Here is a 72,089-nt window from a genome sequence, read left to right as displayed (position 1 = left end):
TAGTGCTAATTTGAGTTGATCTTTTGGTTTGGCTTTGATCTATACTTTGCTGGCTTTACTTCTATATTGGGTTATTCCTTACTGCCAATTGAACTTGTTCCTCTTCGCCTTGCTGGTTACTTTTCCATTGGCTCCATTTATGCAGTGCTGGCTCTCTTCTACTGTTTCTTTGATCAACTTAATCTGTTGGGGTTTGACTAATGTTTCCAAACTCCTAAGTGCTAGCTTCTACAACAAAGGCATTTCCGTAAGGGGAATGCTACATTTTAACCTTAATCAAGTTTTTCCTATTTGTTGTTTGTTGTTTCTTGTTAACTAATTCATGCCACCAAATGGTAGAGATAGAGACCAAGTCTCTTCTAGTTTCCCACGAATTAACAGCTTGATTGCTACTGTTTTAAATAGTTAGTCAAATGAATTGCTTGCTTACTACTATTTTTATTCAAAAATTATTGGAGTTTATATCATATATGTTTGCAGGTTTAAGTGAAAAAAGAGGAAGAAAGGAGAATTAGGGTAGGGTTTCATGGCTAGAAGTATATTGCTGGGTTTTGTCTCCGACCATCGTGTCGTGATGATATTGTGGGGTGTTGCGGGGTTGCAGCGGGGCAGGGGTGGGATAACGATTTTGCAGGTACCCCGAGAGGCCCTTGAGTTTGCCAGAATATCGATTAACTTCCGTTCTGGCAAATTCGGGTACTCCATATCTCCTATTTTCAGCAAAGGTCATGCTGAAATTTTCCGTGAATTCTAGCATGACTTTGCTAAAAATAGGACATATGGGGTACTTGCGACTAATGCATGGGCCGGGGTATCTTAGTACTTAATTAAGTAGGATCAACTGTTTTTTTGTCCATCACTCGATAAACTACATGTATGTGTATTTAGCATGACTTTTTTAGGCAACACAGTGGGTGATGTAGGACAGATGTAGTTGATTTGCTGTTCTTATGAAATAAATAATAGATGTTTAACTGAAACCATTTACTGTAGGACTTGCAAGCAGCCGTGCTTGCAAGCAGTGGCCCTTCTCTCTTCTTCTCATTTCTCTCATCTCAAGCAATTAAAAACTTTATTTAATTAAAACTACTCCACACAAAATTAAATGAAACTTTTCAAACAAAAATGATCATATATATATGGAGTAAAGTTTCAGTATAGTTCCAAGCACAGTAAAGTTTCAGTAATGTTATGGAGTATTGAATTTTGCAATTTTGGTTCTCTATAATTTTGCAATATTGCTTGCAGTCCGTATTGCTTTAATCTGTGAAAATTTGAGTAGCATTATTGCTTGCTCTATAGTGCATTTTTGCTAGGGACCTGATACTCCATAGTGGTGCATTTTTACTGCAACCCAAACTGGAGTAAACTAGAGTAGGACCTGATACATTTAAGCCATTTGCTAGCACTTCTTGACTAAGACAATTCCTAACATGCCGGTGTACAAAAGTAGGGGCTATCCTTTTGACCCCTTTACTTGTGCACAGGAAGTCAGAGCCACGCGCCACGGCCACGCATATCAGGGCAAAGGAGGGAAGCCGGAGAGAGCCGAAGGCACGAGACAAACAAAGCAACGTCAAGGACCAAGGCCACAGAGATCGGATGGACGAAGCAAGTTTCCCCAGCAAGGACCCTTGCCGGGGCAGCTTGCCCACAATAGCGGAGCGAGCCACCCTCGAGCCCACGGTCTCCAATGCCAACAACCACGTTGGGCCAGGGCTTAGGAGGCACCTCCATGGTGGCATGTAGATCTTTGTGAAGACAAAGAATGCTCAAGATCGAATAAGGATTGGAGGGCAACAATCCTCGTCAAGATTCTTACCAAGGAAAAGCCACAAGACCCCCGGCAGGATCCTTGGAGGGGGCGACAGCGCGCCACGACAAGACCCTTGCCGGGCCACCCGGCAAGACCCTTGCCGAAGGCGACAGCGGGGCCACTACCAGGCCCTCACCAACCGAGTCCCCACCGCCGTTCACATGCAGCTGCCAGCCTAACCAGCTAGGCAGGCACCAGCATGGCAACATGCGGCTTCCAGGCCAACTCAGCACACACCTGCGTGGCGGCATGCAGATCTTTGTGGAGGCTCCGCCATCGTGCCACCTCAGCTGCTTGCCTGCCTACATGGCACCGCATGCATCGCTGGCCAGGGCGCGTGTCAAAGCGAAGAGGAGCGGCGACGGACGGGACGGGCCTCGCTCCCGTCCCCGATAAAGTGAAGGGACACCTAAGCCGCGCATTAAATGTGTCTTGTCCTATAATACGAGCGATAAGCTCGCAACACTGTAGGCCTTTCCTCCTCCTGTGTGCCACTGTGGCAGCCCCTTTTGCCTATAAAAGGAGGCCCATGGCGCACTGGAAAAGGATTCGGCTCTTTGGGACCACACAGCACCCATAGCTAGTTCGAGAGCTCAAGAACACTCAATACATCCACCAAGCAGGACTAAGGTTTTACGCATCCTCGCGGCCCAAACCTGGGTAAACGATCTTTGTGCTGATTACTAATCCTGCTCTTCTCACAACCCCGCGCCCCGCAACCGTAGTAGGGATTCTTGTGATCCCATAGGTGTCGTTTCCCACCGACATAAGAATTTCTGTAGATTTCCAAAATTCAGTTTTGTACCGCACACCGAAGCCCCAAGAAAGAAAACTGCAATCTGAAACAGATGATCAATTTTCAGCCCTTGGATTAGTTTAGTATTTTTTCACACACTCAGACACCCTTGCTTGCCATGTGTGTGAGAGAGATAGTGAGAGGAGACAAGAAGAAGGGGGTTAGGAAGGGACTTGGACCTTAGCAACAACACACTAACAGGTTCCATCCCAAAACACCTAGGCAATATCACAAACATCTCTCAATTGTTCCTTGAAAATAACCAACTTTTTGGCGACATTCCTTGAGAATTAGGTTATTTGGTCAACTTAGAGATTTTGTTCCTTGACAATACCAACTTTTTTGACCAAACATTTTTCCTATTTAGAGCGAACATGGCCCACAACGATGAGGCCGGCGGTTCGAGCAAGCAATTCTGGGAGCTGTCCCGGGAGATGGAGAAAGAACCTCACCACCATGAGGACGCCGCGGAAGACACCAATCCCGACTACACAACCCCTAGTGGCGTCGGGGATGACACCACTGATGGTGCCGTCAAGGATTCCACCACTGATGATGGCAGCACACACACAGATGGCAGCCAACCGAGGAGGCAATGGAAGGATCGGCGCCCGAACATGCTCGGCACCTGAAGCAAGAATTTACCGAAGTGTCCTCCAGTGGGCGTCCAACGGCGCCCAAAGAATTAGTCAGTGGGTACTCGGGATAACTCGGGTGCATTCTCCGGAGCACCGTCTCGATCAACACTAAGAACCTAAGGCATCGTGACCGAGGAAATTTGCGCAACCTCCTCTTCACGAAGCTGCACGAATGATACAAGTTCTCCGGTGACGTCGCAAACACACGCCTCTCAGGGAATAAAGTGAACAGTGCCGCCCTCACGAAGATGAGCACGGCCCTGGCTACTTGGAGAGCCGCGATGAGGAGAAGGATTCTAAGAGGTGATAGTTATGAGAAGATCAAGGAGACAAATCCTTCGATCAGCGAAGCTGACTACCAGGAGTTCAAGATCAAGTGCGAGAGCAACGCAACCGCGGAATCAAGTCAGTGGGGGAAAGAGATGCGGGACTTGAACTTAGGGGTCCACAAACTCGGTCCCGGCGGTTACAGAGTGGCAGAACCTATATGGGACAAGGAGAATGCGGAGCGTGCCGAGCAAGGCCTACCGCCCCTCTTCGATAAATACCATAACAAGCAGACCAGGAACTATGTCAGGGCCCGGTACAAGGTGGACCCGGTAACAAAGGAGCTTACCATGGATCCGAAGACCAAGGCGCTTGAGCTTGTTCTGGTAAGGAATACACCCCCGCGTAATTAGCTCCATATGGTTGCATTCTAATTAATGAAGCCAAATTTCTAAATGGTTCATGTTCCTTCCGCGGGACACTGAAAGCAGTAGCGCGGGGTCGTCTCGGAGCTCCCCTTGGGACAACACTTTAAATAAGGCGTTGAACATAATGAAAAACAAGGATAAGTTCAGTAAGCCGTCGTCAACTGGTCGTCTGGCCAGCAAAGGCTTGTCCACGAAATGGTCGGAATACTATAACGCTGGGCGAAAGGAGAGAAAGACCAGCTAGGAAAGCCAAGAGCGTGAGGTTCAAGAACTCAAGGCACAAGTGGTGCGGATTCCGGAGATGGTCCAAGAGCAAGTCCGAGACCAACTGGGAGCGATGATCATCGCCATTGTGCCTACCTTGATTGAGGGGCTGCAGGCGTGGATTGCGGGCGGCCAACAGGGGCCACCCCTGATTCCCAGCTTCATGGCCAGCAACTCGCACAACGCGCTGGTGGCGCCATTGGTTTCTACGGCGGAGGCGATATTGGTGTCTCCGGCGCCGGCGCGGGTATTGGAGCTTAATGCACCCGGTTGTGGGAAGAATACGCCGGCTGGCACTTCGGCAGCAAGCGGCCCCTCCGTCACTTGCATGCCCGCCGTTGGCGGTGCCTCAACATTAGCCGAGCTCGACGCCATCACGGTAACCAAGCCTCTCGATCGATGACTTCATCTCCTTGCCTTTGACTGGGCATCCCTGACGCCCTACATGTTTCCTCAGGGTGCCGCCGACATTCCATGCACTCTCCTGCACTTCGTGGGCGGCGAGTTGATCGATGTCGCCAAGGGCAGCATCGTTCAACCGGGCAACCCCGTGTTCCACGATAATCTGATGCCACCCACCGTGTATAGGGTTCAACTGGTTCGGGTGCTGCCGGGCTGCGACGACTTGTTACCTCCGTTTTGACCCGCTGGGGCCGACGAAGATGATGTCATGACCCTTAGCGCCTGCTTAAGCTGGCCCTTGCTTTGGCCGAAGAGCCAGATTCTTTTGGGGGCGGGGGACACCACCCCAGTACCCCACAGATAACACCGCCAGTTGTGCCGGCGCCAAGCCATGGCAAGACCGCTGCAACGCTACTGGACATGCCGGACATGCATATGGCACAGGATCCAGACATGCATATGGCACAGGATCCGAACGACGACGACGACGATGGTACTTTTACCAACGTCGATAAGTACTTCAACGAACATGGGTACGGTGACGAATTCTTGGGGCCTCCTTCTCAAGAACCCAACCCTGCAAAAGACGACAGCGATCTAGCTGGTACCGCGGAGAAACCCAATTGCTATAGGCATCATCTGGCGTTCAGTTCTCAGGAGACGCCTCCAGCTGCCGCCTTCAGTGAGCCTCAGATAGCCGAGGTGCAAAATATTATCAGCCCCAACACACTCAAGAAGGTGGTCTCTGAGCAGAACTCGATCCCATTACAGCAGGAGAAGAAGAAGAAGGGAAGGAAAAGAAAGAATAACAAGGGTGCAAGCCAGCCGGCACCGAGTACGATCCGTGCTCAGGACGGGCCACCTTCACCTAAGGATATCTCGAGGAGGGTGCATGTGGCGGGTAGGCCGATGCTACCGACTAATCTTCTCAATGCTGCAACCGGTGCTATGCGGAGTCTGCATGATAGTGTTCTTTCTTTGGAGAAGCAGCATCTCTCCGAGAATGATGTGGCATACCCGGTTTTCGTGGCCAAGGTGCTAGAGGGCAAGGGCTTTGTCGATAGCACCATCGGGGGTATGATCGTCCTGCGGTTTGATGACATCTTCGCTATGTTTAACCTTCATCCACTGCACTACACCTTCATTCATCTATTTTCGCTAAGTTTGCGGATCATTAGAGATAAGTCCCTAGACATCGTGATAGTCGACCCCTTCTGCATGCATGCCAAGATCTTGGGCAGCGCTGGGGACCGGCAAGTCGCGAGTTCATACCTCGAAGGCGTCATTCTGGCAAACCCAGATAAGGATAACTTCCTCGTGCCTTACTAACTTCCTCGTGCCTTACTTTTCCGAGTAAGTCATCCCTTAACCACCCCGTAACATATGATTTCTTAGATTTCGATCGTTCTTTTTTTCTAACAATCCGTGTTTTGTGCAGTGACACACTTTGCACACTCATCCTCTTAAGCCCGAAATATTCCATGGCCACATATTTCGATTTGGACCGTCAATCGAGGAAAGACTACACAAATATCAAGAAAGTTCTTGATGAAGCTCTCCCCGGCTACGCCAGATCTGGAGGCACCTTCAGCAGGCCAATTCGTAGGTACGGCAATCACGTGTTCACCCACAATACGACGTTCCCCTGCGTCAAGCAGCCACCTGGCGGTCAGAAGGATGCCTACTATGCCCTCCATCACATGCGGGCGATCGTACGGGACCATAATCACCTTCTGCTACCAAATAATCTCAAAGATTGGGACGCATGCTTGTCGGCAATCCAGGACGTGGACATCAGACAAGAATTCTTTCGCATCCAGTCAGAGTTTGCGGAAATCATCCATCAAGATGTCCTTCGTACCTCGGGGCAGTTCTACCTCAGATATCAACCGTCCAACAGTGAGATAGAAACAACGCTACAAATGCAGGCTGACAATGACCGTGATTTCATGACCATCACGATAGACGGCGGCTTCATCCACGCTCCAGTCCCTGAGTCGAGTCGAAAGTAGTGATGCTATGTAGTTCTGAAATATCGATTAGCTCATATTGTAATTAAACTTTAATGAACTTGTATATCTCTTTAGTTTGGACAATCGTTCAACTTATATGTAATCGATGCTATTTATTAGTAGGACCACGAATCGTGCTATTAACGTGTTGCTTTTCTCTTCTGATCCTTTTGTTGCATACTTATATATTGCTTATGTATTGTTTGTGAATTGCTACTAACGTTTTGTTTGTCTAGTGCATAGAGATGTCGTCGTATGTCGTGTACAAAGGTAAGGTTCCCGGAGTCTACGACGACTGGGAGGAGTGTTGGAGACAGGTTCACTGTTTCAGCGGTAACAGTTACAAAGGGTAGACCACTAGGGCGGAGGCGGAAGCTAGATACGCGCGCTATCTAGCGGGGGAGAGGAGGGAGCGTTGGAGGAACCGGATGAAGACCAGTTTCATCGCGATGATGCTCATCGTGATGACCGCAGCTCTCTTCTATGTGATGGTAGTTTAGATGATCGATATCGACTTGTAATGTGAAGACAAACTCGCTACTCGCGGTCTCGAGACTTGTAATGTTCTAACTTTGTTTGGTATTTTGAATTCGGAGACTAATATGATGAATTGTATTCAGAGACTAATCTTCTATTGTATTCGATAAATCTGTTGTTTATATGTTGTGATGTCTATATTCTATGTAGTAATGTATTTTGTAACCTGTGCAAATATCAGAAAAGAAAAAAAAAACAATTCCAAATATTCATAGTAGTGGCTCACCGTATTGCACTTTAGTGGCGTACTGGAATAAACACACCAGTGGTGCATTATATGAAAGTGCGCTATTAGTAACCCAGAGCACAAGGTAAATATGGCCCCCTGGGAGGCATATTAATGGCGCACTTGTGGACATAGTAATGGCGCACTGTGTGGTGCGCCACTATTATCTGAGATACTAGTGGCAAACCAGAGGTGCACCATTGCTATTTGTTAGTAGTGGCGTGTTAATAGTGGCGCACCTGTAATGCGTCATTAATAGCAAAAACAGGTGCGCCACTAACAACCTTTTTTCTAGTAGTGAAGGAAGTGCCTCCTTATTACGCGCAAAATAATTGTTCCTCCACCTGACAGCGGGGACCCACCGGACGGGCCACCGTATTTCGCGAAAAAAACATTTCCCCCTAACTGCTGGGACCCACCAGCTACATCTTCGCACGCAAGGAAGTGCGTCCGAAAGAAAACAATTCGCCCCCTGACTGCTGGGACCCACCAGCTACATCTTCGCACGCAAGGAAGTGCCTGACAGTTGGGACCCACCTGGTCGAAGCGTACGTAGCGTTGTCATTCTGGTAGCAAACGTGTACATACATACTAGTGGATGTAGAGGCGCGCACGTAGCATGTACACATACGTACAACAGCCAGTGTGCAAGAACGAAAATACGGCCACGTATGTGTACATACGGGCGGGGTCTCGAACGCCTACTCGCGCATACGTACGGCCAGAGCTCATGTACATGGCTGGGTCGGAACAGAGAAACAGCGTCGTCATCATGTTCATGGGGAGCCAACCGGTTGGGTCGGAACGGAATGCGTCGTCGTGTTCATTGTGAGGGCGTGGACGGAACAGGCGATGGTAACGAGGCCTGGCGTACCGCAGAACAGAGGAAATGGCTTTGTGTTCGACCTACCACGTTCAAAACGGGATCCTGTTCATTGGGAGGGGTCTGGCGTACCGCAAAACGGAGGAAACAGACCTCCTACGGTCGAAACGGGGGTCCTGTTGATCGGGAGGGGTGTGGCGTACCGCAACATGGACGAAACGGACTTGTGTTGGAGCGCTACGGTTGAAACCGGGGTCCTGTTCATTAGGAGGGGTGTGGCGTACCACAAAACGGGACTCCACGAGATACTGTTCATCTCCACCGTCAACCTCCTCTAGCCTCCATGGGCTACTGTTCATCCACTATCGACCTCATCTTGCCTCCACTGGCTCCTGTTCATCCAGCCTCCACCGCACGCTACTCCACCGGCTACTGTTCAACCACCCCTCCACGGGCTCCTGTTTAATCACCCCTCCACGGGCTACTGTTCATCCATCCCTCCACCGTCTACTGTTCATCTAGCCCTCCATGGGGTCATCTTGTTCATCCAGCCCTCCATGGGGTCCTATTCATCCATCCCCAACCGGCTCGATCGATCGGGGTCCTGTTCATCCAGAGGCAACGCCATGGGGTCCTGTTTATCCACCCCCACCGCTCACTGTTCATCCAACCCCCCCTCCCCCCGCAACACTCACTGTTCATCCAGAGGCAGCATCGATCGCCTTCAGTTAGCAGCAACAAAGGAATCGCTCAATCGGGTTCAGTTAACAGCCATCGACCGATCGCTCGGGTTCAGTAATGTGTAGCCTGCAGTGCAATCGCTCGGGTTCAGTGAGAGCCCAACGCCTCACTCGGGTTCAGTTAGAGCCAACGCCTCGCACACACGTGCGTACATGTACGAGAGAAACATGCATCGCTCGATCCCCGACCTCCCATCGTAACCGGGAACTCGCCAAAATTTTCCTCGCCCTCACTTCTACCACGGTTTTTTCCGTCATGGACAGCCCAAAGAATGTCATGCAGCTGCGTCTCTGGCCCGCCCAGGACGAAAAGCCTATTTTCTGTCATGATTTTTTGTCGTAGAAGTAGGAGCCCACCACATCTATGATGATACCGGGTTTTGTCACAATTATCGTCATAGAAGTGTCATAAGTATGACCGAAAAAAAATTCATTCGGCCCAAAATGTCACGGATGTGTCTTTTTTTGTAGTGTATGTAGTTCTAGATGATATCGATGACGATCATCATATGTAGTTCTAGATGATATAGCCACACACACATATGTAGTTCTAGATGATATCGAAGACGATCATCATCCTCAAGCCTGGGCGGTTGGTGTTTCTGATAGTAATTAGGTTGGCCTATCCAACACGAAGATTCTTGCCATCGAGGAATCTCTTCCACCCAACTGAGTTTAAGTGTGTGCGAACGTCCGTGTCCACGCGGTAAGTACAGGTTGTGACGGAGCCCCTTGCGGTAAGGCATAGTGCAGCTGAGCCTTCTTCATTAGGCTCGATACCATAACTCACAGATAGGCTCTTTGCCAGTTTTTGAATAAGAAAAATATATCAATTAATAAATAGCCTCGCACATACTCTTGCAAATAAGTATATATGGATCATCTACACTATTAATAGTTCCTTAGATTCTACACTAATAAGCATGTGATCAAACTCTACACTAAAGCATATCATCGACTAGATTCCACACAACATATCATTGGACTCTACACTAAGCATATCATCGGATAATTTGCATTTGTAAGTATAACATACCATATCATGTCGATCAACCATGGTACTTGTCAGGCGGGTCACGAATGGCACCCCGACAAAGTCAGCATGTGGCGGAATTATGTCCCATAGGTTGCACACCTCCTCCTCACTCAACCTCATTCTTTGAGCTACGATGGCTTCATGAAGTGGGTCCTCATCATCTTCATCGACTGGGTCCTCATTATCTTCATCATCTTTGTCATCTTCATCATCTTCCACTAGGTTGATATAAATGACAGCCAGCTTGGGTCTTTCTGCTCTGAAGGAGAAGCTGATCAACTCACCACCAGTAAGACGCATGCACGTGAGGAAACAGGCCCATCCATCACCTCCAATCTGCAAAATATTGCGTCCTTTCTCAACCTCCATAGTGTACGCCCCCCCCAGGAGCCTCAAATGTCACAGTGTCTCCTGTCAGCTTGTTGAATTTCAACCTCACATTGCATGGGACGATTTGTGTAAAAAAGCAAAATGACTCAATGCAGTAATGCGAACACTAAAAATAAAAAAGTTGTTACATTTCATATAATTTCTTACCGCCGCATGACAAAAACTCGGGTGGAAGTAGATGTCGAACAGCTTGCCAGTTGCAAGGCTGCTGGCGCACCTTGACTTGCACAATCGACATGGTGGTGGTGGTGGCGCCATTTTCCTAAAGCAATGTGAGCAAAGGATTAACGATCCACTTCACATGAAAGAAAAACAGTAGCATGTGATTTTTTTTGGTTCTTCTTCAGTTATATTTTCATAGCTTACTAACACCTTCTAGAATAGAACCAACAGCCAAATGCCAAATCTTCCGTGAGAAGCAATTTGATTCTTCTTCTGTGAGAAGCAATTTGATGGACAATTATAATCCTAAGATCTAGCTAGGTGGTGCCAAATCTTCAGAGCTATCAACTAGCATACTAAATCAACTAAATCAAAATGTTCTATAAATCAACTAAATCAAAATGTTCTATAAATCAACTAGATCAACTTGCCTACTAAATCAACAAAATCAAAATGTTCTAAATCAACTAAATCATATGAACTAAATCAAAATGTTGCATATAAACTAGCCTACTAAATCAAAATGTAGTAGGGAGGATGGGTTGTAGATGGAGGAGGGAGGAGGGAGAAGGAGGGGCGACTGGAGGAGGGAGGAGAGAGTAGGACGGAGGAGGAAGGGAGGAGCGAGGAGGGGCCGGCCGGCGGCGAGTCGAGGGAGGACGGAGGAGGAGGGCGGTACCAAGTCCAGCAAGGAGTAGGAGGTGACGATGATGCAGCGGGAGGAGGGTTAGGCGACGGAGGCCGGCGGTGGTGGACCGGCGCGGGGGGGGGGGGGGGGTTGAGTGGGAGATCGAGTGAGTGTGGACTGGATAGAGGAGAGCGTGGGTGGTGGAAGATAGCTAGTTTTAGCAGTAGCGCGGTGTAGGTAAAGGCGCTACTGCTAAACTACCTAGCAGTAGAGCCCTTCTAGTTAACGCGCTGCTGCTATAACTAGCTTTGTGGCGGGGTCATGGGAATTATAGCAGTAGTGTGGCTTAGTGGAGGCGCGCTACTGCTACTTTTATTTCAGCAGCGAGTTCTGGTGGAGCGCGCTACTGATAAATTGCAGCAGCGCCTTATTATAAAACTCGCTGCTGGTAAGATCTTGTGTATAGGCTTTTCCCTAGTAGTCTTGGTTTCCTAGGTCCTACTTCACGGGATCTCCGATCACATAGGTTGGGTTACCACCATGGCAACTCACATGGGTCTCATACCCATCTCTCTCCATGCATTATCTATCACAACACGTGATATCCCTTACATAAAGGGATCTGCCAGGTTCTTGGACGTTTGGACATAGTCCAACACTATCACTCTAGAGTTTCTTAATTTTCTGACAGCTTTTAATCTCATTCTTATGTGTTTATTAGACATCATGTTATCCTTCACTTTGGTGGTAATAGTATGATTGTCACAGTTCATAAGGATAGCCGGAACCGGCTTCTCAACCAATGGCAAGTCCATCAAAAGATCTCAAATCCATCCTGCTTCGACACCAGACGTGTCTAACGCTGTTAATTCTGCTTCCATTCTCGATCTCATTAAGATCGTTTGCTTGCAAGACTTCCAGGAAATAGCACCACCTCCAAGAGTAAACATATACCCAGTCATGGCCTTCATCTCATCAGCATCACAGATCCAATTCGCATCACTATACCCTTCAAGTACCGACGGGTGTTCGGTGTAGTGAAGTCCATAGTTCATAGGACCTTTCAGATAACACAGAAATCTTTCAATAGCATGCCAATGTACATCACCTGGTTTGGAAGCAAACCGGCTTAGTTTGCTCACCGCAACCATAATGTTAGGCCGCGTTGCGCTCTCTAGGTATATAAGTGAACCAATAATTCGAGAGTATCTCAATAGATCATTAGTTGCGCGTTCGAACTTCCGAATCAACACACTAGGATCATATGGTTTTTGAGATGGTTTCTAGTTAGAATATCCAAAATGACTCAACACCTTCTCAACATAATGGGATTGTAGAAGTGTAATCCCACCCTCATTATCTCTCAGTAGCTTGATGTTCAAGATAACATCAGCCACACCAAGGTCCTTCATCTCAAAGTTTTGAGATAAAAATGACTTACCTCCTCAATCACTTTGAGGTTAGTTCCAAATAGCAGTATGTCATCAACATACAAGCACAGTATAACTCCTTCGTCCCCACCATGGCGATAGTATACACATTTCTCAGCTTCATTAACAACGAGGGCCAAAAGATGCCAGAGCTGTATTAAACTTTTCATGCCATTGCTTAGAGCATCTCCAGCCGTTCGCCCCCCCAGGGCGTAGAAAAACCGCGGCCTGCAGGCGAGTCGGCGCTAGTTCGGCCCCTGGGGCCGGCCTAGCTCCCAGTCACGCCCCCAGCCGCCCCCCAGCCACGGCAAAATTCAAACATAGTCGTTCCCGCATCCAAAATAGACGCCACAATCTGGCGATCAAGCGGCCTAGATCGGAGGCTAGATTAAATGTTTGGCGTACAAAAAATTAGGAAAGGACGGAAGCTCGCATCAGGCGGCGAGGTCGGCCTCCAACGTCGCCGGAGTCGGCGTGCGCGGGCTTGACGAGGCCTCTGTGCTTGGCGGCGTGGCTTCTGTGCTGCGGGCAGTCTCGGCGGCATCAGCGGTCGGGCATGGAGGTGGCGGCGGCATGGGCGTGGGCGTTGTGGGCGTGGGCGGCGTCGCTGAGGGAAGCTGGTCCAGTATGAGGCCAACATGCGCCCTATACCACGCCTTGACCGCCTCGTCGGTGCTCTAGAGCATGTCCGCCCCGCCCAGCAGGAAAACCAGGTCGGTGTTCCTCTTCTTCACGGCGACGTTGGTCCGGAGTAGGTCGAGCTTGACGACGTTGGTCGACATCAAGGCCGACCAGCGCGCCTCGGTCTTCTCTTCACGAAGGGCGGCCCGGACCTGTGCGTCAGCGAGGCACTGCTGGATGGACTCCTGCACGTGAAGCTGTGGCCGCGTCGGTGTGTTTCCCCTTCTTGGCACCTTGGCGGGAGACCGGCGTGGCATACCTGATCCTCAATGCTGGCGCCGCTCTCCGGGCGACCGACGACCTCCTCGACGATCCCATGTCATTTGTTGCACGCCCCCTGGATGCGCCCCCAATGGTTCGCCTTCGCCTTCGCCCCGCGCTGCATGTATACGCCATTGAAGTAGGGGTCGACGAGCTTGCGCTCGTCGAACTCGGCCTTGATGCGCGCCCAGTACGTCTCGATGCTTTGGTTCACACCGGTGGTCGGGTCGAGGCAGACAACTTTCCACGCTTCAGTGAGGCATTCCTCCTCTTTGGACGCCCACTTGATGCGCGGCTCTGGCCTGGCCGGTGCCTTCTTCTTCTTGCGCCCCCTCGCCGGCTCCTCCTCCTCCTCCTCGTCCTCCTCGTCCTGCTCCTCATGCTCCTCGTCGCCATAGACGTAGCCGAGCTCGCCGTCCATGCCGCCGCTGAGATCCACTGTCTCGTCCGCGGTGAACCCGGGAGACGCGACAGCCGCGGCTAAACCTTCCGCGATGATGTCATCCATGTCGGCGTCGGTCTCGTCGGCGCGGCCTAGATGAGAGAAGGGCAGCATGCAACGGCGGAGAGGGGGCATCGGGGAGGACGCGTACGCGGGCGGCGAGTAGTTGTATGGATGGTACTGCACGCCGGTGAAGGCGGGCGAGGGCGTGCGCTGGGCCGGGTGGCCATGGGGGAAAGCGACATTGGGGTTTAACCCACCGTGTGCGTCCCCATCGGCATAGCCCGGCGACCCCCAGGGCGCGTACTGCGCGTGGTTGCTGGGGGATTCATCATCCCTATGTGAGCTGCCTCGGCCTCGGCCTGGTCAACGGTGCCCGCAGCCGCGCACGCCGCGTTGTCACGGGCCTTCTTGGCGAGGGCACTGTTCCGCCGGTCGGTGGAGATGGCCTCCCGTTGCTGTACTTCCACCCTCCAATCGGCGTTTGCATGCCCGGCGGCTTGGACGGCGGTGCCCTCGGCTTCCTCTTCTTCGGTTGGGCGATGGAGGCAGTCGCGGTTGCCCCGGCATGTGGGACGGCGTACTTCTTCGGCGGCATGGGGCCGGCTGGGAGGCGAGCGGGAGGGAGAATGGCGGGAGGAAAGGGGCAAATGGGAGGGAAGTGGGGGAAAAGCGGGAAGAGGCGCACGACTCGCCGACAAGGCGGACCCACACACCCCTCTTCGCTTGTGTCGGCGCCCCAGGCGCCCCCCAGGGCGCCGGGTTCTACCTAGGTCCGTTGGCACCAATTTCGGCCCGAGGCGGCGAAAAACGGGCTTCTGGGGGGCGACTGGGCTGTTTTTTCGGCGCCGGCGCGGAAAAAACGCCTGGGGAGGGCCTGTTGGGGGCGCGGCTGGAGTTGCTCTTAGGTGCTTGTTTCAGGCCATATAAAGATTTCAGCAACGTACACACCTTTCCTTCCTCACCATCTATCACAAAGCCATCTGGCTGTATGTAGATTTCCTCGTCTAACTCTCCGTTCAGGACAGCCGTCTTAACATCCATCTGGTGGATGAGAAGACCATGCGAGGTCACCAATGAGAGTAATACTCGAATGGTGGTCAGTTTGGCCACAGGTGAATAAGTATCGAAGAAATCTTCCTCTTCTTTCTATTCATAGCTCTTGGCCACAAGCCTAGCCTTGTACTTTTCGATCGTACCATCGGGCCTAAGCTTCTTTTTGAAGACCCACTTACATCCTAATGGTTTTGCAACCATAGGGACGTTCAGTGATATCCCATGTCCCATTAGCCACGATGGAATCCATCTCGCTATGGACCACATCCTTATAGTAGTCAGCTTCTGGAGAGGCATACACTTCTGAAATAGAAGTGGGAGTATCACCCACGAGGTACACGAAGAAATCATCACTAAAGGTCTTTGCAGTCCTTTAGCTCTTACTCCTACCAAGGGTTTCCTCGTCATCCTCCTCATGATTTTCATCATGTGTTTATTGATAATATTCCATGGGAATGGGAGGCTCAGGAGTCTCCTCAGATTTCCGTCTAGAAGTGCTCTGTATATCTCTCATGGGGAAAATATTCTCGAAGAATGTAGCATCCTTAGACTCCATAATTGTACCAACCTTCTGGTCAGGTACCTCAGATTTCACTACTATAAATCTATAGCTAACACTATTCTTAGTGTAGACCAAATTAATGCAGTCCACGATCTTTGGTCTAAGCTTACTCTTTTTGGGGATCGGCACATTGACTTTCGTCAAATAGTCCCAAGTACGCAGGTATGAGAATGTTGTCCTTCTCTTTGCCCATTTCTCATAGGGATTGATCTCATTATCATTTGTTGGAACTTTATCCAGGACATGGCATGATGTCAATATAGCCTCCCCCACCATGCCTTGGATAAACCCAATGTATCTAACATGGTGTTAAGCAAATCAGTTAGAGTACGGTTTTTCCGCTCGGCAACCCCGTTTGACTGGGGTGAATAGGGAGGCATCCTCTCATGAGTTATAATGTGTTCCGCACAAAAAGAATCAAACTCAATCGTGAAGTACTCTCCACCATGATCTGACCAGATTCGTTTAGTTTTCTTTTCAAGTTGATTCTCACCTTTTGCCTTATAGATTTTAAAGTAGTTTAGAGCCTCATCTTTAGTATTTAACATATACACATAGCAATAGCTCGTGGAATCATTTGTCGATGTCATGAAGTATTTCTTTCCACCTTTAGTCAACACACCATTCATCTCACAAACATCAGAATGTATGAGTTCTAATGGTGCCAAGTGTCTCTCCTCCGCAGCCTTGTGAGGCTTGCGAGGTTGCTTAGCTTGCACACATGAAAGGCACTTAGAACCTTTGGCTAAAGTGAAACTCGGGATTAAATTCAACTTAGCTAGCTGCGTCATAACACCAAAACTAATGTGACAAATACGCGAATGCCAAACTTCAGATTCATTAACACTCGAATGAATATGGGTAATGACGTTATTACAAAAATCTGCATGGGAAAGGCGGAACATCCCTTCGCCCTCATAACCTTTTCCAGCAACAAGTCCATATTTCGTAACAACTAATTTATTAGACTCAAAGACCAACTTAAACCCTTCTCTACATAGAAGGAAACCACTAACGAGGTTCTTCTTGATGGCGGGTACATGCTGCATAATATTCAACCACACGTTCTTCAGCTGCACGATCCTTCCTGAAGTATACTTCATATCGACCATGCCAACACCATGAATAGAAGCACTCACGTCATTCCCCATCAATACGGACCCGCGGCCTATAACCTGGTAAGAGGAAAACAATGAAATGTCAGCACAGACATGAACATCTGCACCTGTGTCCACCCACCAATCGGTGGACTGAAACACTAAAAATACAGTAAATAAATTATTGTACCCAGTTGCACAATTCTCATTGTTGCCCACAATCATGTTGACAGACTTGGAGTCCTGCCTTGGCTTCTTGTACTTGTTTGGGCACTTGCTGGCCCAATGTTCCTTTAAAACACAAGTGAAGAAGCCATCTCCCTTCTTGTTTTTCTTGAAGGTCTTCTTACCCTTCTTTTTAAAGTTGGTATTCTGTTGGACACCGTTCTTTCCCTTGGGCTTGTGGGAGTTGAAGTTCCTCTGGTGCACCATATTGGCGACAGAAGTTCCTTCGACCCCTTTTTATGCAAATCCTTTGCCCTCGAGTTCTTTTCAACACTCAGATGCCGATGACATCCTCTACTGAGAATTCACGCCTTTGATGTTTCAGAGTGGTAGCAAAGTTTCTCCACCAATTAAGGAGCTTAGCGATTATACATCCCGCGACAAACTTGCCTGGTAAATCGCATATAAGAAGCTCAAGCTCCTTAACGATGCATATTACCTCATGAGCCTGCCCCAATACAGGATGGTTCCTGACCATCTTCTAATCATGGAACTACTCTATAATATACATCTCGCATCCAGCATCGGTAGCCCCGGATTTGGATTCGAACGACTCCCACAAGTCCTTGGCAACATGCACATATAAATATGCGTCGACCAACTTATCTCCGATCACGCTAAGAACTGCTCCTAGAAATACGACGGTGGCTTCCTTGAACACCTCCCCTCTTCAGGAGCTATCGTTCCCGGGACACCGGCGACCCAGTACACGTTCATAGCCATGAGCCAGAAGGTGGTTTTGATCTGCCAACGCTTAAATGTAATGGTGAACTTATCTGTTTAAGTGATGTAGCAAAACCACTATCCGAAAAATGCCTACACAAATTAGGTTTTTGGATTGATGAGTAAGTAGGAAATTTTTTGATTAATTTAATCCAGGAAACAATCATGAACATGGCATTGATAGAATTAACGATATACTGATTACGACCTAAACAAGCACGTACTACGCAAACAGTATTTACATCTACACATAATGCTGGTACTGCTAACACAAAAGTAAACATGAGCGGGGTAAACGAGTTATACCCTCCGATCGGTCAGGCAGAGGCCGCGGCGGCGGTGGTGGCAGGGGCGCCTCGGTGGCTTCTTGTCGGCCTCGAGCTTCTCGGCGGCGAAACGGACGGCATCGGTTGGATGAGACATGGTGATGACAAAGTCATAAGGGAAGCATTGATAGACTTAATGGCATACTGATTACGATCTAAACAAGCACATACTAAGCAAACAATAGATACATCTACACATAATGCTAGTATTGCTAACACGGAAATAAACAGGAGCGAGATAAACGAGTTATACCCTCCAATCGGCCAGGCAGAGGCCGAGGCCTCGGCGGTGGCAGCAGCGGCGTCCTCGAAGGCCTTCTGGTCGGCCTCGAGCTTCTCGGCGGCGAGACGGTCGGCGTCGGTTGGCTGAGACATGGTGACGACAAAGACGTAGGGGAAGTAGTGGATCAGTGGCGAGCAGTCGCGTAGTCCCTTCCCAAAAACCTAATCGCCCCTCTCTTGTACATGATCCGGAGAGGCTGGGTTTCGGAGACCTGCTCTCCCGTCAACCATGTACGCAGTGAACAGGATGGAGTCGCTGGGGCAGCAGCAACAATGGAATGGCATGGGTGTGGAGGGATATGTGATCTGATTCGCGTGCCGGCTAGGGTTGGGAGGCGCTTAGACGTGGGCTCGACCCACGTCCGGCCGAGCTATCAAAAACTCTCGGTTCCTGGCCGGCAAAAATAAGCATGATGACTAGGGTTGGGAGGCGCCTGTTGCAGCCGCGTGGAGAGACGTGGGCTCAACCCACTTCTGACCCAGTTGTAAAAAATTCTTCGTTCTGACCGGCAAAAATAAGCGTGACGACTAGGGTTGGGAGGCGCCTGGCGTAGCCGTGTGGAGAGACGTGGTCTCGACCCACTTCCGGCTCAGCTGTCAGAAACTCTCCGTTTCTGACCGGCAAAAATAAGCGCATAGATGTGAGCTCGGCTCGGCTTATTCCGGCAACACGCGGCGCGGCGCGAGGGCCCGTTCTATTCTCAAGCTACAGTAGCATGCAGAAGAGAATTCCTTATAAGGAGGTACAACTCCTCTCCAACTAGTAAGGTGAGACTAAACTTCTCAACACCCTTAGTGCCATATAACCCACATGAACCCTTAGAGATGTTCAGAAATTGTTAGACGGGTCCTAGGCCCAACCTAAAATTTCAACATTATTTTGAGTCAATAAAATCTATCGAAAAACTAACCAAAAACCCATCATAACATTCCCTAATTCCACTAGATAAAGTAAAATTGACACAAAAACAAATCAATATGAGTCTATACGCTAATCCGATGCATCCATTATGTTTCAGTTCCATTCCGGTAAATCAACAGAATGCTAAAATCTAGGGGAAAGTCAGGGGCTAACGATTTTGGAAAAATATGTATCCATCTTGGGCGCAACCGCGTAGAAGAGAGGCAGCAGCAGCTAGCAGGATGAGTCCAAAAGCGGCAGGAGACAGGAAACAGGAGACGGCAGCAACACTAGAGCTCCAGGGCTCTGCCGTGCTGGTCTGCAGCAACACTAGAGCTGTGCGGCATGGCTAGTTGGCCGCTGTCCGGGACGGAGCCTGGAACGGCAACTCGGCTGGACAGCACGGGGTGGGCAGAGCAGCCAGTCAACACGCGTAGGAGGCCGGGAGGATAGGAGGCGGCGATAGAGACGACGCAAGAAGGCGAGAAGCAGAGTCCGCGCGAGCGTGCCCTCTGGATAGAGCGTGTTGTGTTGTGTGTTTTTTTAGACAATTCACAAAGCTTTATTTCGTTGTCACCAGTTGAACCGGCACGAAAGAGAGGTTTCCGGGGTGACCTAACCACACACGCGGCCAACCCCAACTTTCAAAGCATGCTTTGCTAAATTGTGAGCCTCCACATTGGAGCTCCTAAATTTATGAACGAAATTACAAGAATTAAAACTGCTAGAGTGGACTATGATTTCATGCACGATCGCTTCATATTCCACTCTGTTAGTACGAACCCCCAAGAACGCTCCAGACTTATCTCTTGCTATTGCTGCAATGGTTCCCACGCCATGCCTTTCTGCAACTGCTGCATCCACATTAATCTTTGACATATTGCGTGCCGGCTTAAGCCATTGCTTCGGCCTCTGATTCACCTGGCCGGACGTTCTCACCGTAGGAGCCCTTGTCTGGGTCTAAAACTCTGAAATATATCGTTGGATGAATAGATGCGTAGGCATAGGAGATTGGTGGATATCCTCATAGACCGCTTTCCTTTTCGCACTCCAAATAGTCCATAGTGTAACTGCCAACAACATGAATTGTTGCGCATTTATTGCATCATTCAGGGCAAACAGCCACTGCCTAGGGTCATCATTGCTGTATTGGCTCAACTTGTCAATTAAGTCCTCATTAGAAAGAGCCCAGATACAGCATGCGTTAGTGCAGTCCAACATCGTATGCCGCCAAGAGTCCCGGGCGCCACACAGCTTGCATGCTTCAGAGACACACATATTTCTGTGTACAAGAACATCTGCGGTCAGGATCGAACTTCTTGCTAGTCTCCACATAAACTGTTTAATCTTTGGAGGTAGATTAACTACCCATAGCAATGACCACGAACTGCTGTCACCCCCAGTAGCCGAGGTTCCCTCCTCCTCGTCTATCCAAGATTCCCTATCGATCTTTGTATGTATAATCAACCTATACGCCGATCGAACTGAAAAGCCACCCTTCTTCTCCCACTCCATGCCCAGAAGTCAGAAATGTTTCTTGTGCAAAGTGGTATGCTCAATATTGCCTCATCATCGATTGGCAAAAATACCGAAGGGACTAGTGCTTCATTCCAAGTGGCAGTTGCAACTGTAATCAGTTCCGAGACCATAGTCGGTGGCGATGGGACCCTTGATGTGATCGGCCTCATCATGCCATGTCTTGGAAGCCAGTTGTGACTCCAAATACGCGTGGTTTGCCCATTCCCAATGCGACGTATGATCCCAAGCTTAAGCATGTCCCGTCCATACAAAACCGCCCTCCAAATCTGAGATGGCCTCCCGCCAAGTTGAGCTTCGAGCAATGTGGTCTCCGGAAAGTATGCTGCCTTTAATATTCCGGCGCTTAGGGAGTCAGTTCTGTAAGTACTCTCCAGGCTTGCCTAGCAAGCAACGCAAGATTGAAAATTTCCATATCACGAAAACCCAGACCGCCCAGGTGTTTTGGCCTTGTCATGACATCCCACGACACCCAGCTAGGTTTTCTCCTGCCTGCTTTACTACCCCACCAAAATTGACGTATAATAGTTGTGATGTTGTCACACAGGCCACGAGGAAGTCTAAAGCAGGCCATAGAGTAAACCGGCAGAGCTTGGGCCACAGCCTTTATAAGTACCTCCTTGTCTGTTGTCGATAGGAGTTTCTCCATCCAGCCTTTCACCTTCTCCCAAACCCTGTCTCGGAGATATCTGAAAGTTCCCATCTTTGACTGCCCCACATCAGTTGGCATACCTAAATATCAATCACTCAGAGATTCATTCTGGACATTGAGCGTGTTTTTGATGTTATCCCTCACAAGTTGCGGGGTCCCCTTACTGAAGAATATAGATGACTTGTTGTGGTTTACCCTTTGTCCGGAAGCATTACAGTATATATCCAACAGGTTTGACACCTCTGTCGCCCCCTGAACACTTGACTTGAATAGCAACAGGCTATCATCGGCGAAGAGAAGGTGGTTGACAGCCGGAGCTGTGGGTGCCACCTTTATCCCACTGAGTGCTGATGATCGAGAACTGGTTTTTAAAAGGCACGAAAGGCCCTCTGTTGCAATCAAAAAGAGGTAGGGGGAGATTGGGTCTCCCTGACGGATGCCACGTGAAGGCAAAAAACTCACAAGTCTTTCTCCATTAAACTAAACTGAGAACGATACCGAACTGATCATCCCCATTACTATGTCCACCCACTGTTGGTTGAAACCCGGCTTGATCATGATTGCTTGGAGATAAGACCACTCCAGCCTGTCATATGCTTTCATCATATCCAGCTTTAAAGCGCAATAGTTGTTAGACTTCGCCTTGCTGCGTTTCATAAAGTGTAAACACTCATATGCACATATGATGTTGTCAGTTATCAGTCTACCTGGAACGAAGGCTGACTGCTCTTCGAAAATGATGTCTGGTAGCACCAATTTCAGCCTGTTTGCAACGACCTTTGACGCTATTTTGTAGATGACATTACATAAGCTTATAGGGCGAAATTGAGTTAGCAGGGTTGGATTTATCACATTGGGAATAAGCACCAAGACCGTGACATTCACACATTCAGCGCTCTCCTCCCCTCGATCGATTCTCAACACCGCCTTTGTGACCTCCTCCGCGTGTTGTGTTGTGTGTGTTCGAGCCAGTAAGTAATGGACTAGGTCGGGCTGTGCTTGAGGCCTTCTTTTGTCTAGGTTGTGCTGGGCTCAATTCTGAACGCCCTAGCCAGGCAGGAAATAATAGAGGCTGAAAACAAACCGACGCTTGGTGCCCGGGGCCCAGCTCTGCCCCGCCGGTGGATTGGATTGATTGGAGTTAATGTGAGTGGATGAATACCCCTCATAGTTTAGTTAGATATGTTCTCAATTTAGCCCCTGACGTCACGTGTGGTTTGGCCAACCACATGACGTAAACATTATCCCACTCTCTGTGGACTTCGATTAATAAAGAATTGACCTTACCCCTCAAAAAGAAAAAAAAAAGAAAAAGAGCGAATGAATACCCCTCAATTTCCTTTTTGCGGAACCCCTCAATTGCCTAAAAAAGAAGAAGAGACTGGATACCCCTAAAAAAGTGAGGGAATGAATGAAAGCAAGAAATGGTTAATTCCGCAGGGTGGTCGGTCCCGTTTGCCGTGCGACGCCTGGAATAGAAGTATATATGAATGCGTGCGACGTCACAACCACCACCACCGATCGCTGTCACCAACGAACAAACGAAACCCAAAATGTACCGATACGTGTTGTCCTCTTGTCCTTATTTTTTCCTTTTCTTTTTTGCAGCATGCATGCTAGGTTAATTAACACGTGTGGTACCCTACAAAAAGTTAACACGTGTGGTACGTTTGGTGCCACCTTTTACTCTTCCAACAACCCAACACACTTCAATTTGAGACGAAGTACCTCAGGGTCACTAATCTGCTTTTTTACTCTTAAAGTATATTTATGGTATTCTTTCCTAACAAAAATAAAATAAAAATAGCTACGGCATTCTCAGTTCAACTTACTATTCAACAAATAAATGGAAGTTCTGTCTATCAATATCGATGGTCTTGGGACCGTCAATAGTGATTTTTTTCTTTAGAATTTGGATACTTGATTGACCCACTTACTTCTAATATGTTAATACTAATTCTACTGTAAAAATCTTGGTTTTCATTTATAGTATTGGTTATTTGTTGCCATCTTCTTGTGCCAAGGGACAAATTTCCATGACTTCCTAGCAAGTCAAATTTGTCCATGGAGCCCCCGCAAAATATATTTATTGTCAATGGAGTTTTTTAGCGTAATTAATTCACAGAGTACTCCCTCTCTCTCAGTTTACAGGGCGTGCGAGTACCCCTAGGTCGTCAATTTGGCCAAGCTAATACAAGTCATATATTACAAAAAATATACCAATATAAACTGCATATTTCTATTTTTAAAAGGTATAATTTTTGTGTTATATAGTTTATATTAGGGTGATAAAATTGGCAACCTATGTATAGACGTAGGACTTGTAAACTGAAACGTATGGAGTAGGTTCAATGAGGGAATATCTTGGGGCACAGTAGAATCGCTGGAAAGAAATTAAAAAAATGCATAATCCATTGGCAAATTTCCGTGCTTCACAGGTTTAGAAGCAAGCAAATTATTTAGTGGAACATTATGCCTTTGGCGCAATAAGAGCATCTCTAGCAGACCCCGTATAATGCCGACCCGCATAATGCGTTTACGGTTCGAGGAAGAACTGATTTGCGGGGCGAAACCGTGCGCTGCAGAATAGACCCCGTATATGAAACTGCATAATTTGAAAAAGACTTCCGTTTGCAAGCACACTAATCATTCATAGTTCATCACACTACAAGATCATACATACATTCTACTGCTGCTGCTACTACTACTACTAGATGGGCATGAGGGATCTGCGAGCTCGAGGTGGCCACCAAAATGGACGAGCTCGCGGCGGCGAGGACGACGCGGTGGAGGAGCTCAGTCCTCCTTGTTGGAGATGACAAGGTCGACATACTTCTCCCTCTCCTCCTCGCGGATGCGCCGCCACTCGTCATCCTTGTCCTTCGCGGCGAGGTTGGCCGCGACCACCTGATAAAAAAGGAGGTCTTCGAGCTCCTCGTCGTGGAGGCGGCGCTCCACCTCCTCTCGTAAGCTCTGTTTGGCAATGGCGGCTGCGACCACATCGACATCGTCGTCGACGAAATCTTTGGGCCCGGCGATGCCTCGGTGCGCGATCTCCTCGGCTCCTGCTTGACGGCGACGAGCTCCGCCCACTCCTTCTTCACGGGGAGAAGCGCTATGCCGAAAGAGGAAGAGCCCGCGGTGGAGGTGAGCCACGCGGCAGAGGAAGAGTCCGCGACCGAGGAAGAGCCCGTGGCCGAGGAGGGCGTTCGCCCGTGCCGGCGGTCATACTCGTCCGTCTCGCGACGGAGGAGCCTTGCCGGCGGCTCGAGGCCTTGGTTGGTCCACTTCCTAGCCGCGCGCTTCCTCGCGCCGTCCGCGCGGACACACCGCTTGCGCTCGGGGTCACCGCCCCCGTCGGAGTTGTGGTCGGAGCTGCATATACGGCCCACATGACGGCTGGATGCGGAAGTGGGCTCACCGGCGGCTTGAAATGCGAGAGAGGGAGCGGGGAATTGCGGCGAAACACGGTGGCAGGGGGATAGAGTTTCGACCCGTATCTGCCCCGCAAATCCGTAGTTATACGGCTTCGTGGGTAAGGTTTACAGGCCGCGGTAAAAAAAATTACGGACCGGGCGAGTATACGGGCTCCGTTCTGGCCAGAAAATTGGGCCGAACCCGTATACTCGTCAGAATTATGCGGGTTCACACGTTATACAGGGTCTTCTAGAAATGCTCTAATTAGGGCTGCCTAAATGAAAATACTCTCTCTTTAGACTAATATAAGACTTTTTAGATCTACAGCAGTAGTGATCTAAAAAGTCTTAGTATCAGTTCACAGATGAAGTACATAAAAATAAGAAACTGTCTAGCGCCACCAGTAGAAGTCCAGAATGGCTAGGTAATCACTCATTGACTCATGTGCACGTGCTACAGAAACGAAGCATAATTATCACAGTAACACTCAGCCTGCTTGCGTGCATACTTACCTTGTCACCCTCGATTAATCTTCGCTGAAGTATGTATGGACGTGCCGCCGCTGGTCCGTCTCGTCTTCGGTGGCCTTAAGGCCACGACGACGCGGTGGATCTCGGTCCATGCCGCCGGGAGGGCTCCGTCTTTAAGTGTTCATTCGAGTTTTGTTAGGGTCTATGTTTTGCTTAGGATGCATGACGGTGCCTTCCTGAAGATAGAATAAGATTCTCTTCGCCTAGCCCTAGTCGCAATGGTGTGTCTAGCATTGTCGATGAACGTGTGGTGCTGTGTCTCCGGCGGACCTGTCCTTGGTGGATTTGCTTAGATCTGGTCGTAGTTTGTCGTGTGTATTTAGTTTGGATCCTTTCAATCTACGCTACTCTTCAACGACGGCGGTTGATGTTCTACTGTGCTGATCCTATGAGTCCTTAGCACGACGACTTTCTGATTGTCTACTAAAACAAGTTTTGTCCCGCTCCAATGAGGAAGGGATGATGATGGTGACGCGCCTTCGGCTCGCTGTAGTACTTGTAGTCGTCGCTAGATTGTCTACGAATCTGGATGTAATTTATTTTTAGTGTTCGTTGTACTGTCATGATTAAAAATAAATAGATCAAAAGTATTTTTTGGAAAAAAAAGTACATAAGAACTTTGCACCATCGTGGACATGAAAAGGCATTACACCGGATTAATTAACGTCAATACAGTATAACACCACCGCTATAGTACGAGCAGCATCACAATATGTTTAGCGTAAACTCGGCTCGACAGATCTAGAAAAGTACGAGCATTCGGCCATGGCAACAAGTTCGTTCGAGATCAAAATTCAGAGACAGAAAATCACCGTCAACAAGGAGGGATTCACTCTCGCTTGCACCCCAAAATATTATGGAATTTTCATGGGGAAATCGAGTATTCAAATACACGCCGCTCCAAAAAAGTGGCATACCAAGAATGAACAACCCCGGATTCCAGCTCAAGGGAACAAGGGGAGTGAGTAAATTCAACTGCGAGGAAGGCAGGGGCGGAGGGAGTAACATGGAGCTTTTCCACTGTGGGGCGGTGGGGTTAGTTGTGGCAGTGGAGGAAAAATTGATCCTGAGGGGAGAGGAAAGCGAGAGGTTGAATGCACTTACATGAAGAACCCAAATAAATCCATTACCCTGCAGCATGCGTGGACATAGTTTCTTTTATTTCTTAGTTTTATTTTAATTACACACATTGGCGGTATTGTAACCACAAAATCAAAAAAGGCAGCAACACTCCAAAGAACTTCCGCAAGACTGCAGACGGTTTCTAGTTCACGGAATCCATACTGCACGTGATACATGCCTTTACTGGGAATATGGCGTATAAGCTCGTGCTTTTCTATTTTTGTTCTTTGTTTCTGACCGGAGCATGGTCCGAAATGTCGTTCAAGGGCGACATCCGTAGATCCCGGTGCCTCCTATGCCCTCATCTATCAGATTCATATTCCTAGGTGTGCAGAGACACATGAAGCAATACGTAAAATTGCACTAAAGAACTCCAACATGGAAAATAAGCTATTCACCGTTTGCTTGGGGAAACCTCGCTGCTTATAAAAAGCCTTGGATGATAGGCTTTTACATGGAGCCATATCTCCTCTGGTAGGTAAATAGTTAAAAATATATCCTTTATGTGGCTGGTCCTTTGCTATTATAGGTCGGAGGCTATGCAAACTTTGGCAATCATTAAAAAAAATGCTGGATTTCTTTAGCCCAGCTCTAGCGTCAGACCCATACGAAGCAAAATGATGGGTACAAATTAAATGCTAAATACACTCCGGTATGATTGAGTGGAGCCCAATTTACAACAATAAAAAGAGTTACTGACGGTAGAGGATTTATAGCACATTTTCAGACACCGGACTGTATTTAGCATTTAATTTGTTGGAGTCCAAAGATTGGAGTAAAGAACTTCAACAAAAAGTTAGACTAAAGCTTGTATTTAACATTTTATGTCGCAGTTATTAAATAAAGAACTATCCGGGTTCGTATTTCCTCGTGCGGCTCCACACTCCTATGTGAACATTAAATTCAAAAATTACCGGGAAATTTTGAAGAGAATTTGTGATTTTGGGATATGAAACCTGGGAACCTAATCTACTTTTGTGTGAAATTTCATACATGAATACCAGGAAACGTATGCATGGCAAAAAAAGACAAAAAAGTTCTATGTATAGAAAAAAACTATTTTGATGGATTTTAGTTCGAACTGTATTTTCATCGCTACAGATACATTTGTTGGTATTTTCCTATGGAACTTCATATGGGAGTAGACTGGGCATCCAAGTTTCATATTCCAAGATTTCGGATTTTTTTTAATCTTCATGGTATTTTTTGAATTTTATTCTCGTTAGGGGGGTGCACCACCCATGTGCTCTTGTGTATTTCCCGTTATTGACTACCTAGTATATCCTTGATGAACCTTGGGAGTTGAAATTCCTCAGTTCCATCATTTCTTTTCATGTTCTATTAGTTTGGAGCCAAATAAAAAACTTGGATTTTATTGTTGCTAAGGATTTCGATCTTAATTTTGATGTTTCAATGTTTAGAGCCGGTTCAAACATTGCTTTGGACCAATTTCAACCACAAAGTGGATAATCTTAAGTTTTATTCCATGATTTATAAATTCCGCCAATGAGCTATCTCTCTCTCTCTCTCTCTCTCTCTCTCTGTGTGTGTGTGTGTGTGTCTCTTTGTGTGTGTGTGTGTGTGTGTGTGTGTGTGTGTGTGTGTGTCAGAGTTCCGGGTGAAGACCCTTGCCCGGTGTGGCTAGGTAGCGACGACGCTTTGTGTCGTTCCCCCTCTTGAGGGTGCTAGCGAGGAGCTTAGGTGCCCTAAGGTGTTGTGTAGGGTTATTCTTCATTTCTCTTGTGTTCTCCTTCGGTAGTGTAGTGACGTGCCTCTACTTGATCTGGTAGAAGGAAGATAACTAAGTTGATGCAGAGGGCTCCTCCTCCGGTGGAACCAGGAGAGCTTCTACAGCGAGCTCAGCCGCCGGGATAGAAGACAAGTTGGTGCCAATCTAGTGAATCATCCTGACAGGCGTTGGTGGAGGGATTTGTTCCTCAATAGAGTCCCTGATTCTGATAGCAGTGGGGACGATCCGTGGTATGACCTTGGAAACCTTCATTTTGGTGTCAGGAACCGAATGAATATGCAAGCCATCGTATTTGTTGGAGCGAACACTCCTACAGAGGGAAACTGAGCTCTCAGGTACTACTGCTTTCCCCTTGCAGGCTAGAGTGGATGCAAGGCCTGGAGCAGAAGCAGCTAGAGTGGCAAGTGCAGGCAGATCAATTGTTGTTGGTTTTACATGTTATCAATTTTCGCATGCTGATTTTTTTTCATATCTTTGTTTGACCATGATATATGCAGGTAGGCTTATTTTGTTTGACCATCATTATTAGTTTGCATACCCAGTGCCCATTAGATTTTCACTGTGAGTTCTGCATCTTAGATCTACTCTGTTAATAGTTACACACATGCTTTGTCCGAGTGAAGATTATAATTACTTGGAGCTGTGGACAACATCGATGTTTTGGATGAATGGTTCAATGAAGAGAATAGACTTATTCGTAGAAGATAAACTGAAGTGGGAGACACCATTTGCTGGAACCGACTTCATCAGGATGACATAAGAAAGTTGTTTTTTTTTGTGGGGGGGGGGGGGGGGGGGGGGGGGCGAAGCAGAAGTGTCCAACAGTTAGCAAGAGGATGAGGCGAGGGGAGAAGAGAAGAGTTAAGACGGTAGAGTAGGGAAAGAGACATGATGGCGGACCGAGCTACATGACACATGTAGTAGTTTGGTGATATGTCGTCAATTCCTGGTGCATGCCCGTAGCTATTAAATTCATATCCCTAGCTTGCAGGGGGAAAAAGAACACAACAGATAATTCACAAAATGGAAGATAGGAAAGTAAGATGGGAAATATGCTATTCATCATTTTTTTTGCGAGTAAGACTTGTATCAATCAAGGATCCAGGGAATTACAATTCAGTTTCCACAAGTCCACAACCTGTGGGGGACTAGAGCCCAACCAAACTACTGTTCTACCTTCAGTTCTTGCAAATTTAGCTAAATAATCGCTAACCACATTTTGGCTGCGATTGATATGAAATACACTAGTTGTACGAAGGGACATCAAGTGTTTAATCTCATTCACCAAGGAGGCAAATATAGACATGTCTGTGTCTCTGTCTTTAACCATATTCACAGTCACTACATAATCCATCTCCACACAAATCGGCAGCTCCGATCGCTGGATAGCAAGAGAAATACCCTCCATGCAAGCACATAGTTCGGCCTCAAGTGCATCTCGGCAGGAGAAGAGCACCCTGCAAGAAGAGAAAATTATTTTTCCAAGACAATAACACAGAACCATGCCTGCTCCTGCTCCACCTTCCTTTGTCCATGATCCATCTGTATTGAGCTTGACCCAACCCGTCGGTGGAGGAACCCACGTAACAGGTGGGTCCTGACCTATTATTTCATGTGGTGTTTTGGTACTAGCATAAGTTATTACAACTTTTCCCTTCAAAGGATCACACTCTGTGTTTTGAGCAATCGCAAGTAGTGCTGCTATTCATCATTTGTCGAGGAAGACTTGCTACTTATCAAAACATTGAGTGGTGTGCCACGACGTGAATTTGCTGTTGTCTGGTAGGTCAACAGACAGAAATCCCTTTTTATGTGCTAGGTACACATCTGTTAGGTCTGAGGCTATGAACACTTGGACAATCCTTAAACGATGAAATTCATTTAGCTGACTTTAGAAAGAATTGAATTGTTGTACTGAACCAAGATCAAAAAGATGCACCTAACACATTCATTCAGTGGCAAAGCTACAACACAGCAATCCCGAGCAGCTACCTGGTTTTCGGCGAGTAATCTTCAATGATGCGTAGAGGAAAGTGCTAGAAGAATTAAGGATATTTTAGGGAATTTTTTGATCAAGACGACCGAGCCTAAATGTTTACCTCGTTCAACGAGTGGGCTGGCTCTCTTAGTGCATACAAAAGTCATGGATAAATTGGTCCCAAATGTTGTCAATTCATAATCAAAAGAAAAAAATGTGGCTAAGCAGAGTTAGATTCGTTGAGCATAACACTGCCCTAAAGCAAGGCCGAGGAACCCTACAACATCTTTTCAATATCCAAACATTTTTTCGATAAAGGGTGGATTTTATTGACTCAAAATGAACCATCAAGTGGATACAAACACAATGAGCACACACCCGGCTTCGATATCCAAACATTAATCACACGAAGAAACAAGGATTTCTATGTCTTATTTTTTTTCAGCACACACTTACTATCGTGCACCATTCCAGGCAGTCTTTCTAAATTCGAATTTCCTTTTGGTGCCTTTGGAAACATTTAAATTGACGTATCAAACTTTGTGCCCGGAACAAGATGTACCTAGCCAACAATTTCATAATTACAAAATTCATGAAGAAACATGGCCCGGTTCCTAGGCCAGGGAACCCCACGAAACCTTTTCAATATTCAAATATTGTTCACACAAACATAGTGTTACCGTGTCGTACCTATATTTTTCCGGTGCATGGTCACTACGGTGCGGTGTGCACCATTTCAGCCGGTCTTCTTGAAATGAAAAAAAAGGGACGCATGGATGGGATAATGTACCATCAGTGGACGGTGGTCGTCCCCACATCCGGATTAGGAGAAGATACAAGGTGGGAATCACAAAACGTGGTATATTTGAGACTAGAGTGGACACAGTGGTTACTGGACTGGACGGTCTGGTTGGGGTTAATTAGCAACCGAGTGAATGAATGAATGAAAGGGAAGTGAAAGTGATGGTGCCCGGCGTGGTCCACCGGAATGAGGTCCCGTTTGCCGTGCAACGCCAGGAATAGAACGGAACAACCACATGAATGCGTGCCACGGCTCAACCACCATCAATCAGCGTCACGAAAGAACAAACAAAACCTAAAGAGTACGTACGTAACCTAGCCATCTTCCTGTCATCCTCTGTGGCAAGGGAGAAATTTCCATGGCTCCCCGACAAACTAGCTAGAAAATCAAATTAGTTCATGGAATTTCTTTTAGAGTAGCTAATTCATGGAGTTGGATCAAAGAGGGAATATTTCAGGGCATGGATTATGGAAACTCTGTAAAGAAATTATGAAAAAAGACATGCATAATGCGGTGTCAAATCTCCTTGCTTAACAGATTCAGAAAGAAGTAAACTATTTCATGCATACGGCCAGTTTTTTTTTTTGGAGAATCATCGGGGGAGGAGTCCCTCCACCTGGATATATTGCTCAAAGTGGCCATAACGCCAGGAGAGTGATCCAGTCTATAAGGAAAACCGGATCAAAAAAATCTTAACAAATTGACCCCGTTTATGAGGAAAACTGAGCCGAAAACCAGACAAGTAACGAGTGTTACAAGAAAAGGAGAGGAACAAGACGCCCAACTTAAGGCAAGACCTAGCTAGCATACTAACAGGACCAGGTAGATGAGGGGTGCGTCGAGGGATCACAATACCAAGACTCTACAAACAGTCTAACGCACCGCACCAGCGTGCGTATCAAACCCCACAGCACAACAGAGGAGCATCCACAATCAACGAGTGCCAAAGCTTAACACGAACCTTGTGCCAAAGCTTAACATGAACCTTGACTAAGCGCTCCGCCATGGAAGTTCAAAACGATTAGCAAGTCGGGGAGGCGTCATTGCGTTGTCATTAAGCAAAGGTGAACCAAGACGAGACCAAGAGCCCGAGGCTCGCCTCAACAGAGCAGGGGCATGAGCATGCATAGAGGAGGCCAGAGACCACACGTAGGACAGCCGAAGAGAAACACCTGAAGAAGAACACACCACCCTCGGTCCTGAGCAGGTCGCATCACCACGACTAACCCATGGAGCGTGCAAACAGGATCCAAAGTTCTTCCAGGCGACGCCCCAAAGAGGGAAGCGACGATGCCGACGTTGTCACCTGACCCGACTGGGTCTTAGGCTTTCGCCCGAAGAACTGGATCCAAGGGTGCGTGAAGGGTGGACTCCACGGCGGCGCCTCCAAGAGGGTGAAACGACGTCCACAGACGCCGACGCCGTCGACCGACAAGAGCGCGGCAAGCTTTCGCCCGGAGCAACACCCACACCCACACCCCCAGGCATAGCACCTCCGCTGACCCGCACACCTCCCACGAAGCCATCGCGCCATGACCAAGCAGGAGCCACCAAAATCCTCGCCGCCGGCCAGACGCCGACGAGCCGAACACGGCCGAAACAGGCCAGATCCAGCAACCCACTGCTGCTGCTGCGCCACAGAAGAGCCCCAAGCAGGGAGGGAGGGCCGCCACCCCACCCCAACTCACCGGACGAGCTACCAGATCGGTAGCCGACCGACCGAAGCCCCAGCCTGAACCACCACGACACCTAGCCGGAGAAGACGCTGCAGGAGGCCTCCAGGACACGCAACAGAGGAGCCGAGTCTCCCTCCATCGCCCGCGCCAGCCGTCGCCTGCGGATCCCAGATCGGATCGGGACCGAACAGGCCCGACGACCGCGACCTCGCGCATAGTGACGGTGCGCCCACCACCATGACCAGACGCCGCGACGCTCGCCAAAGACCGCCTTCGCCGAGAGCAAGGACGCTGCCCCGGAGCCGAACGTCGGACAGCCGCCACCCGCACGCGAGATCCCCTCCTCCCGAGTGAGCAGCGGCCAGAGAGCACCCCGCCGCCGCCGGCTCCGCGCAGGCTTTGCCTGCCGGAGGTCACCGGCGACGGCGAGGAGGAGAGGGGCTGGTGAGGGGAGGCTGTGGGAGGAGCGGGGGTCGCCGCCCGTGTCGCCCCGGGTAGGGAGCGGCGCGGGGCAGGTCCGTCAGCTTTATTAGTTAAGCTCTACTACGTTGCTGTAATCAAAGACATTGTGGTTTCTTTTACTAATGGAAATCATCGAGGAAGTTCTCTTTTTCAAAAATCATAGGATATTGCGCCTTTGTCGCACTAATTAGGGCAGCCTAATTGGAAAAATATAATAACAAGCTCGCCAATGCCACGTAGCTAATCCAGATTGATTAGAGATCACTCAATCATTCATGTGAGCGTACTGCAAATCCAAGCAGAATTATCAGTGACAGCGAGCCACAGCCTCTACCTGCCTACCTACCTTGTCACCCATGGCGTTTAGCACTCTGGATTTAATTTTCACTGACGTACGTACGGACTTGCACATCGTGGCCATGCAAGAGCATCACACTGAATTAATTAACGATGGAGTATTAGTACTGCTACTCTATCTCGGAATCACTAGTTAAGTGTACCTTTTAGGCACCCGCAAAACAAAATAGTGTACCTTTTAGGCAAAGGTTGCCGTCTTCTCTGGTGGTGACAGGCGCCGCATCGCATGTTGGTCACTTGTCGCAGTCTGACTGTTTTTTGACGGGTTTGTCAGACGTATGGTAAGAATGGGTGGGTTTATTAGGTATTTTATTTACATCCATTTTATCAAAATGATTTTGCACTTAAACCGTAGTTATATAGTTACTTATTCTATCTCTTGCAGTTAATACGTGTTGCTACGAATAAAAGCGTTAGGTGGTAGGCTACGGTACGGTGTGATGTTATCATTGTCTGTTAGGTCAATTGATAAAAGAACCCATGTTGTGTGGCTCTGTGCTTGGCGCTCCTCCGTTAGGTTAGAGGCTACATATGAGCACTTGACAGTCCTTTGAATAAGCGATGCACTTTCTGCTGATATGTTTAGAAAGAATTCAATTGTTGTACAGAACTATGTGTGTGCCAAGATCAATTTGCACCTAGCCAACACGCTAATCATTACGAAAGTATGGAGAGACTAGGTCCTCAGGGAATAAATAGTGTACTAGGTACAGGAAGCATCCCCGAGTATAACAACATGGACCGAGCGCAATGCCAAGAAACCACACGACACCTTTCTAATATTCGAATATCATTAACACGGCGAAACTAAAAAAAACTATGTCACATCTTTTAAATTCACGGTCACTATCTGCATCATCACAATCGGTATTGCTCGAACAAAGGAAAAATACATGAAACAACGTAGCATGCGTGTAGGGCCAAGCCAAATTAACCAACCCGGCTCGACTCCGTTGTTAAGATAACAAGTTAGCTCGACTCGACTCGTGAACATAACGAGTTTAGATTCAAACTCGGCTCGACTGTGTAATCGTGTGCTAGCTCGGGGTTTTTTTAGGATGCGTGCCAGCTCGTTTAACTTACTAAACTTGTCATAAATGTGAATAATAAAATATATATACTTATTATTGTACAAGTTAATGTATAAAATATATTTGTAGGCACATATTTTTCTTCACAAATCAAAACGATCAATAATTTACCCTAAAGGATACTTGCTGCACTCCATGAATGATAACAGTCACAACAATATTGGTATCTCATGCGCCTTCTAATTACCAAGCTTAACAAGCTGAATAAGTAACTCGTTAGCTCGGCCCTTTAAACTCGATGTTAACAACCTCATATTAAAACTCGATTTGACTCGATAATTACCGAGTTCGAGTCATCAAGCCGATCATGCGTTTAGCTCGCGAGCTTCAAGTTTAAATTCCAACGTATGTGTGTGTCTGTGTGGTGGTCATCCCGTCTTTGGATTTAGGCTGGTTGTAATAATAGTATCATAGTTAATATCATGCATGCCAACTAGGCAATTTTGATGATGTGTCATAAAATTAAATGAAGAAAGCAAGGGTTGAGTACATATCATGATACCGTATCATAATAAATGTTATACTACTATGTGTCATACAGGACAATAAATAAAATACTACATGATACTAATATATGATACTATGCATTAGGAATGTAGTATTATATATACTAATATCATATGCATGATACTAGTATATGATACTTCCCATTACAACCAGCCTTAGCAGAAGATACGAGGTGAAAACCGAAAAGGGGGTACTTCAGATTATGATGGCCAAATGGTTGGTCGACAGGATTGAATTTTACCATTTTTAGGGGCTGGATAGGATTGATTGGAGATTAATTAGGGACGGAGTGAGTGAATGAATAAAAGCTACGGGGGAGATTGCCCACCACTTACGCACCGACGGGAACGAGGCCCCATTTGCCATGCGCCGCCTGGAAACGGGGTGCAGATGTGACGTCGCAACCACCCCCCAGCACCACCAACAAACGAACAAAACCCAAAGCGTACGTACGTGCTGCCCTCTTGCGCTCGCAGCCGTCTAGTATTTTTTGGACTGGATTGATTGGAGATTAAGACGCGTGATACGATTGGTGGTCACCTTGGCTCAGTTCACTCTGCCAACACCACACTAGTTTAGCCATGCTTTTGTGGTAAGAGAGACTGTACTTTCAAATGCTAAAAACCAATACAAATAAATCTGAGCTTTTTAAAATATATCCATAACTGAAATAATAATAAAGGTTACCAATGGATACATACATAACAATTTCATTATATATCATAAACAACAACTCTGTCATAGAACTTCTCATGGCCAAGTAGCAATGCATTCACATGCTAAGGTATAAACAAAACACTCTCTTGAAACCTAAAAAACTATGTTCACGGTCATCAAATAATTACAGTACATCTAATTTTTCCAGAAGATTCTATGTAAGAGCTTTGGTTTGGCAAACTTCACTTTCTAAACTATCATATAGTCTTCTAATGTGTGCTGGCACTCAGGAGAATATTTTTAGAACAAACAATTTCCACCGGACACAAAGGAGTATAGGGGTTTAGTGATTCACCGCCCAACTTACTTATCAGAGGGATAATTGTTAACAATAAAAAATCACGCTCATATATATTCAAATGGATATATGTGCTTGGATCTTTCCCCAACATACATTATTTGCCAAGTGGAGAATACTAAGGTTGAAATAAGAAGTTGACTCAAAATAAATAAAGTTTTATAGAGAAAGTAAAAGATAGGCCCTTTGCAGAAGGAGGCATATGTTGCCATGCGCTTTTGAGTTGGATGTGTGAATATTTAATGAAAAGGATTGTGATGGTATATTTTCTTTCTTTTCTTTTCTTTTTACCATTACAAGTTCATGGAAAGCTTATTTCCCTTATAATAAATGTTCATACATATTTAAGGACAATTCTTATTGTATGCACCGATGATAACTTACTTGAAGGATCTCACTTAATCCTTACACTGGACTCTTGTGGAAGAAAATGGGCTCAAGAATTTTGGATGCACAAATAGTATTTATAATTAGTGTGAAGGTATTCTCTAGGAAAGTGTCACATCCCTAGTTCTGGTATGACCTAGACTAGCTAGTCATTTGTGCATCATGTTTAAATTCCATTTAAATTTGAAATGAGGATTTGTGAAACCCTCAGAATCATTTTTGGAAATGACCCAAATAAAATTGCTCTAAAAGGGTCCAAGAAAATGCTCATGTTGCTCTCTGAAAATATTGGACAGAGATAAAAATCAAACCAATATTTTTAAGAGCCCATAAGTATTTACTTTGGGCATTTGGAATTAATGCATAAATATTTGCATTGGATATATATTTGTTATATATATAATATATGTTCAAAAATTATGCCATTTGTTGAGGAGCTCTGGAATAATACCACTAATTCCTACAAAAATTGGTATAAGTAAATAAAATGATTTAGTATTTTTATTAAATCAAAACAAATGTCAGAAAATAGAAAAAGAAATAGGAAAAGGGGAACCTACCTAGCGCTTACCTCCATGTGCAGCCCGTTACTGTGCAGCCCAGCAGCAGCCCAGCCCGCCTCCTCCTCTGTCTTCTTCCTCGTGCCTACTGGCACTGTGCGTGTCGCGCGCTCGCTCGCCCGCGGCCACGTCTCCCGCCACCTCCTTCTTCTCCCTCTCGCCGCCCTGGACGCCCTGGACGACGCCACGCACCGCCCCGTACCCCTCTCACTCTTCCGTGCCCACTCCTCTCCTCTCCCTCGCTCTCTCACGCGACGCCCGAGCGCCACCGTCGCTACCGACCACCGTTGCCGTAGCCACCCCCTCCCCCTCGCCTCTCCGACACGCGCAGGAGCTCCGCCTCCTCGTTCTGAAGATCTCCGCCGAGCCACGCAAGCCGGAGCGCCCTGGAACGCCGTCAACATCGTCATCTTCGACCCACGGCCACCGAGATCGCCGGCGACCTTACGTCGTCACCAGCCCCTCCCCGAGCTCGCCGACCGCCTCGTCGAGTCCGCTGTGAGCTTCTGCTCCGTTCCCCTCTCCCCACTCCTCCGTTCTCGCGCCGTAGCCCCCTTTTCCCGCCATGGCCGTAGCTTCTCGCCGCCGTTCATGTCACCGCCGTCGCCCTGGCCACCGCAGCCCGCAACCGAGCGCGTCACTGTGCTCCTGGTGCCACGAGGGTGCCGCAGAGCCCCTCGGGTGGCCTCCCCGTGCCCTCCAGCCCCTCTGCCGCTCGAGCCCGAGCTCCGGCCGCCGTGGCGAGCTCTGCTCCGGCGAGCTCCGGCCTCCCCGGCTCCTCCCCCCTGCCCCACTGGATGCGCGCGACCACTAGCTCCTCGGAGATGGTCTCCGCCGCCCGGATGGTCGCCAGAGCGACAATCCCGATCCCTCCGCCGCGTTCGGCCTCGCCGGCGGCTCAACGCCGACCGGATTGACCGGGTCAACCCCGCTAATTAACCCCCCCCCCCCCCCCCGTGACACTGACATGTGGGGCCCGGCCCTGCTAATTTTTAGTTTAAGATTAGCTTGACAATTAATTAACTCCATTAATTAACCATGACACTGACGTATGGGTCCCACTGGTCAGGTTTGACCTGGACCTGGCCGTTGACTCGCTGACGTCACAGTGATGCAGTGCTGACACAGTTAATTCTTTTTTGAATTTAAAGTTAATCAGGAAATTCCAGAAAATGATTCAAACTTCAAAAAATCATAGAAATTCAACCGTAGCTCAGATTGAGATAATTTATATATGAAAAATTATCAAAAAAATGCAATCTATCCATCTGTACTAGTTTCATGCATGACAAACTAACTTATACATGTTGTATATGAGAAAACACTAAAATGGCATATATATAAGAGCTTAATTTGGAGTTGCATTGAACCCTTGGTTCAAATGGACTTCATTCAAATTGAATACTAGTTGCATTAGCTCAAACAGCATCACATCTTCATGCCATGTTCATGCATCATATTGTTGCATATGCTTGTTTATTGATTGTTGGCACCGTTCCTTCTCGATAGGTCCTGCTCCGGAGACCGTTCCAGAGTACCTGTCTGTGAAGTAGTGCCTCCCTTGTTGATCTACCAGGCAAGCAAACCCCCTTGTTTATTCCGATACAATCCTACTCTCTCGCTCCTGCTCTCAGTTATTGCATTAGGATAACAACGATTCATCTGCTATTTTGTGCTGCGGTAGTTGAACCCATTCCTCTGCATGACCTGTCATTGCCACAGTAAATAGTTGAAACCCACTAGCATGTGTAGGAGTTGATTGAAGCCATTGTTGTGTTCCTACCATGCTATGCCTGCTATTGCTTAGAGTTGTGTCAGGTCTGATTCATTGGGAATGAATTGGAGTGTTACGATATGTTCTAATGCTGAGAGTGAAGTGTGTGAACATGATTTGGTAAAGGTAGCGGTGAGAGGCCATGTAGGAGTACATGGTGGGTTGTCTCACTGGAACCGTCCTTAAGCACTGAGTTCTATGTTTGTTGTCCAATGACTCGATACTACCACACATTGGGATCCTTAATTGACTCTCTCGAATTATTAACCAACTTGATCTCTGTCCGGGAGTCGCAACTAGTTTCTGGTGTTTGTAGGTAGTGTTAGTAGTTTATCAAGTGGCACCCGGCCAGGTGGGCTTGGGACAGACTAGGCACAAGTTGCACGATGTACCAAGCGTAGATCCATCCGGCGAGGTGGGCTTGGAAACCCTGCACACATCATTTGGGGCCGTGAGCGACACCCCGGCCGGATCTCCTTGGGGATGGAACCCGAATAGGCGATAAACCTGGACTAGAGTCTTGTGTGGTTAGTCAGGTCGTGGCCGACACCCTCGCCAGGCTTCCGCTTGAAGGTTGCCGAGATACATGACGTGTACATGGCGGTAAGTGGCGAGAGCGTGTGTGAAGAAGTACACCCCTGCAGGGTTAACATGATCTATTCGAATAGCCGGGTCCGCGGTTATGGACTTCTTGGATGCTTACATGGTACATAGATAACTTGAAGTGGATACTATAAAATGCTCAAGACAAGTGTGAGTGCTATGGATGGCTTTCCCGTAGGGAGACGGGGATGAATCCATAGTAGTGTATTGTGTGGTGATTGGTGGACTCGTGTGCGCCATCTCACCTCAAAGAAGTTTCTCATAGTCGTAGAACAGGATAGCCACTGAGTCAAAGCTGGCTTGCTGTAACTAAACCCCACATTACCCTCTTGATACAAATGCATGTATGATAGGATCTGATGTAAGTCTTGCTGAGTACCTTGTACTCATGTTGCTTTATTTATGTTTTTGCAGCGGAGACTTCGGTCTTACTAGTGTTCTCATGGACTTCGACAAGTAGCTTGTACCTCAGCTACGATCTTGGTCGGATGTTGTAGATAGTCAGGGTCTTCAGCCTTTTTCATTTGTAGATGTCTGTACTCAGACATGTAATGCTTCCGCTTGTTGCTTGTATGCTCTGTATGATGGGTCTTGTGACCCCTGTTTGCAATAATTGCTATGATGGCTCTTTGAGCCTTATCTATATGAGTTGTTGAGTTATGATGTGATGCCATGTTGTACAGCACATATTTGCATATTATGCGTACGTGTAATGTGTATTGCTATGTGTGGGATCTGACTATCTAGTTGTTTATCCTTAGTAGCCTCTCTTACCAGGAAATGTCGCCTAGTGCTTCCACTGAGCCCTGGTAGCTTGCTACTGCTCCGAAACACTTAGGCTGGCCGGCATGTGTCCTTCTTCGTTCCTGTGTCTGTCCCTTCGGGGAAATGTCACACGGTGTCTACCGGAGTCCTGTTAGCCTGCTACAGCCCGGTTTACCGGAGTCCTGCTAGCCCAGTTGCTACAGCCCGGATTCACTTGCTGATGACCGACACGTTCATTGCTGGGTCATGTATGCTTGTCCCTGTAAGTTAGTGTCACTTTGGGTTCGCGACTAGCCATGTCAGCTCGGGTTCTTTGTCATATGGATGCTAGCAACACTATCATATACGTGTACCAAAAGGCGCAAACGGTCCCGGGCATGGTAAGGCGACACCCGTGGGAATACCATGCGTGAGGCCGCAAAGTGATATGAGGTGTTACCTGCTAGATCGGTGTGGCATAGAATCGGGGTCCTGACAGTTTTGGTATCAGAGCCTGACTGCCTATAGGATTATCAAGCCAAACTGGTCGAAGTTGAGTCTAGAAATTCTCTAGTTATGTAAGGGAATTGATTGTGGGAAGGAACGTAAGGCTCTTTTTACTTCTTATACCTCATGGCCTTCTGATCTGAGTCATCCTATCTTTCCTACGGGGTTAAGGAACTAGGCTTTCTCTTCCGTCCATCAGGATCACGTGTTACTACTCCGTAGTCCCATAGGATTGGTTGATCAGAGTCATACCCCAGTTTTTGAGTACTTCAGGTGTAGCCTGTTTAGTATGATCTCAGAACCTTGACTGGTGATGTTGAGTATGTTACTACCCCATTTTAGCAGGATGTCTCATTCTGAGCATTTTACTGCCGTTATGCTGCCAGAATTGCCCTAGGAGTTCGAGAGTTACTAATTTCCTTGTCCTACATTCTATAGCCTATAGTTGATGCTGATTCCGTCCTCGGTTTCGTTTCTCAGGATGTCATCAGCTAAGCGAAGTTCTGTTGCTCGTAGCCAGAACCGCGAAGATGGTAGGGATGAGGATCCTCCTGACCCGCCTTCGTTGACAGAGTTCATGTTAGAAATGGAGAGGAACAAGCGTGAGTCCAACCGCTTGTTGGCACGTATCGAGGAGAACACCGCACATCAGTTCAAAGGGTCTGTAACCATTCATGACTTCATTCGCTTGCACCCACCTACCTTTCATCATTCCATCGAGCCACTCGATGCAGATGACTAGCTCCGTAGCATCACTCATAAGCTACATTCCGCGAACGTAGCTGAAGATGACAAGGTCACCTATGACACATACCACCTGTAAGGTCCTGCTAGTCTTTGGTGGCAGAACTATGAGGCTATGCTTCCAGCTGGTCAGATTCCTACATGGAGAGATTTCACTGAGGCTGTTCGCGAGCATCACATTCCTGAGGCCCTCATTGATCACAAGAGAGAAGAGTTCTGTAGTTTCACCCAGAGTAAGATGGCTGTTGATGCTTATAGTAGAGAGTTTGAGAACCTTGCCCGCTATGCTTCAGAAGAGGTGTCCACGGACGCCAAGAAGCAAGCTAGGTTCCGGAAGGGTCTCAACCCCAAGTTGCATCGTGATCTTCACCTGCATCATTGTGATACATTCCAAGCTCTTGTGAACAAGGCCATCAATGCAGAAACAGCTCAGCTCACTTACGAGGAGTCTCGTAAGCACAACCGTGATTTGGGATCTTCCTCCGGTTCTAGTTCTCAAAAGCGCCGGATTTGGGTTCCAAACTCCGCTCTTCCACCCAGATATACACCGAAGCCATCTTATGTGGCACCTCATCCAGTTCAGCAGTATGCTCCACCCAGGCCTATTGGTGGACCGCCTGCCAATGTGGGTCCACGTCCTACCTCCAAGATTTGTTACAAGTGCGGAGAGCCAAGCCACATTGCCCGTATTTGTACTCAGACCAGTGTTGCTCCATCCCAGCCCGAGAAGTCTGCTGGTCATGGTAAGCCATCACGCAAGATGATTAGTGCCAATTCAGCTCACCCTAAACATGGACGTGTGCATCACGTCTCAGCTAAAGACGCTCATGATGATCCAGATGTCGTTCTTGGTACACTCCTTGTCAACTGTCATCCAGCATCAGTTTTGTTCGATACTGGAGCGTCTCATTCCTTCATTTCTGAAAGCTATGCCCGCTTGCACGACATGTCATTTTGTGATATGCTCTCCCCTCTACTTATTCAAACTCCTGGATCCAAATGGCAAACCTCTAGGATAAGTTATGGCAATGAAATCCATGTTGACAGACTTGTATTCCTTGCTTCCTTGATATCTCTCAAGTCTTCAAATATTAACGTCATCTTGGGTATGGACTGGATGACAGCTCATCATGCCAAGATTGATTGTTTCACCAGGTCTGTTCAGCTTACACATCCATCTGGCAAGATAGTCACTGTCTCCACCAGAGTTGCAAAGCGCCAACTCTATTCTCTTAATGCCAGCCCTCTTCCAGACCTTGAAGATATCCCGGTTGTCCGTGACTTTCCGGATGTATTTCCAGAGGAACTGCCAGGTGTTCCACCTGACAGAGATGTAGAGTTCGTCATAGATCTTATTCCAGGAAGTGCTCCAATCTCTAGGAGACCTTACAAGATGGCACCCTTAGAACTAGCCAAGCTTAAGAAACAACTTGAGGAGTCCTTGCAAAAGGGTTTCATCCGTCCTAGTTCTTCTCCTTGGGCTTGCCCCGTCCTCTTCGTCAAGAAGAAGGATGGTACGGACCGAATGGTTGTAGATTATCGTCCCGTTAATTTGGTCACGATAAAGAACAAGTATCCACTCCCCAGGATCAACGATCTGTATGATCAGCTCGCTGGATCCTCAGTCTTCTCCAAGATGGATTTGAGATTAGGCTACCACCAAATCAAAATCAGAAACGGGGACATCCCCAAGACAGCCTTTGTCACTCGTTATGGCCAGTACGAGTACACTGTCATGTCCTTTGGTCTAACCAATGCTCCAGCCACATTCTCCCTCTTGATGAACTCGATCTTCATGGAGTACTTAGATAAAGTCATCGTAGTTTACCTCGATGATATTCTTATTTACTCGAAGAACGAGGAAGAGCATGCCGAACATCTTAGACTTGTGTTAGAAAAACTCAGAGAGCACCGCCTTTATGCCAAGTTCTCAAAGTGTGAATTTTGGTTGCCAGAAGTGACCTACCTAGGCCAAGTAATCTCTGGTAAGGGCATTGCTGTCAATCCCGAGAGAGTTAAGGCCGTTCTCGATTGGACTCCACCTGAAACCGTTAAACAAGTTAGGAGTTTCCTTGGTCTAGCCAGCTATTGTCGCCGCTTTGTTGAAAACTTCTCCAAAGTAGCCAAACCCCTCACAGAACTTCTCAAGAAGGATACAAAGTTTGAGTGGTCCCCACAGTGTGAGTACAGTTTTCAGGAACTGAAAAGACGCCTGACTTCTGCTCCCATACTTGTGCCACCGGATTTCACTAAAGACTTTGTTATCTACTGTAATGCCTCACGACAGAGACTAGGTTGCATTCTTATGCAGGATCGTCATGTGATTGCCTATGCATCTCGACAGTTGCATCCACATGAGGAGAATTATCCTACACATGATCTAGAGCTTGCAGCCGTAGTCTATGCACTCAAGACCTGGCGACATTACCTCCTTGGTAAACGTTGCGAGATCTACACCGATCACCAGAGTCTCAAGTATATCTTCACCCAACCAGATTTGAACCTTAGGCAAAGACGTTGGTTGGAGGTGATCTCAGATTATGATCTAGGGATTACCTACACTCCAGGCAAAGCTAATGTCATGGCTGATGCGCTAAGTCGTAAATCCTATTGCAACAACCTCATGTTGCAGCAAGGCCAACCACTTCTCCATGAGGAATTCTGTAAGCTTAATCTTCACATTGCTCCTCATGGATTCCTTTCTACCTTAATGGTGAAACCTACTCTTGCGGATCAGATCATAACTAGCCACCAATATGATACGGGTATTTCTCGAATCAAGGATAACGTTAAGAAGGGAGCTGCTGGTAGTTTCTCTGTTGATGATCGAGGTGTTGTTTTCTTCGAGAACCGTCTGGTGGTTCCTAAGAAGCAACATCTTCGACAACTGATCCTTAAGGAGGCGCATGAATCCCCTCTCACGATTCATCCCGGTAGTACTAAGATGTATCAGGACCTACGCCAGAGGTTCTGGTGGACTAGGATGAAGAGAGAAATCGCTGAGTTCATTGCAAAATGTGATGTTTGTCGTCGCGTTAAGGCAGAGCATCAGAGACCTGCCGGCACCCTTCAGCCTTTAGCTATTCCTGAATGGAAATGGGATAAAGTAGGTATGGATTTCATCACCGGCTTTCCCAGGACCAAGAGAGGGAATAATGCTATTTTCGTAGTCATTGATCGTCTTTCCAAAGTGGCTCACTTCCTACCTGTTCGAGAGAGTATCACTGCTAGTCAGCTCGCTGACTTATATATTTCTCGAATAGTGTCACTTCATGGTGTTCCACTAGAGATCAATTCAGACCGTGGCAGTCTTTTCACTTCTCATTTCTGGGAGAGTTTCCAAACTGCCATGGGAACCCATCTTTCCTTCAGTACCGCTTTCCACCCTCAATCAAGTGGTCAAGTGGAACGGGTCAATCAAATTCTCGAAGACATGCTCAGAGCTTGTGTTATATCATTCGGTATGGATTGGGAGAAATGTCTTCCTTTCGCCGAGTTTGCTTATAACAATAGCTACCAATCTAGTCTCAAGAAAGCTCCTTTTGAGGTTCTCTATGGACGAAGATGTCGAACACCTTTGAACTGGTCAGAAACCGGTGAAAGACAATTCTTTGGACCGGACATGATCCAGGAGGCAGAAGAGCAAGTTCGCATCATTCGTGAGAACTTGAAAACAGCCTAGTCTCGTCAAAAGAGCCAGTATGATCGTCATCATAAGGATATGACTTATGAAGTTGGCGACAAAGCTTACCTTCGGGTTACTCCTTTGAAGGGTACCCATCGTTTCGGTATCAAGGGCAAGTTGGCTCCTCGTTACATTGGTCCTTTTCGCATTCTCGCTAAGCGAGGAGAGGTTGCCTACCAGTTGGAACTACCTCCACATCTTTCCCGAGTGCATGATGTCTTCCACGTCTCTCAACTCAGGCATTGCTTCTCGGATCCTATCCGCGGAGTGGACCACGAAACGCTTGATCTCCAAGATAACCTCACATACAGAGAGTACCCGGTTCGCATTCTTGATCAAGCAGAGTGTGTCACTCGATGTCATAACATCAAGTTTCTCAAGGTTCAGTGGTCTCATCATTCCGAGAGAGAAGCTACTTGGGAGCGAGAAGATCGTCTTCGACTGGAGTACCCCACTTTCTTTCCGTCGATCCCTGAATCTCGGGACGAGATTCTTTCAAGTGGGGGCGAGTTGTCACATCCCTAGTTCTGGTATGACCTAGACTAGCTAGTCATTTGTGCATCATGCTTAAATTCCATTTAAATTTGAAATGAGGATTTGTGAAACCCTCAGAATCATTTTTGGAAATGACCCAAATAAAAATTGCTCTAAAAGGGTCCAAGAAAATGCTCATGTTGCTCTCTGAAAATATTGGACAGAGATAAAAATCAAACCAATATTTTTAAGAGCCCATAAGTATTTATTTTGGGCATTTGGAATTAATGCATAAATATTTGCATTGGATATATATTTGTTATATATATAATATATGTCCAAAAATTATGCCATTTGTTGAGGAGCTCTGGAATAATACCACTAGTTCCTACAAAAATTTGTATAAGTAAATAAAATGATTTAGTATTTTTATTAAATCAAAACAAATGTCAGAAAATAGAAAAAGAAATAGGAAAAGGGGAACCTACCTAGCGCTTACCTCCCTGTGCAGCCCGTTACTGTGCATCCCAGCAGCAACCCAGCCCGCCTCCTCCTCTGTCTTCTTCCTCGTGCCTACTGGCACTGTGCGTGTCGCGCGCTCACTCGCCCGCGGCCACGTCTCCCGCCACCTCCTGCTTCTCCCTCTCGCCGCCCTGGACGCCCTGGACGACGCCACGCACCGCCTCGTACCCCTCTCACTCTTCCGTGCCCACTCCTCTCCTCTCCCTCGCTCTCTCACGCGACGCCCGAGCGCCACCGTCGCTACCGACCACCGTTGCCGTAGCCACCCCCTCCCCCTCGCCTCTCCGACACGCGCAGGAGCTCCGCCTCCTCGTTCTGAAGATCTCCGCCGAGCCACGGAAGCCGGAGCGCCCTGGAACACCGTCAACATCGTCATCTTCGACCCACGGCCACCGAGATCGCCGGCGACCTTACGTCCTCACCAGCCCCTCCCCGAGCTCGCCGACCGCCTCGTCGAGTCCGCTGTGAGCTTCTGCTCTGTTCCCCTCTCCTCACTCCTCCGTTCTCGCGCCGTAGCCCCCTTTCCCCGCCATGGCCGTAGCTCCTCGCCGCCGTTCATGTCGCCGCCGTCACCCTGGCCACTGCAGCCCGCAACCGAGCGCGTCACCGTGCTCCTGGTGCCACGAGGGTGCCGCAGAGCCCCTCGGGTGGCCTCCCCGTGCCCTCCAGCCCCTCTACCGCTCGAGCCCGAGCTCCGGCCACCGCCGCGAGCTCTGCTCCGGCAAGCTCTGGCCTCCCCGGCTCCTCCCCCCTGCCCTACTGGATGCGCGCGAGCACCAGCTCCTTGGAGATGGTCTCCGCCGCCCGGATGGTCGCCAGAGCGACAATCCCGATCCCTCCGCCGCGTTCGGCCTCGCCGGCGGCTCAACGCCGGCGGGATTAACCGGGTCAACCCCGCTAATTAACGCCCCCCCTGACACTGACATGTGGGGCCCGGCCCTGCTAATTTTTAGTTTAAGATTAGCTTGACAATTAATTAACTCCATTAATTAACCATGACACTGATGTATGGGTCCCACTGGTCAGGTTTGACCTGGACCTGGCCGTTGACTCGCTGACGTCACAGTGACGCAGTGCTGACGCAGTTAATTCTTTTCTGGATTTAAAATTAATTAGGAAATTCCAGAAAATGATTCAAACTTCAAAAAATCATAGAAATTCAACCGTAGCTCAGATTGACATAATTTATATATGAAAAATTATCAGATAAATGCAATCTATCCATCTATACTAGTTTCATGCATGAAAAACCAACTTATACAAGCTGTATATGAGAAAACACTAAAATGGCATATATATATATATATATAAGAGCTTAATTTGGAGTTGCATTGAACCCTTGGTTCAAATGGACTTCATTCAAATTGAATACTAGTTGCATTAGCTCAGACGGCATCACATCTTCATGCCATGTTCATGCATCATATTGTTGCATATGCTTGTGTATTGATTGTTGGCACCGTTCCTTCTCGATAGGTCCTGCTCCGGAGACCGTTCCAGAGTACCTGTCTGTGAAGCAGTGCCTCCCTTGTTGATCTACCAGGCAAGCAAACCCCCTTGTTCATTCCGATACAATCCTACTCTCTCGCTCCTGCTCTCGGTTATTGCATTAGGACAACAATGATTCGTCTGCTACTTTGTGTTGCGGTAGTTGAACCCATTCCTCTGCATGACCTGTCATTGCCACAGTAAATAGTTGAAACCCACTAGCATGTGTAGGAGTTGATTGAAGCCATTGTTGTGTTCCTACCATGCTATGCCTGCTATTGCTTAGAGTTGTGTCAGGTCTGATTCATTGGGAATGAATTGGAGTGTTACGATATGTTCTAATGCTGAGAGTGAAGGGTGTGAACACGATTTGGTAAAGGTAGCGGTGAGAGGCCATGTAGGAGTACATGGTGGGTTGTCTCACTGGAACCGTCCTTAAGCACTGAGTTCTATGTTTGTTGTCCAATGACTCGATACTACCACACATTGGGATCCTTAATTGACTCTCTCGACTTATTAACCAACTTGATCTCTGTCCGGGAGTTGCAACTAGTTTTTGGTGTTTGTAGGTAGTGTTAGTAGTCTACCAAGTGGCACCCGGCCAGGTGGGCTTGGGACAGACTAGGCACAAGTGGCACGGTGTACCAAGCGTAGATCCATCCGGCGAGGTGGGCTTGGGAACCCTGCACACATCATTTGGGGCCGTGAGCGACACCCCGGCCGGATCTCCTTGCGGATGGAACCCGAATAGGCGATAAACCTGCACTAGAGTCTTGTGTGGTTAGTCAGGTCGTGGCCGACACCCTCGCCAGGCTTCCGCTTGAAGGTTGCCGAGATACATGACGTGTACATGGCGGTAAGTGGCGAGAGCGTGTGTGAAAAAGTACACCCCTGCAGGGTTAACATGATCTATTCGAATAGCCGGGTCCGCGGTTATGGACTTCTTGGATGCTTACATGGTACATAGATAACTTGAAGTGGATACTATAAAATGCTCAAGACAAGTGTGAGTGCTATGGATGGCTTTCCCGTAGGGAGACGGGGATGAATCCATAGTAGTGTATTGTGTGGTGATTAGTGGACTCGTGTGCGCCATCTCACCTCAAAGAAGTTTCTCATAGTCGTAGAACAGGATAGCCACTGAGTCAAAGCTGGCTTGCTGCAACTAAACCCCACATTACCCCCTTGATACAAATGCATGTATGATAGGATCTGATGTAAGTCTTGCTGAGTACCTTGTACTCATGTTGCTTTATTTATGTTTTTGTAGCGGAGACTTCGGTCTTACTAGTGTTCTCGTGGACTTCGACAAGTAGCTTGTACCTCAGCTACGATCTTGGTCGGATGTTGTAGATAGTCAGGCTCTTCAGCCTTTTTCATTTGTAGATGTCTGTACTCAGACATGTAATGCTTCCGCTTGTTGCTTGTATGCTCTGTATGATGGGTCTTGTGACCCCTGTTTGCAATAAATGCTATGATGGCTCTTTGAGCCTTATCTATATGAGTTATTGAGTTATGCTGTGATGCCATGCTGTACAGCACATATTTACATATTATGCGTACGTGTAATGTGTATTGCTATGTGTGGGATCTGACTATCTAGTTGTTTATCCTTAGTAGCCTCTCTTACCGGGAAATGTCTCCTAGTGCTTCCACTGAGCCCTGGTAGCTTGCTACTGCTCCGGAACACTTAGGTTGGCCGACATGTGTCCTTCGTTCCTGTGTCTGTCTCTTCGGGGAAATGTCACACGGTGTCTACCGGAGTCCTGTTAGCCTGCTACAGCCCGGTTTACCGGAGTCCTGCTAGCCCAGTTGCTACAGCCCGGATTCACTCGCTGATGACCGACACGTTCGTTGCTGGGTCATGTATGCCTGTCCCTGTAAGTTAGTGCCACTTTGGGTTCACGACTAGCCATGTCAGCCCGGATTCTTTGTCATATGGATGCTAGTGACACTATCATATACGTGTGCCAAAAGGCGCAAACGGTCCCGGGCATGGTAAGGCGACACCCGTGGGAATACCGTCCGTGAGGCCGCAAAGTGATATGAGGTGTTACATGCTAGATCGCTGTGGAATAGAATCGGGGTCCTGACAGAAAGATTATAAAAAAACACAACATGTTGGAGGATCCACGCAAATATAACTTCCACGCTAATATATATACAGTATCAACTATTTGATCAAGTGTGATAATATTCATTGAGGGTTCACAATCACAAAACATGTCCAAGATAGTATATTTGCATGTGAAATTTCTCTTCCTTCCACTAAGCTTTCGTCCATTTTTAGAATGACCAATAATGTTTTTTTTTAAGTTAAATATACTAGCAAAAGGCTTGCGCGTTGCAACAGGAGATAAAAAACCATAAGATCCAATCGCCATGACCATATTTTGCTGCATCAGCAAGATACACTACAACAACAACAACAACAACAACAACAACAACAAAGCCTTTAGTCCCAAACAAGTTGGGGTAGGCTAGAGGTGAAACCCATAAGATCTCGCAACCAACTCATGGCTATGGCACATGGATAGTAAGCTTCCACGCACCCCTGTCCATAGCTAGCTCTTTGTCGATACTCCAATCCTTCAGGTCTCTCTTAACGGACTCATCCCATGTCAAATTCGGTCGACCACGCCCTCTCTTGACATTCTCTGCACGCTTTAGCCGTCCGCTATGCACTGGAGCTTCTGGAGGCCTACGCTGAATATGCCCAACCCATCTCAAACGATGTTGGACAACACTTAATTTCTGAAATCAATAATAATTTCGAAATCATGAGCATTTTTTTAATCTCGTGCACATAGTTGAAATCGTGAACATTTTTCAAATTCGTAAATCTTTTACAAATTTTCAAACATTTTCTAAAATAAATAATATTTATTGAATTCCTAAACATTTTGTACTATTTGCAATCATTTTTCAAAAATTCCGATCATTTTTTCAAACATTTTTCTTGAATCGGCAAACATTTCTAGAATCAACAAAAACTTTTTGGAAATTGTTGGGACCATTTTTTAATTTCATGATCACTTTTTTGATTTAACGAGTATTTTTTCAGATATGCATGATCATTTTTTGAATGAACGACCATTTTATGATTGAATAAACTATTCTGTAAGTCACGAACAATTTTTAAAATTTTAGGATATTTTTCCATTCATGCACATTTTTTGAATTGGCGAAATTTTGTTCAAGTTCATCAACATTTTTTAATACACGAACTTTTTAAAAAACCATGAACACCTTTTGTTTTCCCAAACATTTGTTTAAAAATTGCGAACATTTTTTGAATAAGCCAACATTTTTCTTAAAATCATGAATATTTTTTGAATCAACAAACATTTTATGATTTATTAAACATTTTATTTCAGAATTTTCATTTTTTGTATTTGGATTTTTTTTGAAGTCTGAAAATATTTAAAGTATAAAAAAAGAAAAAGAAAAAGAAAAATGAAAAATAAATTTAAATAGTAGGCCGCACGGATATAGTCCGGCCTAAACGGGCGCGATGCCTCCTCTCCCAGCACGCAGAGCGCAGTATAGGAGGTCCCTACTGCATGGGCTAGCCCAGGCTTGGGATTTCTTGTGTGAAACATTTTTTATCACTTATAGGTGGCATTGGTGGGTAATATTTTGCAACTTTGGGAGCTATTTTCGTGATGTACCGCCAGAAGCAATAGCCCCTTTATTGTTAGATATATAGATTTTAATCCCTAAATCCAATGTAAAGTCACTACTCATCATAAGATAAGCATATGAAATTAATAGCAATGCTAGGATACACAATAACGAAAAAGCAGACAAAATACTCGGGCTATTCTTTATTATAGATACTCTCACCAATGGATACCAACTCTAAAATCACTGGAGCGAGGCAGCGAGTCATTGTGATCGCAACCGGGAAGTGACACAAACGTTGCTAGCAGACGCGACCGACGACATGATCTGAAGCATGTATCGTTGACCCGTAGAAGAACACAACCACACGATCAATGTCAAAAGCGCTTCTACGGGTTCTCATTGACAAGACCGTTTATGCCACTGCAATCGGAGAGGAAGAATCTTGGGGCAATGTGGGAGCAAAACTTGGCAAATAGGCATAGCTATTTGGCACCAGGAATGACAAAAGGATAGAAAACAAATACTACTGTATACTATAACAGTTCATCAAATCCGGGTGCTCCATTAAATTTATAAGAAAAATACTAAATTGTTCTGTGCAATACTCCACTATGTCTTTGGTGCACCAAGGATGGCCTAACCAAAAAATGAAATAAGAAGCTAAGTCCACCTATGTCAGATTAATTAGGTAATCAATCATTCATGTGGATACCGCAAATCGAACAAGAGTTATCACTGACACAAATCGGGACTAGAGGTACATCACGAACCGGGACTAATGATGCCCGCGCCCTAGCCGTTGGAACCGGGACTAATGGTCACATTAGTACCGGGCCGTAATCGAACCGGGACTAATGAGGTTAACCTAAGGTCGTTTTTCTACTAGTATGGGTGACGGGCATGGTCCCTAATGCAGGACACCGGACTACCCCCCCCCCCCCCCCCCCCCCCTCTCTCTCACACACAGTGTGCAGGTCAACAAGGTGGAATGGGAATAGCGAGAGGGGGGGCACTAGTGTTGAAGGGAGTGGACACGGATGCGTTCGCGCCGGCACGTTCCGAACGAACAAACGAACAGGTTGGACTTTCTAATATGGCAACTTAGAGCGCTTTAACATTGTTGTTTTTGATCCGATGGCCGCGAGTAGTTCGCTAGGGAACACCAAAAATCTAACATTCCCCACATGACATTTCTGAAATGTATACATACTACCCCATCCCTTTTTATTTACTCTACGTATTAGCTTTGTCGAAAGTCAAAATTTACAAACTTCCGTCAAGTTTGTACAAAGATATATTATTAACCTATATGCCACCAAATCAATACCATTGGATTTATATTTTAAAATCATGTAGATTTGTTATTGTGAATATTTATACCGTTCTGTTCAAACTTGGTCCAACTTTATTAGTTTGACTTTGGTGAAAGCTAATATCCGGAGTAAATAAAAATGAGAGGAGTACGTGTCACGGTTGCAGTCTCTCTGGTGACCATGCACGGCAGCTTGCTTTAGTCTTGTACACAAGAAACTCTTATAGCTCGGTGTTAACTATAACACCAGGAATATTTTTTGTATGCAAAAAAGAAAGACTGCTGGTTAGATTTGCACCTCCACGAAACTGAGCATAAAGTGCACATTCGGTGAACAGTGTGTCCGATGCTATGCTCCATTCACCTACGATCTCAAACAGTACTGTCGGTGTACTCTGATTCTTTCCTAGATACGTAATCCTACACGGCCAGAAATAAACACAAAAGAGCACTGCCAAGTAAAATTTCTTGTCCATCCATCCATCCATCCCTCCCGTATCGAACTCAAATAGACAAGTAGGATCGAATTAATGCCGGCGTGCAACGCCTTTGCGTTGCTTGACTTGCAAGCCATTCAATCTGTTGTCCAGCACCTGGTACTAGCATCAGTTCCTTGTTTTCTCCATGTCTCTAGAGTAATAGAAATGATAATGATAATATCGTTAGCATCTTCATTTCAAGCATTTCAGTTTCTTAAAAAAATAGTACTTGAGTTTGTGTAGTCTTATTGTATAATGGAATGAATTTCCATGTCTTTATGATGGAGCGTATTGTGTCACACTTTCTCCAGTTATGAATCATACATTTTAAAGCTTGTGCTTTCTGATTCAGTTATACCACAATGAAGATTTTCCTCTTATAGGATAAATAAGTAGTGTGCAATAATCCAATCTGATGTGATGTTTTGCCCTCTTTTGTGACCAGCTCGTATGTTTTAGTGGGTAGACTATGAACAAGTCTGTGTGCGATATCAAGGCTATTCAGTTCTTTAAAAAAAATCAAGGCTATTCAATCTATATTGCTGGGGCAGTTGTAGCATTTGACTGCTGCCTACAGCATAATATTTTATTTTTCATCGTGCTACTACATCGTGCAACTGTGGTTGATGTGTAGAATTATTGCAAGCACTAGCATCATCGGTGCTATTGGCCATGCTTGAGCACAATTAAAAAGGGAAATCAGGTGGGAGATTATAGTGCAGATAGGTTGTGGTTTAACAAAAAGATTGAACTACTAATGATTGTGCTAGTACTCTCTCTGCATGGGTTTACAAGGCTCATTTTGATTTGTCCAACTAAGTCAAACTTCTCTAAATTTGACAAAATTTATCGACAATTGTCTTAATTAGGCGTCCCACTAGGAATGATACAGATCGCCTGGCCATGCGCAAAACTTAACAAGAGGTGCTCGATAATCTCATCAGTGGGGCAGCAGACACATGGCAGATAGCCTTAAATCATAAAACCCTAATACATATAGGTCATGCCTCAAAACAAGCGTTTCTCTTTGTGAAATACATCGTCGTTAATGGAGTTCACTACTCGTTCATTCCAAAACTTAGGATATAATTTGATTCATTGAGGCAAACCTTTGACAAAAGATTCTGCAAATAAAATCTGGTTTGCTTTTTACAAAAAACACAAGCATGGGTCACTACTTAGGAAGAATCTAATGACATCAATTTTATACCATGGTAAGAATATTAATAATGTACGTGTTGGTCAAAGTCTAGTTTTAAGAAAATAAAGGACAGCTTATTTTGAAACCGAGGGTGTGGGTACTTCTTTTGCTTGGAACTACCAAATAATAGTGCATATAAATCTAAATGATTTGCTCCCGCAAAAAAAAAACTTCAGAATATTTGCTTTGACAGATACTCATGATTAAGCATCTAGGCTTAGTGTACTTCACTCGTCCGTTCTCGAATAAAGCTAGCTAGATGCACAAATGCTTCGATTAACTTTTGGGAGATGATAATGTCTCCATTACTTTTGAGAGAAAATATCAAGTGGAGACCAAGTATTTTAATAATTCTGAAATTTCTAAATAAAATCAAGTATGTTGGTATGGCAATGTTCTATAATGGATGTAAATTTTTAAACCAAAATCAAATTCACTACAGATGTGTGAAAAAAACCAATTCAACGATGAATAGTGACAAACATTAAACATCATTATCCGCGCATAGTTTTTCACCTCACAAACGAATGAACTTGAACTTCAGATTTAACTTGTTCATTATAGGATGTTTTTCTTTAGAACTTTCAAACGTGATTTTTACAGTAACTTGGTTTGCACCGTATATTTTCTCTTTCAGATGGTTGGTCTAGACAACAAATGCCACTACGCCACTATGCCAGTCATGGATGGCCCAACTTAACTAATGGCATCTTCCGTCAGTGCACACAACTTAAAGCAAATAGTGTTGTAGTGCTGATTTAACTAATGTGTTAGTGGAGGCTATAAATAGCTCTACCGATCCACAAGCATTCCTGAGTAAATTAATATCACACTCACCATAAAGCTTTTTTCGAAAAGGAAGGCAAAGCCTCCCTCGCCATATAGTTCTTGCTAGTTCACTTGACTGTGTTGATCAAGAGTGCAGGATGGACTGGAAACCAACGGTGATGATGATGGCGGTGGTGATCATGTATGCGGTGTTGAATGTGCTGACGAAGATGGTTTTCAATGAAGGGATGCACACCACTGTCTTCATCGTCCTCCGCCTGCTCGTCGCCGCGCTCTTCCTCTCCCCGATCGCATACTTCAAAGAGAGGTTTGTATCAGCACTAACTGATGTCCTTACGAGTTTAGTTGTATCTCGATTGCTTGGGCCATATATATGCATCACTGATGAAGAAGCATGGGTAACGAAAGATTTTATTTTGACCGTTTTAAAATGAGAAATCGTGGCCACTGATTTCTGTTCTAAAGTTAACTAATTTCTGTATATGGTTTCAATGTATATATGTAGGAAGAGTAGACCTAAGCTGACCATGGAGATATTCGTCTACCTCTTCTTCAGTGCCTTGCTCGGGTAATTAATTAATCTCTTTTGCATAATTATACGTAGTCTTGAGTAGTAGTTAATTTTTAACCCTAATTTCCTTTGCATTGTAATACTGTAAATAACAACTGTTGGCCAGTCATAAATTATTTGTAATTTCATATAGTACATGGCAATTGCAGAGCCTCTCTGATCCAGTGGCTCTTTTTCCTGGGCCTGAGGTACACGACGGCCACGTTCGCGAGCGCCTTCAACAACACGACTCCCATGTTCACCTTCCTCCTCGCACTGGCCTTCAAGGTCGAGAAGATCGATGCCGCCAGCCGCTCCGGTGCAGCCAAGCTCACCGGCACGGCCGTGGGGCTGGCCGGAGCGACGGTGCTGGCACTCTACCATGGCCCGACCCTGGTGGGGGCGCCGTCGGGGGACCACCTAGCCGCCGCTGCCACCCACGGCGGTGCGCGGAGGTGGGCGGTGGGCTCGGTGGCGTTGCTGGGCTTCTCGGCAAGCTGGTCGCTGTGGTTCATCCTGCAGTCCAAGATCGGGACAAAGTACCCGGCGCTCTACTCCGGCACGGCGTGGATGTTCCTGCTCAGCTTCTTCCAGATGGCCGCCGTCGGGGCTGCCACCGAGAAGATGAGCTTGCTGGTCTGGGTTCCCCGCACGGCGCTCCAGGCCGTCACCGTGGTGTTTGCTGGCGTGGGGTCGTCCGGGCTGGGGTTCCTGGCCATGTCATGGTGTGTGGAGCGGCGAGGGCCGGTGTTCACCACGGCCTTCATGCCGCTGATCCAGATCGTCACCGCCGGGATCGATGTCGCCGTCCTCCACGAGCAGCTCCACCTCGGGAGTGTCGTCGGGTCGGCGGTCGTGGTCGTGGGGCTCTACTTGGTCCTGTGGGGAAAGAGCAACGAGGCGAGCATCGGATCCAAACTCCCTCCTCCATCACTTTCCAAGCCCGATTGGGATATACCAGAAGAAACAGAGAATCGTACGTAGTTCAAGGATTGTTCAGAGCGTGTGATCGATGAGCAGCCCGAGCAAGGAGGCAAGGAGATTAATTAAGCACACGGTGCACGATTTTATTTTATTTTACTTTAGTAGGTAGGCTAATGGAAATAATTCACGCTTAATTTTCGACAGAATAAACTCTCTTACACCCATATGATGCTGAATCTCAGCCACCAAATACCCATAAGTAGAATACCGAAGACTATCCCCTTTCAATGCCATGAATGCTTCTGAAGAGTTAGTCTAAACAATAACAGGCCCCTCACAATGCTCATTAGCAAGGGCCATGCCTTGCATTAGAGCATGTAGTTCAGCTTCTAGGGCGTCATTGCAGTTGAAAATACACCGATACGCCGCAAAGATGACGCTGCCGTCACTTCTTTTCAGCACCATCCCCGCTGTTGCTGATCCATCAGCCCCCAAGAAAGCTCCGTCGACAGACAGGGCGGTCAGTCCAGGCGGAGGTCTTGGCCATGGCAACACCGGTGCAGGTGTTTGTGCAGTAGCTGGGTTAGCAACGAAAGTTGACATTTTACCTTTGATTATTTCTTCAGTTGTATACCTTCTGGCTAGCTGTATCGAGGACATGTAACTTTGAAGGTAATCTCCCGTCGTTGCGGTCGTCGGAATTGCCTTAGCGTGTGTGAGATCATTGCGTAGCGACCAGATTCTCCACAAGAGCATGATTGTGTAGTCCCTCATTGCATCATCACAGTTTATCAAGATATTAAGGAGCCAATCCTTCCCGGTGTCCTTCAGCACCTGGTTGTCTGGCAAAGGCCAAACCTGGCGCATTTGAGTCCACAACGATTGCGCATGACCGCATGTGATAAGAGCATGGAAGCTGGACTCCTTCTCTGAACCGCACAACGGGAAAGTGTCCCGAGTAGCAATGTGTCTATACTTCTTGCATGCATTGGTGGCTAAAGCCCCGGACATCACTTAGGAGTCTGTGTGTGATGATTTAACAAGGTTGATGAGATAGTATTGGTGGGGAGTGGAGAATGGCAAGAGGAAGATGGCCTGGCTCAGCTGGGAGAAGATGATCCTACCCAAGGATATGGGGGGCATGGGGTTTAGAGACATGCGTGCCTTCAACCAGGCGTTACTCGCGAAACAGGCTTGGAGATTACTGCACAGCCCGGACAGTCTATGTGCTCGCCTACTACGAGCAAAGTACTACCCAAACGGTAATATTTTGGATACGGTATTCCCGTCCAGCTCTTCTGCAGTCTGGAAAGGAATCACTCATGGCCTGGATCTGTTGAAAAAGGGCTTGATCTGGAGAGTTGGAAATGGCACAATGATTAGAACATGGAGGGATCCATGGATACCCAGGAGGCATGATTTCAAACCAATAACTCCAAAAAGAAACTGCAGATACAATTGGGTGGCTGATTTTTTGGAGGATTCAGGAGCATGGAATATTAACAGGCTTCGGCAGTACTTTTGGGAAATGGACGTCGGTGAAATTTTGAAGATTCGGACTTCGCCTAGAGGGAGGGCAAGATTTTTTGGCATGGTTCCCGGAGAAGAGTGGATGCTTTACGGTTAGAAATGCCTATCGTCTCGCTACTTCAGATGGGCAAGCAGGACTGGGATCTTCTAGTGCAGCTCCTGACGGGCACCGGGCGATTTGGAGGCGTATTTGGAATGCTAACTTGCCCCTGAAGATGAAAATTCGGCACAGTTGATGTGCACGCAGAGGAACAAGTAATAATTGATTGGGGTTCTTGTGAAGTCTTCGTACTGTTAAGTTGTTCCTTTAAAGAAACAGACAAGCTGAACCTTGCCTTCAAAAAAAAAGGAAAATAACTTGTTCCTCGAAGGAAACAAACAAGTTGAAACCTGCTCACCCGCAAAAAAAAAACTGCCTTCAAAAACAAAAATAAAATTAACTTGGAGGATGTGAAGTTGAAAATTCGGCACGACTGATGTGCACACAACGGACAAAGTACTAATTTATGTGGGGACCCTTGTGAATTATTTGTTCCTCGAAAGAAATAGGCAAGTTGAAACTGCCTTCGAAACACAAAAAATGGAAATTAACTAGAGGAAGCAAAGTTTGATAACTCGGCCTGATCGACGTGGACGCAGAGGAACAAGTAATAATTGATGGAGGGAGACCAATGTGAAGTCTTTGTCTTCCTCGAAAGAAATATCTAACACAAGATGTACCTCACTCAAAAAAAAACAAGGTGTACCAGCCTTGGGAAACAATAACGTGCAAGCTATATCTGCCCTGTTTTAGAAAATATAGTTGTACCTGCCCTGAAAAAACAAAAAAAAAACAATTTGTGGATATTTAAAAAGAGATGTGACCGGCTGGAGACCATTATGAAGTGTTCGACTTGTTTCCCGAAAGAAAGAGACAAATTGAAGATTGCCTTAAAAAATTGGGAATTAATTTGGAGGATGCAAGCTTTGAAAATTTCCACACCATTGATGTGGACTAAGAGGGGGTGGGGGGGGGGGGGGGGGGGGGGGGGGGGTGGGGGGGGGGGGTCGGTTGGGGGGTGACCCTTGTTAAGTCTTCGTTTTGCTTAGCTGCTCCTTGAAAGATATAGACAAGTTGAAACCTGCCTTCAAGCAAATGGAAATTAAGTTGGAGCATACAATGTTTGAAAATTTGGCACGATTGATGTGCACATAGAGGAACAAGTAATAATTGATTTTGTGTGTGTGTGGGGGGGGGGGGGGGGGGGGGGCAGTTGTGAAGTCTTTGTCTTGCTCAGTTGTTCCTTGAAAGAAACAGACAAGTTGAAGCATCCTTCAAACAACAAAAATGGAAATTCACTTGGAGGGTGCCATGTTTGAAAATTCGACATGATTGATTTGTGCACAGAGGAAATAATAATAATTAATGGTGTAACCCATGTGAAGTCTTTGTCTTATTCTGTTGAAAGATATAGACAAGTTTAAACCTGCCATCAAAAAACAAAAACAAAATTAACTTGGAGGAGGCATTGCAATATCGTTTGTGCTCACTTTTATCAATTGCTACCTTTGCAACTTTGCTATTTTTATTTATTCAGATTATAAAAATATATTCCTACCATCCATATTACACTTTTATCACTATCTCTTCGTCGAACTAGTGCACCTATACAAACTACCATTGTATTTGGTGTGTTGGGGACACAAGAGACTTTTTGTTATTTGGTTGCAGGGTTGTTTGAGAGACCATCTTCATCCTACGCCTCCCACGGATTTTTAAACCTTAGGTCATCCACTTGAGGGAAATTGCTACTGTCCTACAAACCTCTGCGCTTGGAGGCCCAACACGAGTCTACAAGAACAAGTTGTGTAGTAGATATCATCACACTGGTCGTGGGCGGATTGTGCGGCTTGGATGCGGGCAGGCAACCATGGCCGTTCGGGCAGCATAGTTGCAGGTATTAGTGGACCGGGGTGGCGACTGGGGAGTTGAAGCACCGGGGTACATCACCTACCCAGTCCTGCTTTGGTCGACGGTGACGGCGTCCGTGGACGTCGTGTTCCTCCTTGCAGGCTCTATCGTGGTGCTTCTACTCCCTCCATCTTACTCCGGGTGAAAACTTGATCTTCAGATCAGACGGTGGCGACGTTCGTGCTCGTGCCCTTTCTGGAGGCACCGTCTTGGAGTCCTCGGTTCGGCGTGTCCGTCGCACATCCTCCCGGACGATCGCTCCTTGTGGTGGTGGTCTCCGTCGGCTCTTAGCGTATCCTTTTTGCTTATCTTTTTGATGCCTTGTGTCGTTGAGGTTGTGTGTCGGTGCCCGGTATTCATGTATCTTGCCTTGGGTCTGTGTGGCGTGCGTTTATATTGAATGCTTCAATGTTGTGGTTGTGTTTTATAATATAAAGCGGGACAAAACCCTTTTTCAGATATGTGTGCACAGAAGAATAAGTAATAATTGATGGGAAGACCCACACGAAATAATGGTCTTGCTCCTCGAAAGAAATATCTAACATCAAAGTTATACCTGTCTCGTAAAATAAAAAGCGCAAGTTGTATCTGCCTCAAGAAACAATAACGCACAAATTTTTTTTTAACACAGTACAGACACAAATGTGTGTACATACACATCGACACTCACCTTATAAACGCACGCAAGCACATCCTATATCCCTATGAGCACTTTCAAAAGACAGAGTCAACACATCATCTTGAGATTGACAAAATCGCCACAGACGCATTTGTAGTCGATGGGACCTATCCTTCCACTGAAGGCACATCACGAGAAGACTTGAAATAAATTTAGAAAAATGTGAGAACCAATGTCAAGTTTAGGTCTTGAACCCTGGTGGACTGAGAATATCACTGTCCCCCTAACAATCCAATCACCGGTCGGTTCGCCAATGACATGCAAACTGTACCTGCCATGTTCTAAAAATATAGTTGTACCTGCCAAAAAAAACATAACTTGCGCACATTTAAAAAGATGATGTGACCGGCTGGAGAAATGGTGCTATCGGCTACCACCATAAAAAACTGCCCTTCAGACACAAATGCTCATACATATGCACATACGCTCACCATAAAAACGCATGCGAGCACACCTTTATATCCCTATAAGCACTTTCGAGAGACTGAACCGGCACATCATCTTAAGATTGAAGAAGTCGCCACATATGCCTTCATAGTCGACGGGATGTACTCACATCGCCGAAAGGTTTGAAATAAATCAAGAAAAATTGAGCACCAATGTCAAGTCTGCGCTTTGAACCCGATGGGCTGAGAACAATAATTATCCTCCTAACCATCCAATCACTGGTGGGTTCGCCAATAACATGCAAACTGTACCTGCCCTGTTCTAAAAATATGGTTGTACGTGCCCAAAAAACAAAAATACAACTTGTGCATATTTAAAAGATGATGTGACCGGCTGGAGAAATGGTGCTATCGGCTACCACCATATATGTATAGGTAACTCATAAGTAGAGGTGAAGGTTTCTCCCAGCCGGTGCTCACTGCCGTACCACAGCAGCATTTATATTTTTTAGAAAAGGAGGGGCTCCCGGCCTCTGCATTACCACAGCAGCATGGTGCAGTAGAATCACATTCCACAAGAAAACTTAGCGACAAGGCCAGATCCATCCATCTAATACTTCTGATACATGGCAATCGTCAGTGGGGCGATGGATGTCCTCCTCCCTAAGCTGGCTGAGCTGCTTAGCGATGAGTTCAAGCTACACAAGGGGCTCAAGGAGGAGATTGCATCCCTCAGCCGCGAGCTGGAGAGCATGCAGGCGGCGCTGGTGAAGATATCGGAGGTGCCGGTCGGCCAGCTCGACGGGCAGGTCAAGGTGTGGTCGACCGAGGTGAGGGAGATATCCTACGACATCGAGGACAGCATCGACACCTTCACAGTCCGTTTTGGGGCTGTCCAAGAGCCCCCCGAGCCGCTTGGCTTGATCAAGGGGTTCATGGACAGGGTGAGAAGCCTGTGGGCCACGGCGTTGACCCGCCGCCAGATCGCCGGCGAGATCCAGCGCATCAAAGGAGAAGTGGAGGAGGTCAGCCAACGGCGCAAGAGGTACAAGCTCGACGACGATCTTGTCAGCAGGCCGTCTGCTGCGACTACCATTGATCCTCGTCTGCCGGCCCTGTACGAGGATGTGTCCAGGCTTGTTGGCATGGAAAGGCCAACAGGAGATCTAGTCAAGTGGTTGAAGGAGGGAGAGGGCGCATCAAAGCGGCAGCTCAAGGTGCTGTCCATCGTCGGAGTCGGTGGCCTGGGCAAGACGACCCTAGCCAACACGGTGTTCCACATGCTGCAAGGGCAGTTCCAGTGCCGGGCTTTTGTCTCGGTGTCCCTTGCACCGGATATAAACAAGATATTTCGCAGCATAATTCGCCAGGTGAGTGGAGAAGATTGCGCCAGCGGTGAAGATTGGGATGTGAAGGAACTTGTGGATCATATCCGAAATTTTCTCAAGGACAAGAGGTGCGTGCGTGCATTTCCTTTTCAAAACAAGTACTCCCTTCGTTTCAAAAAGTTTGTCGCTCAAATGAATGTATCTAGCTAGCACTAAGTTAGTACTAGATACATTCATTAGAGCGACGTGGCTTTTGGGACGGTGGGAGTATGTTGTTGATTAATGTTGTGTACCATATAAGCTGCCTGTTGCTATCAAAGTAGAGATTACTCCGCCAACGACATTTTCTTAACGCGGCACAATCGAAGTCGCTTACATACATGAGCATATACACTCACCCTTACAAACACACACACGCACACCCTACTCTTGTAAGCATCTCTGAGAGACTAAGCCGACATAGCATCTTGAGATTAACAAATAGTCATCATAGTCACATCATAGTCGACGGAAACGTCTCCTCCCACTGAACGAACATCACCAAAAAGCCTAAAATAAATCCAAAAAAATGTGATTATCAATGTCAAGTCTAGAAAGTTTCCACCGAGTAGGCACTAGAAACTAAAGCTCCTAAGGAATTGCTCTCAACTCCTATACGGAAGCCATATCATTTGTTTGCGATAAAGATTTGCGCGGTCGACTAGACATAGGCTTGGTAGAAGTCTATCTGTACGCATCCATTCGTCATGGAGTATGCATACAACCCAGCTGTATTTACATAGCGTATTGATTCAATGCTTATATTTTCATATTGTATATTAATGTACCAGAAATAAAAATAAAATTATGTTAACTAAATTTTTGAAAAAAATCTAGAATAATTCGGAGATTTCCAAAAATCAGAATAATACTATTGGTGACTAAATAATAATTTCAGTGGTTATTTCAACATAATTATGTCAGTGACTATTTTAAAGAAAACTTAAAAATACATTTCAAAATCCAAGCATTTTCAACTAACATTTTCACAACTATTTCATAAACTCAGATTTAAAAGCAATTTCATTGACATTCACAACTATTTCACAAACCGCAAATTTCTAAACTATCCCAACAATTTTAAAAATGATTTAGATATTTTACAAATTTCAACCTAAAAAATTTCACATATTTCTTATGTGAACCAAAATCACTTCATATTTCACATATCACAAATATGAAAGAAAATCACTTTCTTGGACAAAAATGAACCAAAGTAACTTTCATATTTCACATATCACAAAAATCACTTGCACAAATCAAAAACCAAATCCCAAAGATCTGTTCATCATATCAGTTTGCTTTAATTTGAGTAATTTCCCTTCTATAACAGTGATATTCAGAAACATTCACATAATATCATTATCATGTTCACAAATCATTCAGAAATACAACGGATTGCTAGAATAAATTCACTAATATTTCATCAAAGATCACAAAGGTATTACATTGTTCCATTCCTGTAAACTTCAGAAACTGAAACATGCTTTTGCATGCAAATGAAATAAGCTTCACAAAATGAACAAAGATTCAAAGAGTATATCTCAAATGACATGAAATATGACAAGCCAAATATGCCAGCTCACATTTCAGATGCACAACCGAACAAATTTTACATACCATTTAGTAAATTTTACTTTTAAAATATGTGGTTATGAAAATAGAGATTATTCTTCGACTTGGTACGCTTCCATAGGGGCTCCTAAATCCATTATTAGGAAGTAGACACAAGAAACTGAACCTCTGTAGCAATTTCTCTCAACCCTTACAAGCCCAACCTTGTCGATGTTTGTTTGTTGTAAATATTAATGCAGTCAACGAGACGTACCCTTGGTAAATATGAAGTCTATCATATAACAAGAAAGCCTCTATCTTCACAATCTAGTGGCAAAGGCCACTCTTTCGGGACTCTAGATAGACAAGAGTGACGTACTATTTATTTTTATGTGGCGTAATGCAAGTTCACTATCACCATGTCTGGTTCTCTATATGCCATCTGGAGCAATCGCTCTCGCCTCCCCAAGTTTGGTTCATGTCAGATGTCAATGTCACTCCAGAACGGAGAAGAGGTGAGATGGCATGAATGAGAGGAGGTGGTGCCCATGAAAGGTTAACAGAAAGAAGAAAGAGGTCACTATCCAGAAGTCAGTGGTGTTATCCCTCTGTTTGAAATGAAAAAATAGAAGGAAAAAAGGAAACTTCGGAGGGGGAGAAGAGTTGGAGGCGGTAGTGGAACCAAATGTGTGATGATGGCGTCCAAATAAGAACAAAAGTTACCCACCTCTTTTAATATAACTACATTTCTATTTGATATGTTCCATTATAATATAATTAGTTGAATTTCCTTACATGGGTGTTATTGCATTTTTTGCAAACTGGCCACACGCACCATATAAAATCATGCACTTTGCCAATGATAGTTGTTAAAAGAAGTCTCAGTAGCATCAAAAAAATTATTGAGACAAAATTTATTTACTTTCGGCCCTACTTCCAATTTTGGTTATAAGCTAATGACTGTTTATTGTACACTTTGCAAAATCATATATAGGTACTTAATTATAATTGATGATATATGGGACCAAAATGTGTGGACAATTCTGAAAGTTGCTTTGATCAAGAGCAATTGTGGTAGTAGAATAATTACCACTACTCGGAAAGTTGGTGTTGCCGAATCTTGTTGCTCTGATTTCAATGGTAGAGTGTATCACCTAGCACCTCTCTCCCATGGGAACTCAAAAAAATTATTCTACAAGAGAATATTTAATTGTGAAGATGAATACCCCAATGAGTTGAAAGAAGTATCTGAGAAAATACTGAAAAAATGTGATGGCTTACCATTGGCTATCATAACTATAGATAGTTTATTGGCTAGTAAACCGACAAAAACAAATGAGCTATGGTACAATGTGCTCAATTCCATTGGGTCTGGACATGAAAATGGTCCTAGTGTGGAGAACATGAGAGGGATATTATCTCTTAGCTATCGTGATCTACCTCCTCACTTGAAAACTTGCTTGTTGTACCTAAGCATATTTCCGGAGGATCATATGATTAATAGAGATAAACTGATATGGAGATGGATTGCAGAAGATTTTATTCATGATAAGCAAAGGGGGAACTTATATAAACAAGGAGAAAACTACTTCAATGAGTTGATTAATCGGAATATGCTTCAGCCTGTTGATATTGACACTCATGGTAGTGCAAAAACATGTCGTGTACATGATATGGTACTTGATTTCATCACCTCGTTATCAGCCGAGGAAAATTTTGTTACTATACTAGGAGGTCAGCAGCCATTGTCTACAGGGAACAAGATCCGCCGATTATCAGTCCAAAAGAACAATGGAGAGCACAATATGCTTGATAAATCCATGGACTTATCCCATGTAAGGCTACTTTTTGTCTTGAGGTCTGCTATTGACATGATTCCATCACTTTTGAGCTTCCAGGTTCTACGTGTGCTGGATCTCGAAGAATGCCAACATTTGGATAGTTGTTATTTGAAGGACATCACAAATTTGCTGCATTTGAGGTATCTGGGACTAGGACGCACATATATTACTGAGCTTCCAAAAGAAATTGGGAATTTACAGTACTTGCAGACACTGGACCTGAGGGAAACAAAAATACATGAGTTGCCATCAACAGTTGTTCAGCTGAGACAACTGGTACGCTTATATGTTTCCATAGGCACTAGAGTGCCCGTGGGAATAGGAAATATGAAAGCACTAGAAGAGTTGTCAAAAATTAACATCTCTGAGTCTCCAAACTTTGTGAAAGAGTTAGGTTCTCTGACTGAACTAAGAGTGCTTGAAATTTGGGCCAATGCATGGGACAGCAGCTACGAGAAACCTTTTATGGAATCTATAAGCAGCCTCCACAAAATCCAAATTATGTCTGTTTTTGCTTCTGGCGTGTCGCTGGATTTCACGTCAGAAGGTTGGGTCCCTAAATGTCTAGAAACCTTCTGGGCGTGGGATAGCCCATTCTCTGTTCTGCCCAGGTGGATTAACTGCTCTCTCCAGAACTTGTCCATCAGACTCAACAAAATACAACAGGAGCATGTTCAAATCCTTGGGGGTTTGCCTGCACTTCATTTTCTTGAACTGCTAGTGATTGGTCACCCAGAAGAAAAACTGATCATTGGTCGTGACAACACATTCAAGTGTTTAAGTGAATTCGCATTTGAATGTAAAGCAGCAGGGCTGGTATTTGCACAAGGAGCTCTGCAGGGACTTCAAAGGCTCAGGTTTGATTTTGGAGTGCGGGAAACAAAAGATCTGTATGGTGATTTTGACTTTGGATTGGAGAATCTGCATTCAATTAAGCGTGTCCGCGTTGATATTGATTGTGATGGTGCCTGGGTTTCGGAGGTGGAAGCTCTGGAGACTCTGATCAAGAAGACCACCAATTTGTATGCCCCTATTCTAAATATAAGCAGACGTCTTGAAGAAGACATGCTAAAACATGAAGACATTGGACTGGCAAACAAAAAGCAAGAGGTATATATTGTTTCTTTTATTCGCATATATATGTACTTGATTAACTTTTGGTTGATTATGCGTATTTGTTTGAAGTTAAATTGGATGCTTTGTGCCTTATCAATATTGAGCTGGCCTTCCAGTTAATGATGTTTATTTTAGAATATGCACGTGCTAATATTTCATCGAATAATTCGCTCACATTGGTATTATAGACTATATATGTTTCATTGTGTCAATGCATTGATCTACTCAAGCAGTTGACATTATTACTTACTTTTATTTATTTATTTTCAAACTTACATGAAGCAATGAAATAATAATGTCTACTTTGTTATAGTTAATGAGCTTCAAGTCAAGGTTTAATGCCTTATTAACCCCCCTATGTGGTTGTGTCCCCATTTCTTATGCAAGTAGAATTGGCCTGCCAAGGATGGGCCTTGGGGTGGAAATGGTGGTAGGGCTCGCGACATCAAGGTGGCACCGCAACGCCTCGAAAGTGTGACGATTCGCAGTGGTTCAGTTGTTGATTCACTCGCTTTCTCTTTCAAGGACGGAAATGGGCAGCACCACACTGCAGGCCCGTGGGGAAGTGATGGCGGGAGCGGCAACACGGTGGGTTTAGCCAAATAAAATCTCTGTCTCTGTTTGGCTCGGTTAATCCTTGTTGTTAATTACGTACTACTCCCTCCGTTCCTAAATACTTGCCTTTCTAGTGATTTCAACAAATGACTACATGCGAAGCAAAACGAATGAATCTACACTCTAAAATATGTCTATATACATCCGTATGTGGTAGTCATTTAAAATTCCTAAAAAGACAAATATTTGAAACACACGGAGGGAGTATTTTGTTAACTCATTATATTCTTCTCTTAATCACAGATTAAGCTTGGTCCTGCAGAGTTTGTGACTCAAGTTTCGGGAACATTCGGTTCGTTTGGTGCGTTGTCCAATGTTTTGACGTCACTCACTTTGGTCACTAGCTGCGGCAGCTACGGGCCTTTTGGAAAAAGACAAGGAAGCCCTTTCAAAACGACGATGCAGAGTAATAGCAGCATTGTGGGCTTCTTTGGTAGGGCTGGCCAATTTGTTGACGCAATTGGTGTTTATGTGCTTCCATTCCCAGTCTAGCTTCGGCTGGGTACGGTGGCTTCCGAAAGATTTCACAGAGGCCCGGAGCTAATCTTTCCGTTACTATAGCAAATAACCAAGTGGCTCCTGCACATGCGCGGGCAACATTTTTAAATTTGGTATAGACTATAGAAAACTTATCATCTCACAATCATTTTTGTTTGAAGAGTAAGATTTTTTTTTTATGTTAGCCGTTACATTCTTAGATTTACTGGCTTGAGGCATTTTTCGTCCCTCCACGTTAACACTCATCTCCAAACTGTTACTCACCGTTAGATCAAAATATTAAGGGGTAGTACTCTGCGCCAGCGCACCGGCCCAAGTTTGGGCCGGTCGCATCATAGCCATCCGATCTGGCTAACTATATCCCGTTGGATACCCCAGTCATCTTTCTTCTTTTGTTCGTCAACGCATGAAGAAAAAAAAACACCTCATCTCCCGTGCCTCTCGTGCGACGCCGGCCAGCGCGTTCTCTGACGAGACAGCAACTCCGCCGCCTCGCCCCCTCGCGATGCCGCTTGTCGTAGCCCCCCATCACCACGTCCCCTATGCAGCACGCAGCCCCCGCCTCCCTTCCCCATGGCATGCCGTCGTTACATCGGACGACCGTGGGTGCAGCGTCTCCCCTCGACGCCGGTTTCCACCCGCACGCATCTGCAGCCCGTCGGCCGGCTAGCTCCGCGGCAACCTCCCGCAAAGCATCTCGTATTGCCAATGCCGTGCATGGATGTAGCAAAAACATCCGCAAATGGTAGCAAAACCTGAAGATAGTTGCAGCAAAAAAAACATCGCCGATGCAGCAAAAAACACCATTGCCGCCGTCGAGGTATGTAGCAGAAAACAACAACAAATCGGAACAAAAAACAACAAAGGTTCTCGCCGGATCCAGCAATTTTTTTGTCGGTTGTAGCAAAACAAAAATGTTGGCGCCAAACCCTAAACACTAGCTCCACCCCTCTCTCTCGTTGCACCTTGCTCGCTCTCTACGCTCGCACGACAGAAGAAGGAGGAAGAAGAGAATCGGAGGAGATAGTGGACACAGGAGATTTCCGGCGCACGAACGCCCTCTTCCTTTTCCTCGAGCACGAACTCGACCTTGTCGCCCTGTTACAACGCCATCGCGCGGTCTTATACCCTGAGCCAGCGCACCGGGCATGCACCCATGCCTCCACTCGCCTCCCCTCCCCCCCCCCCCCCCCTCCCCGATTGTGCCCGCACTCTCCTTGCTCTTACCCCCGTGTTGCGCTCCGACGCCCGCGACTCGCGGTGAGCTCCAATGGATCGCGCCCGATCGGGCCGCACGGCTCGCCAACAGAACGCACACGCACGGTGTAGCCGCACACGGATACCCCCGTGCACCACACGCACGAACACACGCACACCTACGCCGCGGACCCGGCGCGCCCGACACAATCAGCTCGTACCCATACACGCGCTGGTCGTGCCCGACGCGTCGCCACGGCTTATTTGCCCTACAGTTCGCCCCCTAAGCCACGGCTCTGAGGAGCCCATCGTCCTCGACGCTACCGTCCGCCAGCAGCACACACTCCGCCGCTGGCTCCTTGCGCAGCCATGGGCACTCCCTCTTGAAGTGGCCGCGCTCGCCGCACTTGTAGCAGTGCCCGCGCCTGTTGCCGCCATTGCCCGAAACCACGCTTCGCCCGTCGTCATCGTCCCGAGCCCCGCCATGCTGCCGCTCCCGCGCCGTCACTGCACCGCCGTGTACATGAGCTGGCCGTCAGCTCGCTCGCCGCCCGCCTACCCGCATTGCCGTAGCCGCTCGTCAAAAGCCTTCAGCCAACCCAGGGCCTCCTCGAACGCCATGGTGGAGACGTCACAGAACTGCTCGATTCCGGCCACCGCCGCATATAGAAGGTCCGACACGGAGTCGAGCAGCTTCTTCACCAATGTTGTATCTTCCAGCGTCGATCCAAGCCCCGCAAAGCACGCCACCATGCCACCGAGCTTGCCGGCGAACCCATCCAGCGTGTCATCCTCCTCCATGCGCAGTAGCTCGAACTCGCCGCGGGGAGTGCCCAGCCGCGCCGCCCGCACGCGATCTGCGTCGACGAACCGCGCCTTCAGGCTGGCCCAGACCACCGACGCCATCTTCTTGGACGCCACCTGTAACAGCAGGTCCTCTACGAGCGCCCGAGCAGGTAAGCCCGAGTCGGCTTGTCCTTCTTTGCGATCACTGCCGCCGCCGCGTCCTCCGGCACCACCACCGCCTCCCACAGCCCAGCCGCGTCGAGATTTTCCTTGACTTTGATTGCCCACGCGGTGTAGTTCTCACTTGTGATCATCGGCACTGGTTGTGGCAGCGAGCTTCCCGATCCGCCAACGTACGGGACGAGGGACATCTCCGGCGAGCTCTTCTCTCCATGTGGCTCTGATGCCAAATGTTGGCGCTGAACCCTAAACCCTAGCTCTACCTCTCTCTCTCGTTGCACCTTGCTCGATCTCTACGCTCAAATGACAGAAGAAGGAGGAAGAAGAGGATCGGAGGAGACAGTGGATACAGGAGATTTCCGGCGCACTAACGCCCTCTTCCTTTTCCTCGAGCACGAACTCGACCTTGTCGCCCTGTTCCAACGCCACCACGCGGTCTTATACCCCCGACCCCGACACAACACCATGGCACGTCTCCGTCGTATCTATAATTTTTGATTGTTTCATGCCAATACTATATAACTTTCACATACTTTTGGCAACTTTTTATATGATTTATTTGGACTAACTTACTTATCCAGTGCCCAGTGCCAGTTCCTGTTTTTTGCACGTTTTTGTATCGTAGAAAATCCATATCAAGTGAAGTCCAAACGTGATGAAAATCTACGGAGAATTATTTTGGAATATTTGTGAATTTTAGGAGGTGGAATCAACATAAACGGAGGCCCGAGGCCATCACAACCCACCAGGGCGCACCACCAGGCCCAGGCGTGCCCTGGTGTATCATGTCCTCCTCGAATGTCGGTTGGAGCTATACTTCGGGCACAAGGAAGCTTATATCCGGAAAAAATCATGTAAAAAGATTAGCACAAACCGGAGTTATGGATCTCTGGAAATTTAAGAAACCGTGAAGGGCCATATCTGGGGAGTGATACGTCTCCAATGTATCTATAATTTTTTATGTATTCATGCCATGTTTACAATATTTTTTACATGATTTTGGTATGATTTGATTAGAACTAACCCGGGATGACGCCGTTTTCAGCAGAACTATCGTGGTGTTCTTTTTGTGCAGAAATAAAAGTTCTCGGAATGCGTCGAAAATCAACGGAGATTTTTCTGGAAAATATAAAAAATACTAGAACGAAGAGTTACTGGAGGGGAGTCCCGTGGGCCCCATGAGGGTGGAGGGTGCGCCCACCCTCCTAGGGCACGCCCCTGCCTCGTGGACTCTCCGTGGGCCCCCCTGACTTGTTCTCAACGCCAACCTCTCTTATAAATCCCCAAACCTCCAAAACATAACCTAGATTGGGAGTTCCGTCGCCGCAAGCCTATGTAGCCACCAAAAACCAATCGGGGCCCCGTTTTGGCACCCTGCCGGAGTGGGAATCCATCACCGGTGGCCATCTTCATCATCCCAATGCTCTCCATGACTAGCAGGGAGTAGTTCACCCTCGGGGCTGAGGGTATGTACCAGTAGCTATGTGTTTGATATCTCTCTCTCTCTCTCGTGTTCTTGATTTGACACGATCTTGATGTACTGCGAGCTTTGCTATTATAGTTGGATCTTATAATGTTTCTCCCTCTCTACCTTCTTGTAATGGATTGAGTTTTCGCTTTGAAGTTATGTTATTGGATTGAGTCTTTAAGGATTTGAGAACACTTGATGTATGTATTGCGTGGGATACCCGTGGTGACAATTGGGTATTCTATTGATTTACTTGATGTATGTTTTGGTGATCAACTTGCGGGTTCCATGACCTTGGGAATCTATGCATAGGGGTTGGCACACGTTTTTGTCTTGACTCTCCGGTAGAAATTTTGGAACACTATTTGAAGTTCTTTATGTCGGTTTGAATAGATGAATCTGAGATTGTGTGATGCATATCGTATAATCAAACCCACGGATACTTGTGGTGACATTGGAATATCTAGGTGACATTAGGTTTTTGGTTGATGTGCGTCTTAAGGTG

General features: G+C 46.5%; 2 protein-coding genes across 2 annotated transcripts; both read left to right on the top strand.

Moving 5' to 3' along the window:
• The first annotated feature begins 54,984 nt into the window (after nucleotides 1-54,984).
• LOC123115448 (WAT1-related protein At3g30340) lies at nucleotides 54,985-56,927 on the top strand. Its single transcript, XM_044536606.1, has 3 exons — nucleotides 54,985-55,249; nucleotides 55,448-55,510; nucleotides 55,663-56,927. Exons 1-3 carry the CDS (start codon nucleotides 55,080-55,082, stop codon nucleotides 56,474-56,476), a joined length of 1,047 nt encoding a protein of 348 aa, XP_044392541.1. The 5' UTR covers nucleotides 54,985-55,079; the 3' UTR covers nucleotides 56,477-56,927.
• Nucleotides 56,928-61,433: 4,506 nt separating this feature from the next.
• Nucleotides 61,434-68,095, top strand: LOC123110130 (disease resistance protein PIK6-NP). The gene is made up of 4 exons (XM_044530578.1): nucleotides 61,434-62,418; nucleotides 64,878-66,834; nucleotides 67,231-67,428; nucleotides 67,699-68,095. Exons 1-4 carry the CDS (start codon nucleotides 61,589-61,591, stop codon nucleotides 67,945-67,947), a joined length of 3,234 nt encoding a protein of 1,077 aa, XP_044386513.1. The 5' UTR covers nucleotides 61,434-61,588; the 3' UTR covers nucleotides 67,948-68,095.
• The last annotated feature ends 3,994 nt before the right edge of the window (nucleotides 68,096-72,089 follow it).

This window comes from Triticum aestivum, chromosome 5B, assembly GCF_018294505.1.
Source record: "Triticum aestivum cultivar Chinese Spring chromosome 5B, IWGSC CS RefSeq v2.1, whole genome shotgun sequence".
Taxonomy (NCBI): Eukaryota; Viridiplantae; Streptophyta; class Magnoliopsida; order Poales; family Poaceae; genus Triticum; species Triticum aestivum.
This window is presented reverse-complemented; position numbering and strand designations above follow the sequence as displayed.

Bases quoted from the DNA above. Each gene is read 5' to 3' on its own strand.
- LOC123115448 (XM_044536606.1), top strand. From the start codon at position 55,080: ATGGACTGGAAACCAACGGTGATGATGATGGCGGTGGTGATCATGTAT. The intron at 55,250-55,447 runs GTTTGTATCAGC...GTATATATGTAG, and splicing joins ATCGCATACTTCAAAGAGAG to GAAGAGTAGACCTAAGCTGA. The intron at 55,511-55,662 runs GTAATTAATTAA...TGGCAATTGCAG, and splicing joins TTCTTCAGTGCCTTGCTCGG to AGCCTCTCTGATCCAGTGGC.
- LOC123110130 (XM_044530578.1), top strand. From the start codon at position 61,589: ATGGCAATCGTCAGTGGGGCGATGGATGTCCTCCTCCCTAAGCTGGCT. The intron at 66,835-67,230 runs GTATATATTGTT...TTATGCAAGTAG, and splicing joins TGGCAAACAAAAAGCAAGAG to AATTGGCCTGCCAAGGATGG. The intron at 67,429-67,698 runs GTGGGTTTAGCC...TCTTAATCACAG, and splicing joins ATGGCGGGAGCGGCAACACG to ATTAAGCTTGGTCCTGCAGA.